The sequence below is a fragment of the Heterocephalus glaber genome, unplaced genomic scaffold, assembly GCF_053883595.1.
Source record: "Heterocephalus glaber isolate CG9 unplaced genomic scaffold, H.glaber_assembly_v1.0 deba00001673, whole genome shotgun sequence".
NCBI lineage: Eukaryota > Metazoa > Chordata > Mammalia > Rodentia > Bathyergidae > Heterocephalus > Heterocephalus glaber.
In genome coordinates this window covers 13,318,786-13,370,113 of record NW_028258410.1, presented here as the reverse complement: position 1 = coordinate 13,370,113, position 51,328 = coordinate 13,318,786, and the positions used below count along the sequence as shown (strand labels likewise).

At 52.3% G+C, this 51,328-nt stretch overlaps 1 protein-coding gene and 1 long non-coding RNA gene across 7 annotated transcripts; one reads left to right on the top strand and one right to left on the bottom strand.

The window, feature by feature from the left end:
- Window positions 1-9,175: 9,175 nt before the first annotated feature.
- LOC147822172 (uncharacterized) lies at window positions 9,176-29,641 on the bottom strand. 2 transcript variants are annotated; one of them, XR_015446126.1, is made up of 5 exons: window positions 29,016-29,641; window positions 28,582-28,669; window positions 25,415-25,489; window positions 24,693-24,740; window positions 9,176-23,377 (listed from the first exon to the last, which is right to left on the bottom strand). It is a non-coding gene; the product is annotated as an uncharacterized LOC147822172 (long non-coding RNA). The 2 variants fall into 2 exon arrangements; XR_015446125.1 differs by lacking the exon at window positions 28,582-28,669.
- A 1-nt stretch (window position 29,642) lies between these two features.
- On the top strand, window positions 29,643-38,590 carry Tfap2c (transcription factor AP-2 gamma). Of its 5 annotated transcripts, none has more exons than XM_087197974.1 (8): window positions 29,671-29,892; window positions 31,074-31,556; window positions 31,652-31,703; window positions 31,789-31,896; window positions 32,797-33,013; window positions 33,568-33,686; window positions 36,002-36,146; window positions 37,098-38,590. In XM_087197974.1, exons 1-8 carry the CDS (start codon window positions 29,845-29,847, stop codon window positions 37,381-37,383), a joined length of 1,458 nt encoding a protein of 485 aa, XP_087054100.1. In that variant the 5' UTR covers window positions 29,671-29,844; the 3' UTR covers window positions 37,384-38,590. The 5 variants fall into 5 exon arrangements, with proteins under 5 accessions (XP_004840978.1, XP_087054100.1, XP_087054099.1 ...); XM_087197973.1 differs by lacking the exon at window positions 29,671-29,892 and adding an exon at window positions 30,246-30,636; XM_087197972.1 differs by lacking the exon at window positions 29,671-29,892 and adding an exon at window positions 30,645-30,909.
- The last annotated feature ends 12,738 nt before the right edge of the window (window positions 38,591-51,328 follow it).

Sequence of the window (51,328 nt, the reverse complement as noted above, 5' to 3'; positions counted from 1 at the left end):
AAATCAGGTGCACGGGTTTAAATATTGCATTGTTTCTCTGATGTGAGAAACCCAAAGGAGGGGCGGGGATTTAGCTCAGTGGTTTCACCACCTGCTGCGCAAGCGCAAGGACCCAAGTTCAATCCCCAGTACCAAAAAAAAAAAAGTTCCGAAGAAAGCACAGTATACTGAAAACCAGAGAAACCCAAAGGAGAACTTAGGAGCATCATGGAGGACAGTATCAGGAAGCAAGAAGAACATGTTCAAAGGGGAAAGGGAACGGGGGTGGGGGGAAGGAAGGGAAAGGGGATTTTAAGAAAGAATAGAAGGAGAAAATGGAAACGAAGCTTGTGTAAATGAGGAGGGGAAGAAGAACTGCAGGGAGGGAAGGGGAATTGGAAAGAAGAATCAGGATACATCATGTACAGGCACAAATTCCCTGAGGAATGTGATCATCGTGTATGGCAAGGATGTACTAATAAAAAGTAATGTAAAATTTTAAAAATAAAAATCAACAGAATTTCTGTACACATGGGAGAAACAACTAGACAGACTTTTTATAGGATTAAATGAAAGTATACACAGGTGTGGGGCGAGCATGTAATCCCAGCTACTCGGGAGGCTGAGGGCAGTGAGTTTGAGCCCAATCTGGGCAATTGAGGGAGAAGCAGGAACCTGTCTCCAAATTTAAAAGATTAAAAAGTGCTGGAGATTGTAGCTCAGTATGAAGGCCCTGGGTACCACCAAAAAAAAGAAAACAGAAGAAGGTGCCATGCAGCATAATGACTTAGGCATAAACCCAATAAAAGACGTGTGAAATTTTACAGGAAAATCATACTGCTTTACTGAAAAACTAAGAGGAAGATTTACCAAAGTTTGGTTTTCTTCAACAAATCTCTGAATTCAATGGAAGCCAATAAAAAACAAATTAGTTGCAGGGCGGGGCACGTTTAGCTCAGTGGTTCCACTGCCTGCCTTGCAAGCAAAAGGTCCCAGGTTCGATCCCTGGTACCAAAACAAACAAAAACAAATTAGTTATGAAGCTGACGATGGTGATTTTAAAACTCATTGGGCATCTTGCAGTATGGATTTTACTTTATTTATTTATTTATTTTTTGGTACCAGGAATCGAACTCAGGACCTTGCACTTGCCAGGCAGGTGCAGCACCACTGAGCTACATCCCCAGCCCTTATTTTATTTTGAGCCACGGCCTCATTATGTAGTTCAGGCTGGCCTCAACTTTGCAGCGATTCTCCTGCCTCAGCCTCTTGAGTGCTGGGATTACAGGAAGGCACTATCATACCTGGTGAGTGGAGTCTGGATTTTAGGGTTTGGAATTTTGTTACCTTGTAAAGACGATTTTGAAAAATAAAACAAAAGAGAAGGCATGCCCTTTAAAAGATTTCAAGCCAGGGGCCAGGGATTTTTAGCTCAGTGGCACAGCACCTGCCTGGCAAGCGCGAGGTCCTGAGTTCGATCCCTGGTACCAAAAACAAAAGACGTCAAGCCTTACACAATGGCACGTGCCTGCAATTCCAACCGCAAGGGAGGCTGAGGAAGGGGGATCCGAGGTTCAAGGCCAGCTTAGGCACTTAGCAACTAAGCGAGATCCTGCCTCAAAATTAAAAAATGGAATAAAATTTAAAGTCTAGGCATGTACCTCAGTGTGAAGGACCAGGGTAGTTTTATCCCCAGGGCTGCCAATAATTAATCAGCTAATTAATCAATCAATTAATCCTTTTCCATATTTGTGCTGTGAATACTTGAAAATAGGGTGAGATGCAACCAGAAAAAGGGGACTACAGGCCAATCTTTTTAATGAGCATAGATACAAAAATCTTCAACAAGAGACTGGCAAATAGAATGCAGAATGATCAAAAAGATCTTACACCACCAAGTAGGATTCATCCCAGGGATGCAGGTTCAACATTCACTAATCAATAAATGTAATACACCGTATTAACAGAGCCAAGGACAAAAACCACACAATCCTCTCAATAGACACAGAAAAAGCACCTGAAAAAACCCGACATCCATGCATTATTAAAAAACCTGAAGGAAATAGGTATAAAAAGTCTTAAACTAACAAAAGCCATTGTATTAAAAGGAGAGAAGCTGAATGCTTTCCCTCTAAAATCAGGAACAAGGGTGTCCGCTATCACCACTCCTGTTCAACACAGCTCTGGAAACATTAGCCAGAGCCATCAGACAAGAGAAAGAAATAGAAGGAATGAGGAGAGGAAGGGAAGAAGTTAAATGATTGTTATTAGCAGGTGACATGATCCTGTACATAGCAGACTCCGAAAACTCTGCCAACACACTCCTAGAATTCATAACCAAATTCAGTAGCACAGCAAGACACAAGTCCAAAATCAGTAGTGTTCCTGTACACCAACAATAAACTCACTGAGAAGAAACTAGGGAAACAATAGCTTTCACGATTTTTCAAGAAAAATGAAACGCTTAAAAATCAACCTGAATAAAGAACTCTGCAAAGAAAACTCCAGTACTCTGAAATAGGAGGTCTAAGGAGACATCAGAAAATGGAAAGACATCCCCTGTTCCTGGATAGACAGAGCAATATGGTGAAAACGGCCATACTTCCAAAACTGTTATACAGATTGAAAGCAAAATGCCAATAGCATATCTCACAGAACTGGAAAAAACAATCCTAAAATTCATATGGAACCAGAAGAGACCTAGGATAGCAAAAGCAATTCTGGGCAAGTCAGGGGCATCACAATCCCCGACTTTAATACTACAAAGCTACCATGATAAAAACAGCATGGCATTGGCAAAAAAACAGATTTGTGGGTCAGGAACAGAACAGAGAATCAGCTGGGAGTGGTGGCACAGGCCCATAATTCCAGCACTCAAGAGGCTGAGGTAGGAGGATCACTTCGAGTTTGAGGCCAGCCTGAGCTACAGAAGGAGACCTTGTTTCAAAAAACAAAAAAAAAGAATAGAGAATCAGAGACAACTGCAGGCACACTCAGCTACAAAGAGGCCGGACACTTTTGCTGGAGGAAAGACAGCCTCTAACAAACAGTGCTGGGGAAGCTGGCTCTCCACATGCTGAAGATTGGACCCACACTTCTCACCACGCACTAAACTAAAATCAGAATAGATCAGAGATCTAAATATTAAGATGGAACCACTTAATCTGCTAGAAGAACAAGTAGGTGAGACTCCTGAAGACATGCATGTCTATGAAGCCATAGATGTAGGCAAGGACATTCTGAATAGAATCTCAGTTGTACAAGAAATAATAGCAAGAATCAATAAATGGAATTGTGTCAAATTAAAAAGCTTCTGCACAGCAAAGGAAACTACCAACTGAGTGAAGAGACAGCCTACAGAATGGGGCAAATACTCACCAGCTATTCCAGAGGGCTAATATCTAGAATATATAAAGAATTTTTTTTTGGTACTGGGGATAGAACTCAGGATTTGGCCTTGCAAGGCAGGCAGTAAAACTACTGTAGAATACATAAAGAATTTTTAAAATTCTTTAAATCTAAATCCCCTCTCAGGGCTGGGGATTTAGCTCAGTGGCACCGCATCTGCCTCATAAGTGCAAGGTTCTGAGTTCGATCTCTGATACAAAAAAAAAAGTAGACCTCTCAGATTTAAAGATCCAATAAAAAAAATGGGCAAATGAAATGAATAGACACTTCTTAGATAAAGAAATACAAATGGCCAATAAATACATAAAAAAAGTCATCACTTGCCATTCAAGAGATGAAAATTAAAATAACACTGAGATTCCATCTCACTCCAGAAAAAAAGGCTATATGCAAGAAATCCAATAATAGCAAATGCTGGAGAGGCTGCATGGTAAAAGGAACCCTTCTTCATTGTTGGGAGTGTAAACTGGTACAATTACTATGGAAAGTGGTATAGAGATTCCTCAAAAAACTAAAAATAGAAATTCCATTTGACCCGGCTATTCTCCTTCTAAGTATTTTCCTGAAAGAGTTAAAGACCTCATATTGCAGTGATACATGCATACCCATGTTTATAGCAACACAATTCATAATATCTAAATTGTGAGAGCACCCTAAACATCCATCAACAAATGAATGGGTAAATAAAATGTGGTATTTATATACAATGGAGTACTACTCTGCCATAAACAAGGATAAATTTGAGTAATTTGTAGAAAAATGGATACATGCTGAGACCATAATGTCAAGTGAAGTAAATCAGACACACAACCTTAAATATCTCCCAAATTTTCTTATATGAAAAACCCAGTATATAAATAAAGTACAGAATAAAAGATAGACAATAGAAATAGCAAGGTGGATCTTTGGCATTGGGTGAGGGAGAGATGGAGGGAGGGGAGGAAAATGAGATTTGAAAGGCGGGGACTGCGAAGTGCTACGTGCTATACCATGACCCTGCAAGGACTAAGATCATCACGTGCTACAAACATGCATAAGAAAATACATATACAGAAAGGGGTCATGCTGGGAGGCAGAGGGAAGGAAGAGAGGAGAGGGAGTTGAACAATAATTGGGAAATGTCGCTTATGAGTACTAACTTATAATCAGGTACTGCAAGTCAGGCGTGGTGGTGCACGCCTGTAATCCCAGCACTCAGGAGGCTGAGGCAGGTGGATCACCGAGAGTTGGAGGCCAGCCTGGGCTGCATAGTGAGTTCAGGGCCAGCCTGAACTACAAAGGGAGACCCTGCCTCTAAAAAAACCAAACCAAACCAAAAACCAATTATGTACTGCAAACATGTGCCAATAAAAAATTTACAAAGAGCTAGGGTGTGGCAGGGGGAGGCCTGGGAAGAGGGTGGAACCCATGTTCTCCCAGGGACCGCGCCCGGCAAGGGCCGCTGCCCCCTGGCTCCCCCGCCCTCCTCTGCGGGGGACACGTGGGTCCTGCGGTCAGGCGAGCCTGTCACGTAGGTCTGCACAGGGGGTCTCGAAGCTGTGTGTGGCATGGAAAGCGAGGAGGAAGCCAGGAAGCCCTGCAGGATGGGCCGAGGGGGCCGCCCGGGGCCGGCAGGGAGAGGCCGGCATGCTTGCAGTGGGCCCGGCAGCGTGGACCTGGGGGTACTGAGAGGACCCAAGGCAGTGGCCGCTTCGGATGCGGGCCTTGGGTCTGTTTTGTCTCTGACCTGGCCCTGGAGCTTATCGGCACTGAAACTGCATAGGGGACACCGAGCTCTGCTGACCGGCAGTCGTGACTCGCTGCCAAAGGCGCCCCAGGCCACGGGAATGCTGGCCAGTGGGGCAATTTCTTTTGCAAGAGCCAGGGTCCATTCTTTTTTGCAAGTTAATCATTAACGAGACACTTCAGAAAACTTTTAAAAATGTATCTATCGGGAGGTAATCCTGGAGGGGCGGAGAAGGCGATGTGTGCTTTGGGCCCTTCTGTTCTATTCTATTCTGGGCTGTTTTCTGGGGCCAAGCATGTCTTCCTTTGTAATTAAAAAACAATTATTTTATTACGCACAATGCCAGTACATCAGCGTGGGCTGTGTGCGTCCTTTCTCTCCCCTCCGGCAGCCCTGCTCCCTGTGCTGGGGGCTGCCAGCCAGGACTGCATCCTCCAGCACTGCTCACACCCCCAGCCTTCTACTTTATTGTGAGACAGAGTCGCCCTCCCTAAGTTGCCCAGGCTGGCCTTGAACTCACGATCTTTGTGAAGGCACATGCCTGTAATTGCAGCACTTGGGAGGCTGAAGCAGGAGGATCACAAGTTTGAGGCCAGCCTGCATGACATATTGAGACCTTGTCTCAAAACAAAAACAAAGGCAAAGATCATGCACAGAAGGAAAAACTCCGAGTTCTGTCTGCCCGGGTGATAGCTTGCTATACCGTTTTTCTCCCCATACTGGGAGGGATGCACACAGGTGGATATTCTATTACTCTTTTCAGGTTCTACATCAGAAATTACACCCATCAGATTTCAAATTTTTATGTAGTAAATTATGTCAACCCTTTTCTTTTGGTGTAAAAGTCATGTTCATGACAAAACTTGTAAAATTCCTAGGGTGTTTATACAGAATTCTCACTTTGTGCCTTTAGTGCTTGATATCTTTGGACTCTCTTTTGCAGGAAAAGGGAGTTAAGTTTTCTCCCCAAATGCTTCTCCTTAATTGTCACTTACTGAATACTCTGCTTTCTCTCCACCAATATGAAATGACACATTTTACTATCCCCCCCCCCCCGTATACATAAGAAGGAACATAAAATTCCTTATTCTACTTCATTAAATTGTCCGATTACCCTTGTACTACTACCAGGCCCTTTCTTCCACCTGGTGCAGGGGGACTGGACCCAGGCAGGTTACTGAGCGACATGCCTAACCCTTTTCATTTTTTAATTAGTTTTTGTTGCGCTGGAGCTTGGAGCTACAGCCCCAGCTCGCCCTTTTAGTTGTTTTGTTTTTTGGGGTTTTTTCTTTTGGTTCTGAGACAGGGTGTTGCTAAGTTACCCAGGCTGGCCCTGAACTCATGACTCTTCCAAGTAGCTGGGCTTACAGCTTTCATCTCTGCACCAGGCCCAGATCAGTTGATTTTTAAAAATGGATATTGTCACCAAAAGGATACAGCTTGATGATGAGTACCGATGTACCAGATATTGTTTCCCAGATAAACTTCCGGATCAGGGTGGATAACAGGGCCAGGGAGCTGAGGGGCCAGCACTGGACAGCAGCCGGGCCCCCGCTGTGCCCATGCTGGGGTCGGCGATCGCAGGCTTCGGTCGTTTCTCAAAGCCTCTGGGGCATTGGTGCTTCTTGGACTCTTATATCTCCTTGGAGACAACATTGAGCCTTAAGCTTTGTCAGTCTCTGGATGAGGAATCTGAGCAGCTTCTGGTCTGTCCAGAGCATCCGGGGCACACAGCAGGACCCTGTGATCTCCCTCAGAATGTCCCCCCTTTCCCTCCCTGCTCACACTTTGCAGCACTGCACTCCATATTGCTCTTGTCTCATCTGAGAGAGCAGGAAGTCCACAGCAGCTGGGCTGGTGCTCCATGCCAATGCCGGGAGTCCCGGCAGCGCTTAGTAGGCACTCCGTGCAGCTCCGTGCAGCAGCGGAGGAGCCCTCATCCTGCGCCCTGCCTGGGAGCCATGGACATGCGCAGGCCCAGCGCCAGGGGCCTTTACCCAGGCAGGCATGGAGGCGAGTGCGGGCTCGCTCTGCGGTGCAGTGCGGGGTCATCGTCTCAGGGACAGGCTTGTTTCTCCCAGGTGTCTTCCTGCCAGTTATCTGTGTAGGTGCAATGATCTTGTGCCTCTGAGTAACCAGGAGCCTGTGAGTAAGAAACCGATCACCATTCTGGCCTCTCTTATCTGGATCTTGATAGCAGTTGGTGGGACCGGACGTGGAGAGGAATCTGTCCAGCACTGGGGTCTCTGGGAAGCGACCCCTGTGCCAGGCGCCTGGCCACCGGGGTGCCCAGGGCTTCTCTTCCGCCATCGCGCTCCACTGCCCACCGACAGGATAAAAGTCCCAGAAGCTTCTGGAATGTTTTCGGAGTTACTAAAATCATGAGGCCTGTAAATCTTGGTCTCCCACCTCAGAAGAAAATTATTTTTTACATTTGTTGATTAACTTAAATCCCATAAAGGCGAGTTATTTTGTAGATGTTAAGAAAGGAGATTTAGGGCCGGGCATTTAGCTCAGTGGCTCAGCTGCCTGCCTTGCAAGCACAAGGTCCGGAGTTCGATCCCCGGTACCAAAAAAAGAAAGAGATTTAGGTGGAGGCGGGAGTGGGGCATGCAGGGGTGGGGAGAGGTTGGCCCCGGACCCCACGCTTCAGTGAGGCAAGACAAGGGGGCTCTGCAGGCTACCACACAGCACGGCGACACAGATAAGCCGGGTGGGCTGTGTACCCCAGAAGCAGGCCCGAAATATCCTCACCAGGAAAAAAAAATGGTTCATGTGTACAATGGCAGGTCACTTACTCCTTCCTTGATGTACACATATGACAAAATACACTGTAAATACAAGCAATTTTTATTTCTCGAGTGTACTGTAATCAAGGTGTACAGGAAGGCTAATAAAAATAAAGATTTGGGTCTCAGTAATAATGCGAAAGAGTGGCCAAGAATGTTGCTTGGTGGTAGATTTATGTGAAAGGGGGCACAGAATAAAATCTTCGTAAAAGCTGTGGGCAGGGAAGCACCTAGGAGGACTCCCCGTGTGTTCATCACAGGACTTCCGGGGGGCAGGGAAGCCTTCTTCCTGGGAGTCCCAGAGGCTGTGATCTGGGAATGCCTCCATCCTCCAGTCGGGAGACTTCTAGGGAAGGACAGAGGGACAGGCCAGGGACAGCCCCTCCTGAGCTCCGCGGCTGTGCATTTATAGACCTTTACTTCGGAACCAGATTCTACCTAGACATCACAGCATTACAACCAAAAGCCAACTGGGAGTTAGGAGGGGGGAAGAGCACTTCCCCGCCCGCACCCACTTTGTCTCCTCCTTCCAGGCAGCCACCATAAACCCTGGTTTCTCACCTCTGGGCTGGCTCTCTGGAAAGTATTGTTAAGAGAAAATGTTAATGGCCGGTGCTTGTGCTTTGTGCCATAAAGTTGGATGGTTAATGCGAGGGTGTGGCCACGGGTGGAGAAAGGAATTAACTCCCCCACCAAGAGACAAAAAGAAAAGACAAAAAAAAAAGGAAGGGCCCTGGTGCCTTCACCTGTAATCCTAGCACTCTGGGAGGCTGAGGCAGGACGGCCACAAGTCGCAGCCCAGGCTGGGCCATTTAGCACTTTGGCAAGACTCCGTCTCAGAATAAAACATTTAAAGAGAGGGTGGGTTCCGAGGATGTAGCTCAGTGTGAAGGCCCTGGATTCCAGGCCCAGCATAAGGGCTGAGGAGCAGGAAGGAAGAAAAGGACAAGCTACAAGGGAAGCCCTCTGGACCTGATGCCGTAGGTAGGAGAGACCTTCTAGGCCCGCTGTGGAGACACAGTTGGCCACCAGCCTCTTAAACAACAATGATGCTAATTAGAATAAGACTGGAAGCTATTGAGGGCCTGGCCCTCTTTCAGCTCTAGCTGGGCCACCTCCTCTCTGAAAATGAAACTCACCTCTGATTTCCATTTTCCTTTTTATTATTACTAAATGTCCATATATATGCAAAAGTAGAAAGAATTGTGCATAGACCCACCCTCTCCCTGGAGCACCCCCCCCCCAGGGTCTTAAGACGCCTCCCAGACAGCCCCTAGAAACACAGCAGTGTGTATCCCTAACAAATACACACTTTCAGTCCGTTGTTCTAGCCCCCTAGCCCCCAGGATTGCCATTCCCAAGAGGTTAATAATAATTTTTTACCATCTAACCACCTCTCCCTTTCTGATTTTGTATTTCTAAAGCAGGCCAGGGGAACACCTGAGAAGCTTTTTTTTAAAGTTCATTGTGAAAGGGTCTAGCTGTGTAGTCCAGGCTGGTCTTGAACTCACTACCTAGTCCAAGAACACATTGTAATCTTCCTACCTCAGCCTCCCAAGTACTGGGGTTATAGGCATGTGCCACCATGTCCAGCCTGAGAAGCTTTTAAAACTTGGCAAATGGAAAAAGTAGGAGGAGGAAGAGAAAAAGAAGGAAAATAAAAAAAGGAGGAGGAGAAGAAGAAGAAGAAGAGGAGGAAGAGGAAGAAGAAAATTTGGCAGACACAATGTAAGGCATTTCATACCTTCAAAGGCTGTGTTCAAAGCAAAAGCTACACACAGAGGATCCCAAACGACCTTTCTAGAAATGAGAGCTTCCAGGTACAGCCCCAGTCTCGGGGAAGTAGAGGCACAGTAGATGCCATCTAGGAGAAAGCCAAGCGGGGTCACGGTTTGAGGCTGGCCGTCTGCTCTCCAGAGGACCGCACAGCCAGCCACTTCCGCTGGGTCTGCTTTCTCCCCCAGATCCGGATCTTCCTGGCTGGCAGTGGTTTCTTCTTCCTCCCACCAAGAGTGAGAGCCCACAGCACCCAGCACCCAGGCCCTTCGGGACAAAAAGGGTCCCCCTGTTCCCAGGCCCCTATTCTAGTGCAAGAGACAGATGATGATAAGTCAATAAACTTTTTGGAGGCAGGGAGACAGGACCTCACTGTGTAGTTCACTCTGCCCTTGAACTCCCGGCAATCCTCCTGCCTCAGCCTCCCGAGGCTGAAGATTACAGGTGTGCACCACCATGTCCGGTGAGAAATGAATAAATTTAGAAATAAATAAAATGATTGCACATGCCTTCACCCACACTTCAGCCAAAGGAGGCCTCCCCCCAAACCTATCCAAACGGCAGGTGCTCCGGGGCTTCCCCACCTTGGGCTCTGCTCATGGGAGGGGTCAGAGCCTGCACCTCACAGCTTCCCACTCATTGCTGTGCACACCAGGTGTGCACACCCTGGACACACTCATATCATCCCTGGGACAGACAAGGTGTCTCACAAAGGTCGGTGGACTGGGAGAGCAGAGAATTCATCCATCGGGGGAAGTACCTACCAAATAGTGACCTATACAATACGATATAATATGTGCGCCAGCTTTTCATTTTTAATCTGTAGGAAGGATTCCTAAGATACAAATATGTAACTGAAGATAAATCACCCTAACCTGGTGCTGCTAACCCTAACCCTCGGGGCTGGGAGCCTGGAACTGCCACACCTGTGCCCGGAGCAGAAGCAGCCAGGAGCTACCTGAGGCCAGAACTTCAGGTGAGTGAGTCATTTAAGGTCCATATGCCCTTGTGGCCACCCTCCAGGTCATCCGTCAGGAATTTTAGCTTTTTGTAACCTGAGGGCTCCGTGTCAAGGAGCTGGTTTGTTACTGTCCCTTCTTGTCCTGAGAGCAACACAATCTTAGCCCATTAGTATGGATACCTTAGAACCCTTAAAAGGTCTCCATCCACATGGGAATAGAAATTCTACTCCTAGTTACAAGAGTCTGGGGTTGGGGTTGGGGCAAGGGAAAAGTCAAATAGATCCTAAACCCCTGTGGAGGGTGAATCTAGTGACAAGAGGTGACAAGGAACATGGGAACATGAGGGAGGCTTGCTGTCCAGCTGGTGCTGGTACAGGGGCAGATGTATCTAATATATCAGAACTGAGATGGGCACGGGTCACGGAGAAGGGAATCAGGAAATGGCCAAGATGGCGCTTCACAGGGGAGACCCTCCCACTCGGGCCCGGGCATTGAACTGGGGGCCTTCACACTGAGCTGCATCCCCAGCCTTTTATTTTTTTGAGACAGGGTCTCACTAAATTGCTAAATTGTCCAGCCTGGGCTCAAACTTACAATTCTCCTGCCTCAGCTTCCCAGAGTGCTGGGATTACAGACATGTGCCACCATGCCAGCTGGGAGAATGTCTCTCTAATTGGAAATGGTGACATAAGCCTTCCTCTTCAGACCCCAAGCATATTTTACAATTCCATATGCGTTCAGGACCCAAACCTAAGGGGCAAATTCTGTGAGAATGCTTGAAACAGAACAGAAAGCTGGTCCAGGGGAAACTTGGGCATCGGCGTGAACAGGTAGTGTGCTGGAAAAAATATATAAGTGGTCAAGAAATATGGGAAAGACAGTCCCCCAGGCCTTTCCACCCCAAGACTGGGTAGACATTAAAGATGAGCCACGGCCGCAGGGAAAGCAGAATGGCCAAGAATGTTGCTTGATGATAAATGCATGTGAGACACCGAAGATCTTTATAAAAATTCTAGGCGTAAGCCAGGTGTGGTGGCCGTGCCTGTTTCCCCAGCACTTTAAGGAGATGAATCAGGAGGATCACAAGTTTGAGCCCAGCCTGAGCAGCCCAGTGACTTAATATGGGCTCGTCTCAAGATTTTAAAAAATTCTTTACAAAAAGTGCTGGGGATTTTGCTTAGTGTGAAGGAAGCCTCTGAGTCCCACCCCCAGTACGGCAAAAAACAAAACAAACAAAAAACTTTTCAAAAATGTGTGCAAAACTAAGACTCAGAGCGTATAAAGGTCTTAATCATAACTGAGAACTGAAGAAGCAGTGTCCGTCCTAATGCACAGACGAGCAGCCTCTGGAGGTGAGCGTGGGGCACACTGGGGGACACACTAAATGAGCTGAAGGACAAGACTTGTCTTGCACAGGTGTCCCCGAGCTACACCTCACTAGAGCGCCAAGCCCTCCTAGTAGCCTTCCTGTCTTCCCTTTGCCCGACAGAAGACCGAAGGAACCTGCAACAGGTCCTGAGGACTCCAGAAGACTCTGGTTCATTAAATTCTGCAGTGTCGAATTTCCCAAGTGCTTGCAGCCTCCGGGTGCTGAACTGCCTCCAGGTGGCTTTTGCTAGGCCACAGGCTATATTAAAAGGCGTCTCCATCAAGAAGGGTAATAGTTTCGTCCTAGAGCTAGTGGTTTTAGCACCTGGTGTGAGATTATCACACTTGAGCTACCTGCCTGGCCCTGAGGGACAGGTACTAGAAACCTGTTTGCCTGGGGTTCCCAGGTGGGAGTGGGGAGTTGCCTGCGGACAGAGGCCTTCTCGCCCCTCTGAGACACCAAGCCCCTCCCTTCCCACACTTCCCTTTCTGTCCCAGGGGTAGGCGGTGCCCCGGGTGTCTGTGATTGTGACTGTCCCGTCTCCATGCTCACGGGAAAGCAGGAGCTCAGAGCTTGCTTGCTTCTGTCCCCACTGTCACTCACCCAGCCAGCCCTGGAACCCACAGCAGGTGCTCAGAGCGTATCTTTTGCGAGAAGGAAGAGCTGTCTCTTCCCCCACCGCCACCGCCACTGTGCAGTCAATAAAAGCATCTTGCTAGCCAAACAGTCACTAGGGCCCAAGTGGTCTGTTAAGCACTGTAGATGGCCCGATAGATAAATGTTTATGGCTGAACTGAGAGCTCTCCACCTACCTCTAGTGTCCTAGCTCCACAGGGGGGCTCTTGATGCCCCTGGGGCCACTGGTCCTGTCCCCTCCCTCTGCTTCCTCCGAGGACCTCCTCTCTCTGGCCCACTGAGCCCCGGGATTTCAGGCCAGCTGCTCTGCTCTGACGCTGTCTCCCCTTGCACAAGGCCTGGCTGCCTGTCTCTTCCCCCAGCACCCCCTCCAGCAGGCCTGACTCCTTGCAATCTGTGCCAAGGTTTGACTCCTGCTGTCGCTGGAAGCCCCTGAAGCAAGGATGCAGGCTCTGTTGTTCACCTGAAGCCCAGGGCCTAAAGATTTGTAATGGGGCCCTGGGAAAAAGACGTCAGGGCTAGGATAGGCACCTTGAGGCCCCGGGTTGGGGTGGTAGGCCCGAGAAAAGGCACCTGTGGCTTTACACCCAAGGCGGAGAGAACGGATCGGTCGGGCCTGCCTCAGTGCCACGGAGCTGCGTGGACCCTGGACACTGCCATTTCCAGTTTAGATGCATGCAAGCTGACAGAGGCTGGATGACTTTGAGTGAGGGAGGAAGACGGACCGGACCCAGAGCCCGGGCCCAGGCATGAGCTCCTGAACAGCCCCTTGCTGAGCACAGTCACGCAGATGCCCACCTTGGACCAGGTCGTGCTGGGTACCCACTGCCCTGACTCTAACCTGGCCCCAAACTCCTGAGCCTCAGTTTCCTTATCTGTGAATGGCAGTATTCCCAGGCCCGGCCCAAGGGGCATCTGGAAGTTGAGATGGGGTGGCGCCTGGTGCCCAGGCAGCTGAGGTCGCTGCCATGCAGGGCTGGGCACTGGCACCTCTGCCCTCTGCAGGGCCTGCTCTGCATGAGTGGCTGCCATGGAGCAAGGCCTTTGTGACGCTCATTGTGGGTCAGACTTGCAGGGACGGCGAACTTTCAGAGACGAGTGCCCAAACTGTGACCCCAGACCCACTTATTTTTCGCCCAGTGCCACAGTGCAATCAAACCTGAATACTGAAGTTTTAGTTTAGAAAAGAAAACTCAAACAACTGATGATGTCATCGCAGAGGCACGCGCCATGTGTTCGCCACCTCTAGGTTAGAGTGAAGTCCACATCCCATGCCCAGGGGTCTTCTCCTGGGGGAGGCAGGAGCCTCCCATACCCGAGGCAGGGTCTGGCTCTGGGGCTGGGTGGTGCTCCAGGGGCACTAACTCCTCCAAGGGGTGAGGAGGTGAGGTCCATTTTCGTTGTGCCCTAGGGGTGCCAGGGGGATCAACTGGATCAGAGCACAAAATCCCAGCCCCCTGTGCCCGGTTATAGTGAGGGTTTAGGCCCCATTCTCGAAACCACTCCACCTTCCTGGTCCTCTCTTGTCCAGTTTAAAGCCTTCCTGGTAGAATGTGGCACCCAAACTCCCAAGTTCCACCTGCTCCAACTCCAGTACTGAGGCCGGGGTGGGGGTGGGGATCTTCCCTGTCAGCCCATCCCCTCGTTGACAGGCAAAAAATTGGGGGGTTGGGTTGAGTAGAAATTGTGAAAGTTAATTGAAAGACTCAGGGCCTCTTGGGCACAGTGGGCCAATTACATCTATAATCTCAGAGCTCTGTGAGTCTGAGCAGGAAGACAGCAAGTGAGAGCCCAGCCTGGGCAGTTTAGTAACTTGGCATGACTGCGTGAAAAACAAACAAGAAGACAAATTTTAGAAAGAGGGGGTGGGGATGTAGCTCAGTGCGAAGGCCCTAGGTGCAATCCTCTGACAAAGAAAGGAAGAGAGAGAGAGAGAGAGAGAGGGAGGGAGGGAAGGAGGGAGAGAGGGAGGGAGGGAGGGAAGGAAGGAAGGAAGGAGGGAGGGAAGGAGGGAGGACAAGCATCCAGGTGCTGTCCCAGGCTGCAGGACCTGGGGGCGACCCCCTGCTGGGTATGGGCCCGGTTCCAAACTCCTGGGGACCCGCCTCCTCCTCCTGCCTCCTCCAGCCTCCTCAGTGGCCCCCTTGGTCCTGCAGAAGGAGACACTCAAGGCAGAAGGAAGGCGATGGGGAAGGAGGAGGGACAGGAGAAGGCAGATTCCTAGAGGTCCCCGAGGGTGGAGGCAAAGCGTCAGAAGCCCAGCCCCAGTAGCCCATTGTATTCATAGCCCAGGGCTCCGCTCACTGGGCCCTTTGCTATTAACTGCTGCAGGATGTTTTTGCTTTTCCCTTTGTCCCCAGACGGGCCTCCTAAGCTCTGCCGGCTACCCCAAATTCACAGTCCTCCTGCCTCAGGCTCCCCGGCAGCTGGGGTTACAAGGCTACCTCTTGCCCAGCTAAGGAGGTCTGTTTTTTTTGTCCTTTTTCATTACTGAAGATGGAAGTCAGGGCCTCCTGGGGCCCCCATTTTACAAGGAGGAAGCTGGAGGGTTAGGAGGGAAAATTTCTTTGGGATATTGAGAGATACAGACCTTCTATCCCAAATGTATCTAAAAACATCATTCTTGAGTCATTTACTTATTCAGTCGTGCATTCCCTCATTTATCCACTTAACCATGCAATAAATGAGTGCTTGCTATGCAGCTGGCTGCCAGAGGCAGAGGTTTTCAGGGTTTTGGGTTAAGACCTCTTTACTGTAGGTGCTGTGGGGTGAGGTGTTAAGGGGCCTGGGGATCCAATGCAGGGTCGTGCAGGCACCCAGGCCCTCCCCAGGCCACAGCCCAGCCCAGAGTCTATTTGCATTTTAAAAAATGATTGAAATCCTATTTTCTTTTCGTTATGTGGGTTATCAATACTCACTGTATTCAAAATGACTGACATATTTAATACTTGTTTATTGACTCTAAGTGATAATAACAAACTCATTACATATTAACCCAAAACACGTTTTTAAAAAACTAATCTTATTCTCCAAAACTATGAGAACAATCCGACGAGAATAGGTTTTGCAAGTTCCTTTAACGTCTTGCTTAATGGAAAGTTTCTCCTCCTGCCTGTGTGTGCTGCGATGTCAGGCAGCTCGGGAAAATTCCACTGCACAGAGCCCAAGAGGCGAGCAATAGGACCCCCGACGTTGTCCCGAAATCGATGTGACCCAGACCTGCCGCAGAGCTCTGGGGGCCCCTCTGCCAGCCAAGAGCCAGACCCACCCTGGAAGCTTCCTGCCTGGTGACAATGGCTCCCAGCGGTGGCCACAGCCTGCCGTGGCCCGTGGCCTTTGCTGTCCCCTCCATGGTCCCTCCCGGGCTCTTTCCTGGTTTCCTCCTAGGCATCTTCCTTCCCCTCGCCATCCCTCCACACGGCTCTGCTCTTTCCCTGAGGCTGAGTCTGAAGTTTGCTGCTTTTGCTGTGTTTGGTGCCGGGCCCTGGGCCGGTTCTGTGTCTCCCTGATTTCCTGTCTCACGGTTGAGGGGACCAAGCCCTGACTCTCGGGGGCCTCTGTAGTGCCAGATGTGACAGCCAGCCCATATTTACGGTGCGACTTCACTGTGTGCAAGGAACAAACAAATACTTTGCTTCCAAGAATACCATTTTCTCTCTATGTGAGAGAAAAGACAAGTCTTCATTCATAAAACAAGTCTTCACTGAGTGCTGTCTACATGCTCGGCACCAGATGCCACATGTAAAGCACCAGGGAGCATGTTAGGAAGTCCTCAGCTGGTCATGGTGACGCACGCCAGTAATCTCAGCACGTGGGAGGCTGAGGCAGGAGGATTGCTATGTGTTTGAGGCCAGCCTGGGTTACACAGTGAGTTCAAGGCCAGCCTGAACTACACAGGGAGGCCCTGGCTCAAAAACAACAACAAAAATTTTGACATTCTGCACAGCAGCTTTGAAAATGAGGTCTAGTGACTTCAACCATTTTTCATATACCTGCTGGCCATCTGTGACTTTGGAGAAAAATCCACTCAGATCCTTTGCTTGTTTTTAAGTTGACTTACTGTGTTCTCTTGGTACTGAGTTGAGTTCCTTATATATTGCTGTACAGAAACTTTTTGGTTTGATATAATCCCATTCATCTATCTTTATTTTCATTGCTTATGTTTTTGGTTCCTATTCAAAAGACTATTGTCCATACTGATGTCAAGGAGTTTTTCTTCACATTTTCTTCTAGTGGCTCTATAGTTTCAGGTGTTACATTTAAATCCACTTTGAGTTTGTTTTGTTTTGTTTTTGGAGACAGGGTCTCTTTGTATTGTTCAGGCTGGCCTTGAAGTCACTATGTATTCTGGGCTGGCCTCCAACTCATGGCAATTCTCCTGCCTCAGCCTTCCGAGTGCTGTGAGGGATTACAGGCATGCACCACCATGCCTGGCTTGAGTTGATTTTTGTATATGTGTGAGATAAGGGTCTAACTTCATTCTTCAGCATGTGGCTATCCAATGGCCGCAATGCCACTCAGTGTTAAATTTACAAAATATATTTTATTGTTGTTGTTGTTTTTGGTACTGGGGATTGAACTCGGGACCTTACATTTTCAAGATAGGCACAGCGCCACTGAGCTAAATCCCTGGCCTTACAAAATACATTTTAAAAGAATTAGTACAAAATATATATTGTGAGAGTATCATTATATGTATAGCTAAACCTATTTGGAAATAATGACCAGCTGGATGTGGTGACATGTGCCTATAACCCAGAATTTGGGGGGCTGAGATGGGAGGATTACAAATTTGAACCTAGCTTGGGCTACTTAGCTACTTCACCAGACCCTGTTTCAAAATAAGAAATTTTGAAAAGCCTAGAGGTGTAGCTCGGTGGCCCTGGGTGTATCACACACAAACACACACACACACACACACACACACACACACTGCACTGGGCCAACTTATTTCTTTAGGATTCCTGCACTTGGTTTAATTACTTTCTTTCTAGGGATCAAATACTTTATTTTTTTCACTCTTTGAGATAGAAATGTAAGGTTCATCTGCTGAGGCTCCCCGGCTTAGTGTACACACAGTACCTGTAGGCAGTACTGGAAGAAGAAAGACCTAGAGCATTTCTTCACCCAGGCTGTGTCCTCACTCCCACCTGCTAACCACTGTTCCCAAGGCTACCCTCCACCTTATCGCCTGCCCTCACCCCCTGTGGGTACTGTCTGGGGCATTGGCTGGACAGCAGGTCTGTGAGATTCATAGATGCTTCCTTGTTCTTTATGGGCAGAGCGGCGGCAGCTGCTCAGGGGCTGGTGTTTTTGTTCACCAAGGCTTACTGGACACTGGGCCATTCTGGTTAGGAACTGTTATCTCCCAGTTAGATGCCAGTGTACCCTCCCTGGTCTCGACAGCAGAACACATCTCAGACCTTGTCAAATGTCCCCAGAGGGAGCCCTTCACCCCTTGAGGAGCTACTGATTGAATAATCCCAGAGCTCTGCCTCAGGTGCTGGTCGTTTAGATCTATTGCCCTTCCTACACGGAGACATGACCTCATCCCAGCCTCACCAGTGCCAGTGAGCCAGTGAAAGATACTAGATTTTTATTGTTTTGTTTTGGGAGGCAAGGTCTCACTACATAGTGCAGGCTGACCCAGGACTTGTTAAACAGCCCAGGTTGGCCTCAAAATACTGGGTCTGTATAGCTACACTGTGTTCAATCTCCAGCACTACCAACAAATAAAGAAATAAAATCAAGAAATTTTAAAAGGGCAAAGAGCATAAACAGAACAGAAGTTGTAACACCCGTGAGCAGTGAACATTTGAAAAGACGAGAATGGAACGCGCCGTTTCCTCTGGGGCTGGGGACCCTGATGGCAGAAATGAGGACTTGGTCTGGTCACCTCTCTACAGCCTTCGCTCTGGCCTTTCTCTGTACCATTGTCGGGTGTGGGAGGGGTGGGACCACCCTAGAGACAGCAGCGTGCTGCTCAAGGCCCCAGAACGAGTGAACCTGGTGTCCCCTGGCAGCCCCTGCACAGCCCAAGGGCGCCTTGCTTGTGCCCCGGGCTGCTTCGATGACTCCTTGGCCGAATTGTTTGTGCTTAGTTCCCAGTGGATTTCTCGGCAGCTGGCGAGTGTCTCACTCCCCTGCCCCTGTGCCTCAAGTGCAATGGGAAGCAGCGGTAGATCCTGCCTGTAGGGTTTGTGTGTGGATGAAGTGGAATAACCCATGCGAAAGGGCTCAGACTAGTAAAGGGCACACAGCGGGCAACAGTGCAAGTTGCTATTCTGCGCAGTGCCCTAAATCAGAGAAAAGAGACACAAAACATTCGGAATGTGCTATCATCAGTGTTACATTGTTACACTTCAAATCAGTAACAACAACAAAAAAATAAAATCAGCAACAAGTCTCCAACCAACCAAAAAAACACAAAACAAAACGCAGAATGACAAAATGGAAGACGAAAGGGACCAAGAGGAGAAAGAAAGGAAGAAGGAAACCAAGGAGGAGGAAAGCAAAAGCAAAGTACTGAAGAGGAAGTAGCAGTGGCCCACCATTGTTACTGAAGTCATAACAAGCGACAGTATACATTTTGTGTGGGATCTGCTCCACCTGCTATATCATACGTAATACAGGTTTTGAATAGAAAAAGTGTGTTTCTCTGGGAACGAGGGTGTGGGAAAACTGAGGATTTTTCTTCCTTTTTTCTCTTTTTGTTTTTTTTAGACAAGTTCTCCATACTCCGCAGTTCAGGATAGTTTGAACTCAGTCTGGCCTCCGTCTAGCAACGATCCTCCTGCCTCAGCCTCGTAGTGCTGGTGGTGCTCCACCAGGCCAAGCCTTTCCACTTCATTTCCTTCTGTGTCTGCCTTTCAAACAATCTCACCATGTAGGTCTCTGGTGAAGAGTCCTCTCTCTTTTTGTTGTTGTTTTTTGAGACAGGGTCTCACTATGTAGATAAGGCTGGCCTCAAACTCATGGTGCTTCTCCTGCCTCAGCCTCCCAAGTGCTGGGATTCCAGGCGTGCACCTCCATGTTGGGCTAAGGGTCTTCTCTTTGAAGGAGCTCTGGTCCCCACCACTCCCAGCCCCTGTTGCCCCTCCTGGCCTCGCAGCAGTGTGATGCAGTGTTAGCCTGTGTCCTCCAGGGCAGAAACGCAACCTCTCCTCTGCACCGTCCCTGGCACCTGATGGTGTGGGCAAACTGTCTGTCGAGTGAACGAGGAAATCCACTGCTCAGCAGTGAGGCAGAGCATTCCAAAGGCATCCACCCTGGGCCACAGCTCAGCGGTAGATGGGGACAGTGGCATCGTGGGCCCCATTCTCTGCAGACCATGGGCTCCGTCCAGGAGCCTGGCTTCCCAGGTCATGGGTCCCCACGCCCAGAAGAGTCTTGCCTCCCCAGGGCTCAGTTCTGTCCTAGTGTCCTTTTGTCTTCTCTGCTCCATGCTGGACTTCTAATCCTGGCCTCCCGAGGCCACATTGCAGACTTACAGCCATGGGCAAGCACAGAACTCTGCTTAATCTTTGACCTCTGGCATTTTTTTTCTTCTTCTTTCTTTTTCCTGGTACTGAAGATTGAAGCCAGGGCTTTTGCCGTAAGCTACCTCCCAGCCCCCTTTCTATTTTAAATTTTGAGACAGGGTCTAGTTAAGTTGCTGATTTTCCCAGGCTAAACTGGAATTTATGATCTTCCTGCCTCAGCCTCCCAGAGTGTGGAATTACAAGCATGTGCCACCACACCCCTCTGGCATTTCTCTCCTTTACCCTCCCTCCCTTCTTTCCCTATTCCCCTCTCTTCCTCCCTCCTTTGCTTTCTCCCTTCCTTCCATCTATTTTCCATGGTTGGAAAACTGTCACACACACACACACACACACCTCTTTAAATATTCATCCTGGGGCTGGGGATTTAGCTCAGTGGTTTCACCGCCTGCTGCGCAAGCACAAGGACCCGAGTTCGATCCTCGGTACCAAAAATAAATAAATAATAAATAAATAAATATTCACACTGCCCAAATATGAGCATCATGAGTTTGGCCATCAGCTTTGGTACTGCTATGGCTCCCAGAGCCCACAACAGGGCCGGGCACACAGTGGGCCCCTCCAAGTGTTGAGTGTTTGAATGAGCATGTCTCCTCTGGGAGCCTCTGGAGCACAGGGTTCCGTTTACCAAACATCGAGTGAAGGCCCTGAGGAAGCAAGGAAGGAAGGAGGGAAGTACTGGAAGCTTGTCACATTTGCTGATGAGTCAGCTCCTGACTGGGCTGATGGACCTGGGAGGTGGGCTTGGCTGAGGGGGGGGGGTGCAGGGAGGGCTCTGATTCGGGGAGGCTTGTGTGTGGTCAGCCTGAGGAGGGGGGTTCAGCCTCGGGTAGAGGGAGCAGCTGCTGGGAGAGAAAAGAATGAGTAACCAATGACAAGCATAAGTAATAATACGATGTTACAAGCAAATGGGCCTATCTGTAATATTTGCTACATAGTAAGTGATCATTCTGGGAAGGTCCACATCAGCTTTCCAGCCCTGGGGGAAGCCTACGTAAAAAGTGACTTTGCAGGCCTGGGGATTTAGCTCAGTGGCATTGAGCCTGCCTGGCAAGTGCAAGGTCCTGAGTTCGACCCCCAGTACCAAAAAAAAAAAAAAAAAAAAGAAAGAAAAAAAGTGACTTTGCCCTCTGTCTGCTGCCTCTGCAGAGCAGGCTATAGCTGCCAGAGCCTTGCCAGCTGGATGCGAAACTGAGGCAAAGAAAAATATGTGCCCCTATATGCACTTAGCCACATAGCCTCCCAAACAGAAACAAAGTTCTACAGTCAAAAAACAGGAGCACAATAATGGGCAATACCGGACCGGGTACACACCTGTAATCCCAATATTCAGGAGGCTGATACAGGAGAATTTTGAGTTTGAGGACAACCTGGTCTACATAGCAAGTTAAGGCCAGCTAAACCCCATCTCAAAACATAAACAACAACAAAAAATAACAAACCCCACAAAACTAGGGCTTTGTGTACTGCTTAGCAGTAGACCATGTGCTTAAGAAGGGTGAGGCCGTAGGTTCTATCCCCAGTTTCAACCAACAATCAAATAACCCTACATACAGTTTGCTCAGCTTTTTCCTTTCTTTTCTTTTTTGCAGTGCTAGGGATTGAACCCAGGACCTTGTTCATGCTAAACCAGCCCTACCCCTGAGCTCCATCTCCAGATCAGCCACTCTCATTAACCCACTTGGTAGGGAACGAAGAGGGGCTTGGAACTTGGAGCTGAAGGGAGATACCTGTCTCTACTACATGACCCAGGGCAGTAAAACAACAGAGAGCTTGTCTTTATTTAACATTCTGCTATTTTATTCATTGTGTATTTCTTACATTCATTTTCATATGTTCAACTTTCCTCCCACACCTGCACTCCAGCCCCATGGGGAGTGTGGGTCCTCTTTCCCAGGGTCATCTGGAGTCTGGGGCACTGGTGGTCCCTTGGGTTGCTTCTGACCTGTCCTCACACTGGGAGTTCAGGCAAGAAACAGGATTATTTCACATGGAAGGTGCTGGAGAAGTTTTGTTTTCTGGTGTTCACCTCTTTGAAGCCTTAATGTTTTCCTGGGTAAAATTTCAAAACTGGATTTAGAATCTAATCCTTCGGGTGGGGAGGAGCACACAGGACAAGCGAGAAGCCATACAGACAGGGAAAAACAATCAGATTCTATCTGTATCATTCATTCATTCATCAAGACAGAGTCTCACTATGTAGCCCAGGGTGGCCTCAAACTGTTGCTCTTCCTGCTTCAGCCTCCAAAGTGCTAGGATTACAGGCATGACCCACCACATCGGGCGCTCAAATTCTAGGTTTTTTTTGGTTCCAGGGATTGAACTCAGGATCTTGCGCTTGCAAGGCAGGGGTGGTGCTACTGAGCTAAATCCCCGACCCTAAAATTCTACTTTTAAAAAACATCCTGTTTGAATTAATAAGATCTATTTCCTTACTTCCCTGTTTCTCCCAAATCCATACAAATTAGAGGATTTTTATAACACACTGTGTACACAAATGAAAGGCATTTATAAAACAAAATAAAATCAAAGTCTGAGGAGTGGTTTGGAGCTGGTTAAACTGGCCGTTTCAAAGGCCAATTTGGTTTTTTTTTGGTTTTTTTGGTACCTGGGATGGAACAGGGGTCCTTGCTCTTGTGCAGCAGGCGCAAAACCATTGAGCTAAATCCCCGGCCCTCAAAGGCCAATTTGTGATAAGATTAAAGAACAGCATCCTTTCAGTATAAAGAGTTCTGAGATCTGGACCACAAAGAGGAATCCAGGGACCCCTTAATTTATGCAGAGCTGGTTTGGGAACTGATCTGACTCACTGTACAGCCCGATCTCACACGTGAACGCAGGAAGGAGCACACCCTGGCCTTCCCCGGGGTCAGCCTGGCCGTGGGCGAGGCCGTGGGGGAGAGTCATCTGGAGCACCTGGGGTCTGGGGGGTCTGGGGTGTGGCGGCCACGAGTTTCCACCCTGAAGCGAGGTGCCTGGACTGCGCCCTCACTTTGAGAACTCTTGCTTTACGGAAGTCCAGGATTCTAGTGGATGACAACTTCCGAACTGACAAATAAATGAAACCGGATGTGCTTGCAGTAAGTCTGATTCCAGCAGTCCCGTGGCTTTGCACAAAACAAAAATATGCTCTTGCTTCCCAGGATAATTTAGGGTCTGTCCAACTTACAACACTTCTCTTCAAGATATCTAAGCTGTGTAGGAAAAAGAAATGTTGGCTGAAGACATTTTCCAATTCTTGGTTTTGGAGGCTAAAGATTTTGTTGGTGGTGGAGAGAAATTATACACATAAGAGATGTAATATATAGTCACACACACGTCTTCTCTAAAATTTTTTGTGTTGGCATACCTGGTATTAAAGAGGGGTTGGAGGTCAGTATTTATAACAGTAGACCTAGAGTAGGATACACTTTTCTTTTTTTTAGTTTCCAGATTTAATTCGGTGTTGATTTTTGCTGGCTAGAGCTCCCCTCTGACTCCTTGGGGTGCCATGGAGACACAGGGGGCTTTTCAGTGGTGTTGTTTTCAGGCTGGCTGCCCCACTGAAAGGGGTCCCGACACACAGGATGCAGAGTTTGGCACCAGAGCCAGGAAGCCAACCTCTGTGTGCCAGGTGAGGAGGACACAGGAGGAACCTGAAGGCACTGCAGCCTGGCGCCTGGAGCTTTAAAAAGTGGACGGTTACAGGTTACAGCAGGAGATCTTGGAGTTCAAGGCCCGCCTGGGCTAAGAGTGAGTTCAAAGGCAGCCTGAACCACACAGTGAGACCCTGCCTCAAAGAAATCAAAAAATAAAAATAAAAAAAGAAAGAAAAGTGGACCAAAGTGTCCCTGGAGACCCTGTTGGTTCTGAGTATCTTGGAAAGCTGGGAACTTACAGGAAAAGGGTCCTGGGAAGAACTGAACCTTGCCCCAGGGCAGGTGTGTGTGTGTGTGTGTGTGTGTGTGTGTGTGTGATCAAAATCCAAGACCTCTCCCAGTACCTCTGCACCATTACTGTAGTGTAACAGACAACATGTCCCTTTTTCTGAGGAGTTACTGCATCTTTTTTTTTTTTTTAATTATAAAAGATACAATCACAACAACCAAAAAAAAAATAACCAGAAACATGTAACAATAGTTTTTGGGGGGAGGTACCGGAGATCCAACTCAGGACCTTGTGCTTGCGATGCAGGTGGTGGCACCACGGACCTAAATCCTCGGCCCATGTAACAATAATTTTTAAAAAACTTCCTTTCTGGATTAAATTTTAAATAAAATCAGGATGTTCAACAGCAACTTTGTGTTCGTTTTGAAAAATAACTGTAACAAGATATATTAACTACAATCCCTTCTCCAAGGAAAACAACCACAAAGGAAACCCCAACCCTAAAGAAATGCAAATCAGCCTTACCGCTCCCCGCCCCACCTCACTAGGTGTAGGGTCTGACCTGGGTCCTATTCAGGACCGTACAGCATGGTAAGTGTTGCTCTTACAATAAAATAATATTCAAGTCAAAATCCTACTTACGAGGTGTAGAGTGTGTTCAGTGGTGGAGTCAGGTCCTGGATTTGATCTCTAGCACCAAAACAAAGAAACAGTTTTTAAAAATCCGACTTCCACTTCCAAACAAGACTAAATTTCCTGTTCACCTCTTCTTTGCTCCAAGACACAATGTTTAAGCCCCTCTCCATGAAACTGTGGCTGTACTTAAATCACTTTTTGTTTTGCACAAGGTAGAAATTTACATTTCTTTCTTTGGATGGCTCGGTCATAAAGATCCCTCCGTGCATTTAAAAAACCGAGGCTTTGAAGGTTCTGGGGTCAAAGAGATGCTTTGGAGGTTGGGGTTCTCCTGACACTTCTTTCTTCTAGGGCCTTCGAGGAACTTGGGATTCCTTTGCAACCAGTCTCCCTGTGAAATAAGCTGCTGGGGTTGTCCTGGCAGGTTTTGGAGAAGCAGCAAGGACTCCGAAAATTTGCAGCAGTCTACTTTTCTCGCTCCTGGCTGGTCTGGGGGAGTAGACCCGCCCTGAGCGCTTATTTCTTTGTATATTTATAGTCTTCCCCAGGAAGATTGTATTTTACCGGGCTCTCAGGTTCCCCCCAAACCTGGGTACTTCGCCTCTTTCCTTAAGGGAAATAGCTCGTGATCACCAAGGTGCAAAACCACTCAGGCATTTGAGGAAGACACCCCCCCCCCAGCCCACCGCCTTCACCCATAGAATTCACTACCCCTGGCTTCATTTTACCTGGACCTGGAACTTGAAGTCAGATGAAAGCTAGACACGAGGGCTCAGATTTCACGGAAATGTTAACAGCTCCGGCTGTGGAGATAAAGTAAATAAATGAGTAAATACAAACAAACAAATAACAATGTCTTTTGCCAGCAAGACACACTACATTAAAAAATCTGCCGGAAGGAGCCCCCTACTGCATGTCAGACAAACTTGAAGACCACGCAGCCGGCCAGGGAAGACCCTACGCAGAGGGCGCGAGCTGGCGGTTTCCAGGAGGGAGGAGGGCAGGGGAGGAGTAAGGGAGACCTTTCAGGTGTGTCTTCCAATCCGACAGCTGTTTTGGTTGTGCATCTGTCCTCCCACCCCACCCCGCCCCCTCCCCGTTAATTAAATACACGCTCCCAGCCGGAGTTTACAGCTCTGGACTCGGCCCTGGGGGAGCTCTTTCCTGGTGATTGGAACTCTTAAAACTCAGGTCACAGAGGAGAAGCTGGCAACATGAATTTCCAGTTCCTAAGGGTGAGGAGAGAGGCCTGGGCGGAGCGCAGGGAGAGGAGGCAAGCGGAGGACCCTGCCAGGAGGGAGGGATGGCAGTGGGGGCAGGCGCGCGCCTGAGTGCGGGTGGCCGCTGCCGGGAGGCCGCACCCGCCCCAGACTGGAGCCGGGAGCCCGGTCTGCTCCTCCCAGCGTCTGGCCACCGTGGGCCTCCTCTTCCCCTTGCGGCGACCAAGATAAGTAGTTTGGCTTAGCTGGCCCGGAGGTGAGTGGCGGCTTCGGACCTCGAGCCACGGACGCCTCCAGGTAGACCCAGTGTCCCGCCCTAGACCTCCAGCCTGGCCTGCGTCGACCGGGCAGCTCCGGGGATGTCCGTGGAGGAGTGACAGCTCCGGGGAGCCTGCCTCGCTGCCGGGCCAGGTGCGCGCGGCCTCTAGCCGGCGGGGTCCCCGGGGCTGCGCAGGGGACGGCCAGGCGTGTCTTCGAATGGGCCCCCAAGAGCCACTAGGAAGGTGGCCTTGACTACTAAGCAACTTTGTGACTTTGAGGCAGTTGGAAGACTCAAAATCCGCCTTTGCTGGTTATGGAACGGGGCAGCTTGGGAGGCTTTGCCTGCGACGTTTCTTACGGAGAGTGAGGTACAAATGAGGGACCGCAGGAGATCTGGGACAGAAACGGACGGGTCTCCTCAGGAGCCTGGGGACCTCAAGGGCCCTCTGCCTCGCCTTGCTTTTGTGTAAAGAGTAGTTTGTTGTAAGGACGCGCTAAAGGCTCAGGAGGTGCTGCGCTCTGAGGCCTGGTAGTGCGTTGGAAGCTGGTGCTGGGGCGACTTGGAGCGGGCTGAGGCCGAGGCCTCACTGTAAGTATGCAGTGCCTGCTTCGCACGCTATTAGGCACATTAGCCGGGCGTGTGGCACACACCCTGGAGTCTCAGCACTCTGGGAGGCCGAGACAGGAGGACCACAGGTTCCAGTCTGGGCAACTTAGCTAGACTCTGTCTCAAAAGAAAGAATTAAACAGGGCTCGGGAATGTAAATATAGCTCAGTGTGATGGCCTTCAGTTCAATATCTAGCACTGCAAACAAAAGCAGCTATTTTCATCAATTAATTAATTTTGGGGGGCTGCCTGAGAATTGATGCCGGTAGGATCCCGAGGCAGGTGCCTTGGTGGGCTCTGACAGTTCTGGGTACTTTCTAAACCCCAGCGGGTGTCAGTCCCTGACCGGAGGGTGGGTGCAAGGATGTGCCCCCATCTGCCTCGGCCCAGCTCCTCTGTCCCATTCGGACCCCCCCCCCCCCCCGCCTTTGACTGAGATCCCAGGCGGAGCTCGCGCTGTTCCGAGGGGTGGGACAGGCCCAGCGCGTGGCGGGTGTCCCCTAAAGCGCTTGGGGGCCTCCACCTGCAGCCCGGGCCCCCCTTCCCCTGGGGCGAGGAACCGGAGTCCTAGGCCCGCCCCGATCCAGCTCCATCCGCCGGCCTGCTTCTTCGCTCTGGGGTGGGGGTGGGGCGCAGAAGACTCCGGCCTGAGGCGGGGAACCCTAGCTCCGGGGGCGCCCACCTGGGCCGGGCCTGGTGGAGGTGGCTCACAGCCCGGCTCTGCTGTCCTTGCCGACTCGGAGACGCCGCGTCTGAGCCCGGAGTGTAAGACTGCAGGCTCCCTAGGGGGCAGCAGAGGGGAACCCCCCAGCCTTCCACCCCGGCATCCCCCCCTTTCACAGGGGAGGATCTGTCCTTTCGCCTCTGTTAGGCTAGGTGCGGGGGTGGGGTGGTGCCCAAGGGCGCGTCCTCCCGTGGGCGTGGGCGAGGGGTGGAGCTTGCGGGAGGCCGGTACCGGAGCTCGGCTCAGTTGGGCTTGCGCCATCCCGGCCGTCTGAAGCCGGGCGTGTAGTGCTGGGGCAGGGTCCGCCCAGGCAGGGAGAGGATCTATATGCTCCAGCCGCCTTCGCGCGCGGAGGGCTGCGCTGCAGTTGCCGGGCGCCTTTGCCAAGCGCCGGGCCCTTGGATCTCCCGCGAGGCGGTGCAGCCCCCGCGGCCCGCGGCTCCCTCGCCTCCGCCCTAGACGGAGGCGGGAGTCTCGGTCCCTCCGGGCGGCTCGGCTGGGAAGGACAGCTTGGGCTCGGGGTGGGGTGTAAGACCTGCAGCCCACTGCTGGCGCCACACTGAGGGAGGCGAAGGAGTCGATACGAGGGACTTTCAGGCTGTATCCTGATCGGGTCTTGGAGAGCAACCCGAGATCACAAGGCCCGTGGCGGAGGGAGAGGCCAGTGTCCCGGACCTGGGAGTCCGGGGCGCCGCAGCCTCCTTCTCGCGAGAGCCTGGGACCCCACCTTCCCGGCCCGGGCGTCTTGTTTGAGCAGGTGCCCCGCTCCCGCACCCCAACTCCAGGCGCGCGCCTTCTGCGGTTATTCCACCCCAGGGGCCCGGTGTTCGGGAGACGAAGTATCAGGATCGCATCTTTGAACGCTCGGTCCTATGTATTCCGAGCAAAGCCCCTCACACAGAGACAGACACCCTTGGTCCGAAAAACCCAGCGGTGCCAACTTCAAAGTTCTCTTAGCACATCTTGTCGGAAAGACACCTCGGCTCTGACTGCTAAGGAGAGGAGGGGCGTTTCGCTCGGAGGGCATCTAATTTTATCTTAGTTATTTATGGTAGGCCCACCTGAATCTAAAGAAATGCTCACCCAACCAGAGAGGGGCAGGAAGGTGGGGGATGCCGTGTTCTGTGGGTGCTGGGTCCGATCCATTCCGAGTCCAGGGCGCTATCTTGTACTGATAGTGATGATTACAAGATTGGATTTAGACTCAAATCGAAATTCTCTGTACCTCCAACTCCTTTGGAATATTTAAATCCAGCCCCAGGAGCCAGGAGGTTGTTCGAACAAAAACCCACCTCCCATTACCAACTTTTCTCTTGCCATGAGAATTGGTTCAATTAATAATTGGTTCAAAGAATTTCTTTTCTGTATATTAAAAATTAGCATTAAACGTTGCTTTTAGGTTTAGGGGAAGGAGACAAGGTTTATATGGAAGGAAGTTTCGTTTTTCACCTCCTCCTCCAACTCCGTCTCCAAGAGTTGCTCCCTGCAGCCCCCTCCCACGTCCGGAGCCTCCTTACCCCGCTCGCCCGGCTCAGGTTCGAGTCCGGCCCGCACCTCTCTCCAGGGAGAGTTGAGGCTGGGGGCGGGCAATGCTCGGCAGCGCAGGGCCGGGCCGGGCTGGGGAGTCGGTGCCCCGGCTGCAACCAGCGGCGGGAGACTGAGCTGCGGGCCACAGCGGCGGCGCGCTGCTGTTCCCACGCCGGCCGTCTCCTGGGCGCTGGGGCAGACGCCCCAAGCCTTTCCTCACTGCTTCCCGGGGCCGTGGGGCGGGCAGATGGGGGCCCCAGCCCGAGGGGGCGAGTGGGTGGGGCGTGCGTTTAGGAGCCGAGGGCACCTCGGTGTTGACAGCCGGCTTTCGGGGCTCTCGGGCGCTTGGATCCCGGTGCCAGCTCGGTCGAGGGGTCGAGGGTGTGGCGCATGACGGAGGGAGGCGCTCGGGGCCTCGGTCTCGCAGTCCCCACGTGCTGTACCGAGGCACCGCTCTCGGTTTCTCGAGCCTCGCGAGTGGGGTCCCGGACGCCGCGGGTGCGGGGCGGAGCTAGCCGGGACTGGCAGAGGCCGCCCTGCCCGCTCCTCCGCCGGCCCCCGGGGAGGAGCTATGATAATTTCCCTCAATAAGGCGCTGGGTCCCTGAGCGGCGGGACTCACGGCGCGGGCGCGGCTCCACGGCCCACGGCGTCCACGCGGTCAGCCGCCCATGAGCGCCCGGTGACCGGGACAGCGAGGCCCGCGCGGCGGGGCGGCGGTGGACAGCCGGCCACCGTGACCCCGATTTTGGATTTACCGCTCGGGGGGTGGGGGGAGCCTGGATTTAATTGGCGACTGTTTTGGGGGACGCCGGACGCCATGTTGTGGAAACTCACCGAGAATGTCAAGTACGAAGAGGACTGCGAGGTGAGCCGGCCCCGCAGGGACTCGCCCGGCGTGGCGGGCCGGGGTGGCCTCCGGGCGAGAGCCCGGCCCGGCGGACAGTGGCAGAGCGTGCGCTCGGGCTCCTGCGGGGTCGGCGACCCTGCCTTCCCGCGCGTCCTCGGAAGCAAGCGCGCCTGCAGCCCGAGACGCGCGCGGCCTTCTCGCTGGACGTCCGAGTCCCCGGGCCGGCTGGTCCCTGCCCGCTGTCTCCGGGGGAGCGGAGAGCCGGGCTATCCAGGGCGCTGGGGCCAAACGGGGCCGGGAGCTCTCGAGTGCTCCAGCCTGTCGGACAGGTTGGGCTGCAGTTTCGCGGAGTAGGAGGGAGGGAGGCGGCGAGCGGGAAGAGGAAGAAGACGCGGGCGGTGAGCGCCAGCCCGGAGAGGAACGGGGCGCGGGAGCGCAGGGCGCTCGGGACTTCGGGGGGCGCGCTGGTGCGGCGCGGACTCCCGCTAGGGGGCGGTAGCGCCCCGCTCCTGGCGTCCTGCTCCCCTGGTGACCTCGGGAAGAGGGAGAAGCGTTCCTCTGGAATTCCGGGCGGGCGAGGGGAGTGCGCCGGCCGGGCCGCCTGGTGCTGGGGTCTTCCGAGCCCTCTGCGTCCAGATGTGCGGGAACTCGGAGCGCGGCCGGGCACCGCGTGGCCCCACTGAGCCCGGCGAGACTGGCAGCCCCGGCGCCGCGGGCGGCTTCGGGAGGGTGGCACTGCCTGGGAGCGTCACCCGCCCAGAGGTCTTCGTCCGGGGGGCGTGGAAGGGAGGGTCCCCGGGGTGGGGAAGCGCTCTTCATCCCGCCCGGCCGCTCCCCTAGCCACGCCACTGCGACATGTGCGGGCTGAAGAGCGAGCGCGCTCGGCGTGGCTTCCCGCGCGCGCCAGCCTCTCCGGGCGCCGGCCCCCGCCTCTCCGGGCCCAGGCCCTGGGGTCCGTGCTCGGCACCTCGGGGCGCCGCGGGCGTCGGAGCGCCCGGAACTTCGCCGCCGGGCCTGGAGCACCCATGCCCCCAGGTCGGAGAGCCCGGGGGCGCTCGGGGCCGGGGCAGGGCCCCGCGGCGGCGGCGGCGGCGGCGGCGGCAGGGCGGGCCCCTGGGCGCTCGGCTGCCTTCGGGACGCGGGGCGGTTCGCCGGAGCGGGGTTCGCACTAACCGGGGCTGCGCTCCTCCTTTCTCCAGGACCGCCACGACGCGAGCAGCAATGGGACCCCGCGCATCCCCCACCTCTCCTCGGCCGGGCAGCACCTCTACAGCCCCGCGCCGCCGCTCTCCCACGCCGGAGTCGGCGAGTACCAGCCGCCCTACTTCCCGCCGCCCTACCAGCAGCTGGCGTATTCGCAGTCGGCCGACCCCTACTCGCATCTGGGCGAAGCCTACGCCGCCGCCATCAACCCGCTGCACCAGCCAGCGCCCACCGGCAGCCAGCAGCAGAGCTGGCCCGGCCGCCAGGGCCAGGACGGGGCCGGCCTGCCCTCGCACCACGGCCGCCCCGCCGGCCTGCTCCCCCACCTCTCGGGGCTGGACGGTGGCTCCGTGAGCTCCCGCAGGGACGCCTACCGCCGCTCCGACCTGCTGCTGCCCCACGCGCACTCCCTGGAGGCCGCGGGCCTGGCGGACAACCTGGGGCTGCACGACATGGCTCACCCGATGGACGAGGTGCAGGTGAGCCGAGGCTCCGGCCGGACCTTCGAGCCCACAGCCTCCCCTCTCCCCCGCCGCCCCCAAACTTAAAGGAAACTTTGTCGTTTCTCCCCCAGAATGTGGACGATCAGCACCTGCTTCTGCACGATCAGACTGTAATTCGCAAAGGTAAATAAGAGTGCGCCCCAACTTGCGGAGTCACCACTTACCGGCAGGGCCGGGCGTGGGGACCAACACGGGACCTCTGGTGCAGGGCACCGGCCGCGACTCAAGGAGGCTGGGGTTTCCGAAGAAGAAAGGATTTCTTTCCACTTGAACGAAGAGGAGCGTTCTGATGGAAGAGTTAGGAGCTTTTCTCTCGGTCTCTGAGGTGTTGCCCCGTGGCTTTCTGGGGAAGTGGAACTCTGAATGGCAGAGGTGTTCTCCGGGGCCGGGCGGAGAAGCGAGGTGGTATAGTGACTTTGCAAAAACCACACAGACTCGCCTCAGTTGAGTGATGGGTTCTGCGGCAGTTTAAATTGAATGAGTTGATGAGATTTTGGTTTGTTCTTTTTCAAACACTTACGGGAGGGGCTCCTTCATTCTAATCTACCAGAAAAGGCTCTGAAATAGTTTGGCTTGCTAAACAGTCCTAAAGGGAACAGAGCTTCTCCAACTGTCGGAGGCTGGGTTTTGCAAGGGAGGAGAGAGATTGGGAAAAGTTCCATACCCGACAGGTTTACCCCTCCGGCCATTTGGGGAAATGGAGTAGATAGACCTAAACTGAAGCTAGTCAAATTCTGTAATTTGAAATTGAACGGCTTGAATGGGTAGGGGAACGTGGGGTGTGGAGAACAGTTGAAAAATAAACTGAAAAATCCCAGTATACCTTCCAAAAGAATGGGTTAGTTTGTATTCTGAACTTTACCAAGATCAGTTGTACTGAAGGGTTTAAGCAAAAAGAGCCCAATGGGACCTGGAGGCTTAGTTGCTCCTTGATTGAAGGGGGACGAATCCTCATTTATTTGTATTGAAAACAAATGGTCTCATTAAACAGCTTATCTTGGGAGACAGAACCAAAAACCCTCAGCTTGGGCTCTGCCTAATTAGCTTCCCAAGGTGTTAACTTGTGAATTGCAGATTTGATTTATTTTTGAGCGAAGAAGAATAAAATGTCAGCTTGCAATTCCCAGTCCAGTGTTCAGGCTTTGCTGTTTGTCCAACGGCTGCTTTCAGTTTTGGTGGGTGGTTTTGGTGACCTCTGGGCCTGGTGTCCCCACAGGTCCCATCACGATGACCAAGAACCCCCTGAACCTTCCCTGCCAGAAGGACCTGGTGGGAGCTGTGATGAACCCAAGCGAGGTGTTCTGCTCGGTCCCCGGAAGGCTGTCTCTGCTCAGCTCCACGTCTAAATACAAAGTGACGGTGGCTGAAGTGCAGAGGCGACTGTCACCGCCTGAATGCTTGAACGCCTCCCTCCTGGGCGGGGTTCTCAGAAGGTACTGGGGGCCGTCTGGAGGTGCAGGGGTTGGGTAGCTGAAAGTGAATATGTAACAGAGCCGAGAGGTATTTTTAACATTTATGTAACTTTTATACCTAACGCTGAATTCTAATAGGTGCAGAGAGAGTTTGAAGCACACTTGTCTTCTAGAAAGTGCCAAATGTAGAAGGAAGTGCTAAAACAAACGCTAACAAATTATCATTGCTGGGGACTGGATTCCATGTATGAAGTGTAGCATCTGTACTGAGGGAAGGGGGCTGGCTGCTGGGTTCTGTTTCCCGGGAGCGTCTGGGAGGAGCTTTGCAGTTTTGTAAGTGAAGATTTATCTCTCTGCTCGGGTACAACTTGCAGTGTTCTGTGTTTTGTTGTGGGTTTCTGTGTTTGTGTTGGGAGGTGGTGGTTTTAGGGAAGAGTTTGGATTTTAATTTTACAGGGATTAATAAAAAGAGGACCCTGTAGTGTTTGACGGGTGACCGCTTTGACAGCAGCGCTTCAGGAATGGAGAATTTTCACAGTGCAGCTTCTTGAGAGTCGCCAATTATCTCTTCCCAGAGCTAAATCCAAAAACGGAGGCCGGTCCTTGCGGGAGAAGCTGGACAAGATAGGACTGAATCTTCCAGCCGGCAGGCGCAAGGCTGCCCATGTGACGCTCCTGACGTCCCTTGTGGAAGGTCAGTGCCACTGTGTTTCTCTCGAAATGTGGCGTTTTTAATTTGTGCTCTGTGTTGTCTTTAATACTTTTGTTAAAAAAAAAAAATTAAGCCAGAAAACAACTCAGAGACTCCCATCACACTAGAGAGAGATGAAAGCAATTTCAGTTGCTCGGTTTTGTACAGGGAATCATAATTTATTAAATAACTTAGTTAAGGATCTGGCTGCCTACATGCTCTATTCCAGGTTCCCCAGAAAAATCTATTAATTGGGGCGTTTTGGGGGGGGGGGTTTGTACCGGGGATCGAGCTCGGGACCTTGTGCTTGGGAGGCAGGCAGCAGAACCACTGAGCTAAATCCCCGGCCCCAGAAAAATCTGTTAAAAAGAAGTTGCTAGCCCGACATGGTGGTGGTGCTCCCCCCTGTCATCCCAGCACTTTGGAGGCTGAGGCAGGAGGGTTGCAAGTTTGGGCCCACCCCAGGCAACTTGAGTGACTTAGTGAGACCTTGTCTCAATTATAAAAGGTGGGAGGCTAGGGTTGTGGTTCACTGCAGAGGCCCTGGGTTCAGTCCCAGTATAACCAAAAAAGACAAAAAAGGGTTTTTCCTGAGTGAAACAGTTGTTTAAATGAACCTGTTTTTGAAAGATGGTGATCGTTTGGTCCATCTTTTTGGGGGGTGGGGGGGTACTGGGGATTGAACTCAGGACCTTGCGCTTGTGAGGCAGGTGGCGGAACCACTGAGCTAATAAATCCCCAGCCCCGGGCTGTCTTTTAAAAGCCAGCTACTCACTGGTGGGCAGAAGTGTTGGGTCTGATTTTCATAGCCGTTGGAATATTGGAATTGCCGTCAGTACACACAATGGAACTGGCCCAATTCCCAAGTCCTTCTTCCCATCAAAAGAAAAAAGTAATGGAACCCTTGGTCAACAAAAGAGCTCTTGCCCCCCATCTTCAGATCGTAGTATGTGGCATTTCAGTCTCCAGCATGGGAAACCCTCCGCCCAGTCTGGAAAGTAGCCCAGAATGCAGCACAACCTTTAAAAGAGGGCGAGCGAGCAGGCCATCTTTTTAAATTTTTTAAAGCAAAACCAGCAGCACAGTGCTGGGGACCCCGTCCAGGCCCTGCGCAGGAGCAGGGCTGGGCAGCTGGGGAGCAGCTTGCCTGCGGGGAACCTTACTTCCCTCTGCGGTGCTGAGAGACTTGGCAGAGTCTCCTTTTTCATGAGTGCCTGCGGAGGACCGGTGCAGAAAGGCCTGCCTGTGAGAGCAGCCGCCCGCGGGGAGCCTGGCAGGGCCCCCACATGCAGTATCCACACGCATCTGCAGGGCTCCCTCGCCAGCCGGGCAGGGGCACTGAGATGGACAGCATGCCCCAGTAACGGCTCTCGGCCTGAGACGCCATGGCCAGGGCTCCCTCCAGCCGTCTGTTTGCTTACAAGGCTCTAGTCTGGTACCTTGAGCCAGGAAGGGGACCTGCCTCTGCTTCCCCAATAACTGGGACAACGGGAAGGAAGGTTCCAAGCTGCTGTTTTGAGGCTCATATTCACTTCCAATAAGAAACACGCCCCCTCCTTTTGTTTTGGGTTTGTTTGAGACCCGGTCTGGCTATGTAGTCCAGGCTGGCCTTGAGCTCACTTTGTACCTCATGCTGACCTCGAACTGGTAGCAATCCTTCTGCCTCAGCTTCTGGAGTGCTGGGATTACAAGTGTGTGCGACTGCACCTGATACCCCTTCCTTTGGGAAAAGAAAAAAAGAAAGAAAGAAACATTCTAGAGCTCTGCCCTTTTCAGTATAAGGGCTCCTTTAAAAAAAAAAAAAAAGCCAGGCATGGTGCACACCTGCAGTCCCAGCACTGGCGAGGCTGAGACAGGAGGACTGCAAGTCTGAGCCCAGCCCTAGCAAGTTCAACGTCATCCTGGACGACTTAGTGAGACTGACCCTTATCAGGAGAAAGCACAGGTGTGTCTGATTATCTGTTCCTCCGGAAAGGGACTGTAGACTTTCTATAAGCACAGTTAAAAATCCCAGAGTCCTCACCCATCACCTGGTATGGTTCTCACTCCCTTGATATTCCCGGGCTAGAGCTCCACCCTGCTGCGGGAGAGTTTGTCCTGGGCGTGATTTCATAAAGAATGCAAAGTGACTGGTAGACAGTGAAGGCCAGAAAGAGGGGAGGACGGGCTGGGGATTTAGCTCAGTGGTTCCGCTGCCTGCCTCCCAAGCGCAAGGTCCCAAGTTTGATCCCCGGTACCAAAGAAAAAAAAAAGAGAGAGGGGAAGGGCAGTTTGCCAGCAGTGACTCTGACCAAATCTGTTGTTGGTGATCACTGTAGGCGAAGCAGTCCATTTGGCCCGAGACTTTGCCTATGTCTGTGAAGCAGAGTTTCCTAGCAAACCAGTGGCAGAGTATTTAACCAGGCTCCATCTTGGAGGACGGAATGAGATGGCAAACAGGAAGAATATGCTTCTGGCTGCACAGTAAGTACCCAGGTTGCTCTTGACCTTGAAGTTTAGGATTCAGCAGTCCCTTGGGCTCCAAAAAAAGGGGAGCATTCATGAAGTAAGATGTAGCAAAAAAGAATGGCGGGCTGCTTTCACAAAAGCTAGATGCATTCAGTCCTTTACTGCGGATCAAATCCAGGGAGCATTGAGCTACATTCTCAGCCATTTTAATTTCATTTTTGAAACAGGGTCTTTCAAAGTTGCCCAGGCTGGGGTAGGACTTTCAGTCCTCATGCCTCAGCCTCCTGAGTAGCAAGACTTGTTTTTTAAAGTCTTGAGCAAATTAAATGTCTCACAAGCTCCTTGATGTAGCTGTGGAGTTTCTCTTGGAGCCCAGCAGTAAGTTGGTTTTCGATCACGTTCAGTGAACCAGAGCTGTTTGCCTGGGGAGACGGAGGAAGAGGGCAATTTCTTGGAGGTGAGGATATTCTGGGTTCCTGATTAGGGCTTATTTGTTGGAACTAATTTGTACCAAAATAAACTGCCCCTCAACCCGAAGGTCTTGATAACCTTGGCCAGCTGATAAGGGTTGATGCTGTTATCTTTCCTAATTGAAGCAGGGATTAAATAAGATAGTGCTTATTAGAAAGCCGGGGTGGGGGGGGAGCCCTTAGCTCAGGGCCCGGCAGATAATAGGTGCTAAGGGCTACAGTGTGATACACAGTGCTCTCCCATCATCGGGCAGCTGGTACCTCTGGGACAGGGATGCGTGGACCGCAGGTGATTCAAGCCGACCACGGGAACATAATAGAGTAGCTGCCTGCCGGCCTCAGACTCTGGCCCCATCGGGGAGGCATTCAGGCGTTCTTCCTCCATTCCGCAGCTGATTGAGCTCCAGGTGCCCCCTTAGGGTAGTTGGTTCTTTGCCCCTCCCCTGGGAAGTGCTAAATTCAGCTAATGGGACCCCCTTGACTGTCTTCTTCACAGGCAAGTGTGCAAGGAGTTCACGGACCTCCTCAATCAAGACCGGACCCCCAATGGGAACAACCGGCCCACCCCCGTCTTGGAGGCGAACATCCAGGGCTGCCTGTCTCATTTCAGCCTGATCACCCACGGCTTTGGCAGCCAGGCCATCTGCGCCGCCGTGTCCGCCGTGCAGAACTACATCAAAGAGGCCCTGATTATGATAGACAAGTCCTACATGAACCCGGGAGACCAGAGCCCCGCGGATTCCAGCAAGACTCTGGAGAAAATGGAGAAGCACCGCAAGTGACAGTGGGTGGACCGAGGGCCAGAGCTTCGGGAAGGGCAAGGACTGGAAGATCCACCCTGCTCCACCCCCCACAGACTGCAAGCCTGGCACCTGGGGAGACAGCTCACTGCCTGCCCGATCTCTGCCCGCGTCACGGCCATTCTGATTTCCCTCCTGGACTCCTTGGTTTCTCCAGTGCTGAAGTCTCTCTCTCTGGACATTGGATCCCAAGGTGACAAGCACTGGGTTTGGCTTTTGTTACATGTTACGCATTTATACTTTGGAACCCCAAGCATCCTGTCCCTCGAAGTGGTGCTACAAGTTTTAAAATCAATAAACTGCCTGGGCCTCCCAAGAAACCATCCACTTGGCTGTTGTAATGTCAAATTGATGTGACATTAACAGATCGACAGCTTATTTTTTCAGTGTTAAGATACAATGGCTGGTTTTTGTATCCACTAAATATTTACCCTAAAACAGCGAGTCCTTACCTAAGTTCTTTGGCGATCACATCCTCCGGAGGGAGGAGGAGTTCTTTGTGCTTAGCATCTGGTTAACGGGTGGTATTCAGCACACTTTACACCCCAAGTTCAAAGGGGCCCTTCTGGTTTTAGAAAACTTGTAGAAACAAAGCCTGCTGATTTCATGTTTCTTTTTTTAACTTTGAAAGTTAACTCTTTAAATGGGAAACTCTTGGCAATGGACCTCTTCCTGTAAGGTACTAAAGCTTTATTTGCATATTTATTTCAGATCTTGATTTTTTTTTTTTTTTGAGTAAACTTGAAAAGGGTAGGCGTGAAGCCTGGCAGCTGCCTGTCACCCCAAGTCCCTGCGGAGCTCTGTATGTTGAGAAACAGTGTGTTTGTTGTGTGTACAGATTTTATTTATGCATAATTTAACGGGGTCTGTAAATACTGGTGTACTTCCTATGACTTTTTGAGAAATGGGATTCGATTTTAATATTAACTTTTAATGGTGATGGGGTAATCTATAACATCTTTAGAGTTTATTCACCCGTACACAGGGTCTTAAGAACTGAGAGGATACCAGGCTTTGCTCTTGGTTTGGAAGAGTCTATTTAACGGGCTCTCTCAGAAAGCAATAACTTGCTATCTCATTGCTGACTCAACCCTGAGATGGGTGTGGGGAGAGTTTGTGTGGGTTTGTGAATGTTCCTCAGATAACTGCTGTGTATGGTACTTGTATAATAAAAGTATTCTCGATAGAATCTTTGAATGTCTGATTCTAACTTTTTTTTTTCTTTTAAGTCCTTCCATGAGTGGGATAGTAGAGCTGATTTCTGGTCTGAATGGGGCCTAGAATAGACTGAGTGGGGAAGTTGTGTGCGCCCTGGAGAGATCTGAAATTCCATTTTCTCTTCCTAGTGAGACTCTTGGTTGTCCTGGCTCTTCATCACAGGGTGGAGAACCGTCCTCCTCCCAACCTGGTGGCCTGGGAAGCGGAGAAAGGGTAGTTGGCATCCCAGACTGAGGTGCCAACTTTTTCTGGGTGGTGAGGATTGAACCTAAGGGCTCGGCTGTTAAAGCACGTGCTCAGCCACTGAGCTGTAGCCCTCGCCTAGGGCCAGCGTTCTGAGAACAAAGTCTGAGGCCCCTGAGCTGTCCTCTCGGTTGTCACGTGTCTGGTGCAGATCAGCAGTGGTATTGCTTAGGCTCAGGCACCTGCCCCTTAGGAGAAGGAGGTACTGGATCCAACCAAGCAAGGGAGGTGTGGGCTGTGGGCGTTGCAATGCGTGGGAATACTCAGTCTTCGGGAGTGAGCCCCTGCCAGCTGCCCGAGGCATCCTAGCCACTTCGCCTGCCTGCCAGGCAAATCTCCATGCTTTGGGGAGTGGAGGAGTCCAAGGGGTTAGGGACTTGGGGGATGTTCCAAGGAATCTTGGATGCTCATTGCCAGAACTTGATTTCAAATCAATCTAGCTGAAGTGGCCTGGCGTATCCTCCAGGAAGTGATATGTTTACAGTTTGGCATGGGTAGCTGGCCTTCAAAGGGAAATGGGAGCAAAAGGATTTTCCACATTGGATAAGGCCACTGCCTCCAGTCCGGTCTCAAAATTCTTAATTCATAATTCACCACGTGCTCGGCAATTCCTGACTCTGTTGGCACTGGGTGCTCTTAAGTAATTTAAGCTCTGCCAACCTAATACCTTGCTCTTGGCAGCTTGTCCTTGGCTGCTGAATGTTCCCATTAAGTTGGCTTTATCTGGTTGATATGTCAAGATCATAATTGGCTCACTTTAGAGCAGCGAAGAGAGGTCTTAGGCGGGTAGTTATTTCTCAATCAAGGCTTAAGACAGTAGGTGTTAAAAAGAAGGCATGGGGGCAAAGGGCTGAAGGCAGGACTGTGCCTTAGCAGCAAGCTTGCTCTGGGACTAGAGGCTGGCTTTGAGGAGCTGTGCCGAATCGCAGTGCAGGCAGCACACTGGAAATGCCCCAAAGTCAACCAGGGATCGAAGTGAGTCATGAACAGAGCTCCTTGTTCTGGTTCCCCTGTGCTTCTCCTTTACTCTCATTCTCACTGGAAGTGCAGGGGACGGCCACGGGTCCCTGTAATAACAGGTTCTTCCACTCCAGGCCTCGGAGCAATGCCAGGAAAACCACCAAGCCGGCAAGGGGACCCCCCTGACGTGTGGGGGATCTGCCCTACAGCACCAGGCACCAGCAGAGCCCAAATTTCTCCATGAGCTGAAGGGGCTTGGCTTCAAGCCCCCTGAAGAAGGAGATGTCCAGCTCCCGCGCCCTGGCTCACCCACAGCCTGGCTTGGTTTTTACTAAGGAACAAGCTGTCGCTGCCCTTGGGAGGAGAAAGAAAGTGCCTTCATTTTTGTTTCCTGGTTGCACTGCAAGGAGCTCTGTCCCACTGCCTGGGATGCCATTACTCCTCGGCGGGAGTCATCAGCGGCTGGAGACTCCAGGAGCCCCAGTGGGAACCTATGGCACCTCAGGTTTTCCATAGCAGCTCACAGTGCTGTCTTATTTCCCCTGAGTGTATGGTTTAGGTTGTTTCTCATTTGACACAATTCCATAACCGCTGTATTCTCTTTTGGGGAGGCTTCTAGTATCAGGGCAAACTCTTTTTTTCTTTTTTTTTTGGTTTTTTGAGACAGAGTCTTGGTATGTAGTTCAGGCTGGCCTTGAACTTGAAGAGCTTCTCCTGCCTCAGCCTCCGAGTGCTGGGATGACAGGCGTATGCCACCAAGCCCAGTTTAGGGTAAACTCTTGAGACTTTTAAGTTCTGGATTTGACCAGGCATAGTGGTACATGCCTGTGATCCCAGCACTCTGGGAGGCTGAGATGGGAAGGGTCACAAGTTTGAGACCAGCTGGGGCTGTCTCAAAATAAAAAAGGCTAGGGATAGAGCTCAGCACAAAGGCCCTGGGTTTAATCCAGAAATAAAGTTACCAGATTTGAATATTAAAAACCACAGTGAAACAAGGTAAGGTCTCAGGGTAAGAAACCTAAGGAGAGCTCTTTCCACGGCCACTGCTTAGTTTCCCTGGGAGCAGCGGCTGTTGAGCATCTTGAGGACCTTGGAGGGGCAGGTGCCAGCACCCTGCAGCTCTTCGGTGCCTCTAAAGGGGCTGAGCGGGGTGCGGCTGGAGTGAGTGCTGCTCTCTTGCGCTCCCTTCAGTGGCAATTCTCTGGCAGCGGAGCAGCGACCCTTGGCAAAGGCTTCCCTGCCAGCTGGGCGAGTGGGCAGAAAGGGTGGTGGTAAAGGGCTGCTTTCGACACTCTGTGTCATGACGCCTGGGAGCAGGTGTTGCTTTTGGAAGACACCGACCTATCCTTTCTCCAATCTCGACCTATCCTTTCTCCAATCTCCGTGTACCTCGGCTCCTCTCCCGGGCGGCAGTCCTCATTTGCTTCTCTGGAATCTTCAGCTCCCTTCCTTGGGGACCTTAATGACACCTGGAGCCTTTGAAACTGGACCGTTTCCTGGTTTTGTCAACGCAGGCTGGGCTGGCGTTGCAGCCAGGGTCCACTGATAGCAAGACGCACATACCTCAAAAGCTTTGTCAGCTGCTCACGGGGGCAGGCTCTGCAGAAGCAACCTTAGGACCTGAAAAGGTGACTACTATACTAGACTCCGTATCTCACAGAATACTGAATTATTTTGGGCACGGCTCTATGAACACAATTTCTCTGCTTCAAAAGCAGGATAACATCTTGGGGGGGGAGGGGAAGAAGAAAAGCTGAAAACTGAATAGAGGCAAAAGGCACAATTCCAGGGACCTGCCCAGGCCATGGCTTTGTTTTTGATGTTGTTACTTTTGGTTTTTTGAGACAGGATCTCGTTTCATGGCCCAGGCTGGCCTTGGACTCCAAGCAACTCTCCTGCCTCAGCCTCCTGAGTGCTAGGATCCACGCCCAGCTGATGGCTTTGTGAAGAATGCTTACAGAGTCAAATCTATCTCAGTTGTTTGTTTTGTTTTGAAGATCCATGGAGTGTTGCTTTCCCCATTTTCCAAGGAGAGATCTTTGCCTTGTGGAAGGCCCTGTGGTGTGGTGACCTCTGACCCTTGCTGAGGTCTTCAGACTTCCTGGGTGTCAGGGCTTCCACTGTGTCCTAGACTCAGTCAGTCCTGACCCCAGCAGCTGAGAATGTGAGGGGTCACTGCAGGTAAGTGACATGAAGTCCCACAGAGAGAGTAGGCTTTAATCCAATATGGATATGTCTCGGAAGAACAAGAGGCTGGGTGTGGTGGCCCACACCTGTGATCCTAGCACTCAGGAGACTGAGGCAGGAGGATCGATGTGAGTTTGAGGCCAGCCTGGGGTACACAGCACCTGAGAAGATTAATACCGATGCTCTGCTGTTGCCCTTGGCCTACTGGACAAGCACTGTGGGTGCAGGATCCAGGAACCTGTATTGTATTGTATTGTATTGTATTGTATTGTATTGTATTGTATTTAGTACCGGGGATCAAATTTGGGTCCTTGCGCTAGGAATCTGTATTTTACTGAAAACAAACTTCTCTCTTTTTTTTTTTGGTACCAGGGATAGAACTTGGGTCCTTGTGCTTATGAGGCAAGTGACAGAACCACTGAGCTAAATCCCCAGCCTGAAAACAAACTTCTCTTGATGAGCTTTTTTTAGGACATGTTTACAGTACATAGTGCACGCATGCACTGTGGGGGGTCCATACCTGTGCATGGAACATCTTCACCCTACATTCCCTTTCCCTCCCTACACCTCTCAGCCCTCCCTCCCAATTGCCAAAGTGCATCTCAAAGATCTCAACCCGGAACTGAGTTCAGGAGCCACTTCCTGTGTCTCCTACTTCTGGAACTGTATCGGGCCACATCCTCCTGCAGCGGCATGTGACTTGGTTTGTGTCTGCAGCATCTTCGCCAGGTGCTGTGCTCCTGCTGCACCTGCAGCCACACCAGCTGGGACACTGCGGCCTCCGTCACCGGGCTCCTCCAGCAGGAGGGCGGGACCTCTTGTCTCACCAAGCACTAACTCTCCCCCTCGTTAGACACTCGACAAGCACTGTGTCGAATTCTGGCACCGAGCTGGGGACAGAGGGAGGTCTTGGGGTGTCACCGGCAGATGGCCCTCCCTGGAGCCCCTCAGTGCTCGGGGCCACCGTGCATCCAGAGCCGACCCACTGTGAGGAGCTCTTACGGAAGGTGCCAGTCAGGTCCTGTAGATATAGTGCTTTGTATCCGCCTCAGCACACCAGCTGTCAGAACCAAAGAGGTAAACTCATCTAGCTCTTTGTCACTTTACAGTTACAGAAACAGAGGCCTAAAGAAGTGGCTTCCCCAAGTCCTATGCCTCCGCCACTTGGCCCAGGGCTGTCTTGCATCCTCGCCGCACCGAGGGAAGAGCCCTGCAGGCCTGCCTCATCTCAGCTCTCGGTCCTGCTTCTCTTCAAAGCTTCACGCTGCGCACCAGAAGGGAGGGTGTCAGGTGCAGCTTGGAGGCCTGGGAGAAGGAAGGCCACACCCATACTTACATGGAGCTGGCCGTCCAGCGAGGGCATCAGGCAGCACACACGGAGAAGACTGGCACTGGGGAAGAACAGGAAGCAGAGACGGGGCCAGGAGCACTGGTGGTGGTGGCATTTCCAAGCCCATGAGGGCAGTGGCACCGTCACTCCTGAGCCACTCTGCTAGGCAGCAAAGGCAAGTTCAGACTGGCTTCTAGCACAGGCGAGGCCCTGAGTTCCGTCCCTAGCACTGAAAAATGAGCCTCCCCCAAGAAAACCCCTGACCTGCTCAGAACTTCCACGACCGGAGCTTGTTTGCCCCAGAAACATCCCACAATAAATCAGTCCCTTTTTCCAAAAACCCCCTTCGAGTATGATAAGCCAGATCCATACTTCCTTCAGACTCTCTCTCTCTCTCTCTCTCTCTCTCTCTCTCTCAGACTTAATCTCTAGGTCTATCACCTTGGCCCTCCACACTCCGGCTTCTACCACCTGGCCTTCATAGCAAATGGCTAGAGAAAACTGAAATCAATATTCTAGACAGAGTCACATAAAAATTGAGCAGAAACCTGCACATGAGAGAGAAAGCCAATGAGAAAGGAGAATTTCAACAAGGTCCATGTGAAGGCCCTGGGGGGAGAGCGCTGGATTTGTTCACAAAGACAGACCCCCCTCGGCTGGAATGTGGGGGGCAGGTGCCAGTGGATGTGTGCAGCAAGGGGGGGTCTCACTCCAGCCACACTAGGAAGGCCAGGGGGGCCCTGGGAGTTCTGTTCATTCAGCCCTGGGGCGGTGAACAGACTGAGCTGAGTGTGCGACCCCAGCACTATCCACTGCTCCCGACCTCTGAGCCTCTTGTGGCAGCGATCCCCGGTTGTCACTTGACTAATAGCACATCCGTGAAGCACACTTCTGATGTCTGGCTGGCTCTGGGGATGTGACCCTGGGGACTGTATCCAGTCCCTGGCCCCTTCCTCTGTGGCTCTTTGCTGGTCACTCTGCTTCCCAGATGCTGTGAGTAGCAACTTTCCCCTGCCACGTCCTTCTGCCATGATGTGCCAGCCTTGGAGTTCATTGACCGTGGACTAAAACCTCTGAAAACGTGAGCCACAGTGAACCTCTGTTCCCTGAAGCTGTGGGTGTCAGGTGTCTCGTCCCGGTATGGGAGGGCTGACCAGCACAGCAGCCCTTCAGCACACCTCCTCACCATGGAGCGGCTTAGCCTGGCTGCTTCCGTCCCCTTCATCAGCAGATGTCTGCTGGATGCCTCCTCGATGCTGGGCTCTTTCTCAGCAAGGACACCGGCCCTGCCCGCACTCCCTGGTGGAGCCAGACAGCAAACAGAAGAACATTCCACAGAGCAGTCACACTTGGAAGAAAACAGCACAGCGAGACTGGGAGAGCTTGCTTCAGACAGGTGCAGTCCAGACAGCTTCCTAGAGGAGGTGACCTTGAACCAAGCCCAGCAGATCTGGTGGCAGGACACAGCCTGCTCTGCGCTCCCCTCAGTGAGCTCCACCGTGTGATCATCCAAATATCAGGGCTTACCTCACCTCACCCTCCTATCGAAACAGCGGGTTTCACTCCCCCACCCAAGACATGCTGGTGCTGGGGGACAGAAGGGGAGCCCAGGGCATGTGACACCTGGACCGGTCATCCTCCAGGCAGTTATCAGCCACACTGCCAGAGCTGTCTGTTAGATCTTGCCCAGACCCGTGGCAAGAACTAAAAGAACCACACAGGGCCGGGCATGGTGAGGCATGCCTGTCATCTCAGCTACTCAAGAGGCTGAGTCAGGAGGATCGTGAGTTCCAGGCCAGCCTGGGCTACATACCTAGACCCAGCCTCAAAAACAAAAAACAAACCAGGCATAGTATCGCGGGCCTGTGATCCCAGCACTCGGGAGGCTGAGGCAGGAGGATTGCCATGAGTTCAAGGCCAGACTGAGCTCCGTAGTGAGTTCAAGGGCAGTCTGAGCTACAGAGAGAGACCCTGTCTCAAAGGAAAAACAAACAAGCAAAAAAATAGTGATCACAATGCACATTTTACCCAGGGACTCTGTCCTCTCTCCCCACGCTGTGCAGGAAGGGCCCTCACTCACACAACTTCCGCTTGCTCTGAGGGTGGAGGCAGCACAGCCTGCGAAGGAAGTGGGCAGACCCTGAGAAGGACCAGCTGGGATCCCACCTCTTCTGCCGCCTTCCTGGCCACAGCGGGAACCCAAGCGCCCCGTCTGGGTGCGAGCGAGAAACAAGCAGCTCCTTGGGCGCCTGTAATACCTGGTAGGCTGTGGGAACCTACGCCCTCTCCCCTGCGCGTGATTATGCGCAGTGCGATGACCACCCCAGAGGCAATTGAGCACCGACCCCTCTTCCAGACTCCGCTGTCCCGAGGGCATGAGGCCTTCCAACCTCAGCAGGGGTTTCTGCTGAAGGCTTTTGGTACAGTGCTACCTGCTCATCTTCCCACCTGTTTCTCCACACCTCCACCCACACTAGGCATTAACATTTGCCAGGAAAAAAAATCACAGCTGGGAGTGGTGATGCACACCTGCAGTCCCAGTACTCAGGAGGCTGAGGCAGGAGGATTTGGGGGGGGGTTCAAGGCCAGGCAGCCTGGAATACCTAAAGAGACCCTTTCCCAACCCTCCCTCAAAAGTAAATGGAACAAAAAAATTAAAAGTCACAGCTTCACTGGGGTCCAATGTACATACATCAAACTGCGCATATGTAAAGTGCAGCTTAGTGCTTTGGGAATGTGTCCGTCACCCCAGCGTCGCCTTGGACCCCTTCCTTGTCACTCCTGTCTACTCCTCACACCGTCCGGTCACTGCTCACCTGCCTTCTACCCTTCGGGTTCTCTGCGCTGTCCAGCACTTTCACGCAGGGGAGAGGCCTCGTGGGTTCTCCGGAGCCCAGCCTCTTCCTGCACACGACGCTGTCGCAACCCCCTCGCGGTCATGCGTGTGGGCCTCGAGCTCCCTCGAGTGCCCAACTAGTCCCCTAGTGTTTCTCTAATCCCCGTGATCACGAACACAGAGCTCCTGTGGACACCGTGTGCTGCTGGCCAGCCACGGGGAAGCCCTTTGAGGGCCCTGAGCCACCTGCGGCTGTGGCTCCAGCCTCCTGCACTGACCCGTCCACCCTGGAGCTTGGGCCAGGAGGAAGCAGGAGAGCAGCCAGCTGGGCTTCTGTCTTCCCTTTCCTCGGGCCTCAAGCGTCCTGACCTCACGGGATTTCCACGTCACTCTGGGCTTGAGGAGCCGGCCTCTTGCTCTTCCATCTGCTTCCTTTCTCATCCTCAGCCAGGCTGGGGTTGATGGGAAGCAGCTTCCTCCCAGAACCCAGAGTGACCGACCCAAGGCTGGTGAGCAATCCCCGGCTTCTCTGCACCACGCTTCTCTGCGCTTACTTTTTACAGGTTCATTTTTTCGGTACTGGGAATCAAGCTCAGGGCCTGACGCTCGCCAGGCAGGTGCTGCACGGCTGAGCTACATCCCTGGCCCTGACAGGTTCGTAGGTAATAGCAACCTTGGGAATCAAATAATAAGAAAAGGGCAGAGACGGGATAGGAAGGGTATTTGAAGAAGAAAGCAAAAGGAATCAAAAAAGAAAGAAAAAGGCACCTGTTAACTTTTGTTTCTTCTTGGTGGTGCAGGGGGCACTGAACCCAGGGCCCCGAGCATGCTAGGCAAGCGCCCCACCACTGAGCACAGCCCCAGCCCAGGCAGAGCAGCTCTCGTTCGTTTGTTTGTCTGTGTTTGTGTTTGTCTTTTGAGGCAGGGTCTCCCTTTGTAGTTCAGGCTGGCCCTGAATTTGTTATATAGCCCAGGCTGGCCTCCAACTCCTGGCAGTCCTCCTGCTTCAGCCTCCCTAGTGCTGGGATTACAGGCATGCGCCACCACACCTGGCTAACTTTGTAAGGCCAAACAAGTGACGCTGGTCTCATGCTTGCCCGGTCTGCAGGACCTGACCGTAGACGCCCTTGGGAGCCTGCTTGGCTGTGTGCCTTCTCTGCAGACCACCTGCAGACCCCTGGGGCCTCTGTGTAGCTCTGAGTCCCCACCAGCAGACAGGTGCTCCAGCCTGGCTGCCACCCCGAGCCCCAGTCACACCAACTGCAGCCCCGTCTCCTGCCTGATGCCAGAACCCGGCGCTTTCCTTCCTGTCTCAGCCTTTGTGCCTGCGGCAGCTTCCGGTCCTTTCCTTGTGCACCCTTCCCAGAGGCAGTAACAGGGACGGTAGGGTCCAGGGGAGCCCCAAGCCACTCTCTGGAGCCTTCACTGGCACGGTCGCCAGACCCAGGCTTATTTATGTCTTTGTGTTGCATCAGCTCTTCCAGGCCTAGAGCATTAGCTCTGAGACGGTGTCCAGCGTCACCAGCGTGCCCTGACCTAAACTCACGCTGGCAGCTGCTCCTGTGCAGGTCGGGCGGCCCTGGTTTAGAGGCCACACGGGCCCGAGAGCCCACACACAATTGTTTCACCATGGTCCAGTGAGCTGGATTCACAGATGCTAAGTATCTGCATTTCACCTAATTTTCACCTGTCTGGAGATATTCATGTTTCCGTGTTCTTTCAACCATTAAAAAAGGTAGAAACTAGCTGCACACCTGTAATCTCAGCTACTCGGGAAGCTGAGGCAGGAGGAGTCTGAGGCCAGCCTGTACAACATAGTGGGACCGACCCTCTCTCAATAAAAGAGGCAGTCTGGGTGCAATGCAGTGGAACAGCGCTTGCCTAGCATGCGCAAGGCCTGGGTTCCATCCGAATAAATAAACTCCCACATCAAACCAAACTCAAAAAAGCATTAATCAGCCCAAGGGAGAGGGTCAAAGCCCTGCTCCATGCATGTTGGGATCGCAGGTTAAAACAGTCTTTTTCCTTCTGTGGATCTCTTTGGGGTGTGCTGTGAAAATAACGCACACACTTTCGCCCCCAGACAGGCCCTGGGCTGATTTGCACATAGTGGCTGTTCAGTGATTGGCCGAAATCACAGGGGTGAGTGAACTTTGACAGAGGCCAGAAGTCTTAGCCCATGGTACAGGCAGGGAGGTAGGGGTGCAGCTGAAGGAGACGGAGGTCTCAGCCATTCCCAGGTTAAAGCCAGGAGAAGGGATCGGGCTAGCTCCCCTCCCCAGCACAGGCACCTGGCTGTGTGGCCTTAGGCCAGTTCCTTCACACCTCTGAGCCTCTGTGTCTCACCTTGAAATGGGGAATCTTAGTCAAAAATGGATGTGGGGGAGCTCAGGGAGTCCAGGGGTGGGGAGCACACATCAGCTTCCCGGCCTCTGCTCGGTGCTCTGCACACAGCAGGTGTGGAATTGCCAACTCTCCCCCGGAGGATCAGCAAGGTGGCTGGAGAGCTACTGGGCCTTAGGTGGCCCAGGAAACCTGAGGTGACTTTCTGACAGGAGCCAGCCCCTCTGGTCCTGCTGCTGCTCTGCTTGCCCTGACCATGTCTGCTGGGGTCCAAGAGGGGTGGGGCGCTGCAGTGGCTGCGTCATCTCCCCTAGGAGCTGCACAGATGGATGGGGTACACAGGGTCACCTGCGGCCTGCAGAGGCACCAGCCCCGAAGGAACAGGTGGGAGCCGTCATTTCACAGGGCTCTGGGACGCACTCACCCCCGGGCACAGGTTGCTGAGGGCTCCGCTCCTCAGTCTGAGACTTCCTGCCAAGCACTCGTGGATTCTGTGCTGATAACCTCGAGGGCCTGCGTTGTCTTCAGTCTCGGGCCGGGCAGTGGAACAGCAGCACCGAGACAGGCAGGACCCTGCTCCTCCCAGCTCACTGCAAGGGAGGCCGGAGACAGCAGGGAGGCTCCGAGCTCAGTTGTGACAGAAAGGAAGGGACAGTGGGCACTCTATTAGCCGGAGCAGGGAGCGCTTCTCCAGACAGGACATTTCTCTGGGCCCTAAGTGAGCCAGCCACAAAAGAGACTCAGGGGCCAGTGTGGTGGCCCACGCCTGTAATCCTCGCACTTCAGTGGCTGAGGCAGGAGGATCTCCGTGAGTTTGAGGCCAGAGTGCACCTTGTCTCACCGCCTCCCCCTGAAAAAAGACTCAGGATGGAGAGAAGGCCAGACCCAGCGTGGTATGAGAGAGGGAGGAAGCACGATGCAGTTTGGATTTATTCCAACTGCAATTTGGTTTAAGCAAAGCAAGTTCGAAGCAAGGAGGAGCTGAAATCTAACTTAGCTTTATTTATTTATTGATGCTAGAGATGGGACCCTGGGCCTTGCGTGTACTAACTACACCCGTACTCTTCCACTAAGTCACACTGCTAGCCCCTAATTTAGATTTGTTTGGTTTCCTTTGGCTTTGTTTTTAAGGTCTCGCTATGTAGCCCAGGCTGGGCTTGAATTTGCGGAGATCTGCCTGTCTCAGCCTCCTGAGAGCTGGGATTATAGGTGTGGGCGACCACACCCAGCTCTAGTCCCGGTGCTGGGTGCGGCCACTCAGGCAGGAAGGCCGCCAGGGGGCTGTCAGTCACCCGGGATGGGCGGGGCCTGGGCGCTCATGCTTGGGGCAGGGGAGCTGACGGGACTGGGCACCAGACTGGGCGAGGACCTCCTTCAGCCTTGGGAAGCGGTGTGAGCTGAGTGGAGAGGCTGTGGCACCCGGCAGTGCTCTGGGGTCACCCGACGAGCGGTGAGCCCGCTGATCCGTGTTCCTTCAGCACTAGGACCCGCTCCCGGATGTTCCCCTCAAGATGCTGAAGATGCGGGGCAGCAAGTCCTGCGCCTCCGCCCCTTCCTTGGTGGCCCTTTTGCTCTTTCTCCTCCCTGTCCCTGTACGTGGTGGGGTGGGGCCTGCAGTGGGGCCCAACTTCCCCACAGCTGACCCAGAGGACGAGGGTCGAGTCACACTATGGGTCCCGGGCCCTGGCAGGCGGCCACTTCCCCTCCCCCTGGGGACCTCTGGCGGGGTCGTCACTGGAAAGGTGGCATTGCAGGTGGTATCCTGTGAGGAGATGCCACCATCCATCCAACTATGCAGGGGCAGCTCCCAAAGAAACCCCAGCCCCAAAGTCAATAAACCAGAGGCTGAGAAACACCTCTAGAAACACAGGAAAAAGTGCATGCTTGTGATCCCCGGACTCTGGGAGGCTGAGGCAGGAGGGTGGCAACTTTGAGTCCAGCCTGGGCAACTTAGTGAGACCCTGACTGAAAAAAAAATATTAAGAGGGTTGGGGATGTAGCTCAACATGAAAGTCCTGAGTTCAATTCCCAGTACCATCACTACCAAAGACAGAGAGGAACCCTGGAGTTGGGGTGTGGCTCAGCGGCTGAGCGCCTCCCTCGCATAGCGGCATGCAAGTGAGCACAGGGCCTTGCTGAGTTCTTCCCTGGGTGCGGAGCTGGGGACAGACCGGGCCTCACACACCCCCGTCAAGTGCTGGCCCTGAGCACCCAGCCTGCCCTTCCATGCAGCACTTGGAGCGCCCCGCCCCTGCCAGTCTTGGCCTGCGACCCTCTGACATCCGGGCCCTCAGCTCAGTCCGGCCCACCACAGTGGGTGATCCGTGGGGCCTGAGACCTTGCTGAGCTCCTTCCTCCCTGCCCCGTGTCCCCGGCCTGCCTGGAGGCCCCGGGAGGACAGGAGGCCCCCCATGGCCCCGGCCCCCTTCATCTTTTGGGTGCAGTGACCACTTTCCTGCAAGTGCCATGTTATTCTGCAGCTCACTCTCCTTCACATTCTCTTCCAGAAAGACAGAAGAGCTTAGCGGTGGAAGACGCCAACCCTCCGAGAAAATCGGCTTTGCTCTACTGTTTCTTATTAATTGTTGTTTTCCGAATCTGTCTCTGCTAACTGGTTCTTGATGATGACAGAGGATTTAAAGTGTCACAGCAATTCCTTTAAATTTGTTCAACAAGGTGCTACAATGACACGTCTGCTACATCCAGATTATCGTGGTGGGGGCATGAAAAGGATCAAAATATGTTATATACCTCGAAGCCCAAATCATGTCAATCTGGGGGGCGGGCAGGGGAAGTGGTTAAAGTATGCT

Bases quoted from the DNA above. Each gene is read 5' to 3' on its own strand.
- Tfap2c (XM_087197972.1), top strand. From the start codon at position 30,730: ATGTGCGGGCTGAAGAGCGAGCGCGCTCGGCGTGGCTTCCCGCGCGCG. The intron at 30,910-31,073 runs GTCGGAGAGCCC...TCCTTTCTCCAG, and splicing joins TGGAGCACCCATGCCCCCAG to GACCGCCACGACGCGAGCAG. The intron at 31,704-31,788 runs GTAAATAAGAGT...CCTCTGGTGCAG, and splicing joins TCAGACTGTAATTCGCAAAG to GGCACCGGCCGCGACTCAAG.